The sequence below is a fragment of the Rhopalosiphum padi genome, chromosome 2, assembly GCF_020882245.1.
Source record: "Rhopalosiphum padi isolate XX-2018 chromosome 2, ASM2088224v1, whole genome shotgun sequence".
In the NCBI taxonomy this organism is placed as follows: Eukaryota; Metazoa; Arthropoda; class Insecta; order Hemiptera; family Aphididae; genus Rhopalosiphum; species Rhopalosiphum padi.
In genome coordinates, this window is record NC_083598.1 from 24,743,104 (window position 1) to 24,805,110 (window position 62,007).

The 62,007-nt window shown below is 25.9% G+C and overlaps 3 protein-coding genes across 4 annotated transcripts; 1 reads left to right on the top strand and 2 right to left on the bottom strand.

Moving 5' to 3' along the window:
* Window positions 1–1,771: 1,771 nt before the first annotated feature.
* Window positions 1,772–35,640, bottom strand: LOC132921932 (beta-1,4-N-acetylgalactosaminyltransferase bre-4-like). 2 transcript variants are annotated; one of them, XM_060985184.1, is made up of 7 exons: window positions 35,376–35,640; window positions 20,578–20,826; window positions 19,334–19,412; window positions 13,756–14,001; window positions 13,424–13,607; window positions 7,883–8,101; window positions 1,772–4,914 (listed from the first exon to the last, which is right to left on the bottom strand). In XM_060985184.1, the coding sequence occupies exons 2-7, from the start codon at window positions 20,776–20,778 to the stop codon at window positions 4,779–4,781; spliced, it is 1,065 nt and encodes a 354-aa protein (XP_060841167.1). In that variant the 5' UTR covers window positions 20,779–20,826; window positions 35,376–35,640; the 3' UTR covers window positions 1,772–4,778. The 2 variants fall into 2 exon arrangements, with proteins under 2 accessions (XP_060841167.1, XP_060841168.1); XM_060985185.1 differs by lacking the exons at window positions 20,578–20,826; window positions 35,376–35,640 and adding an exon at window positions 20,210–20,298.
* Window positions 35,641–46,416: 10,776 nt separating this feature from the next.
* On the top strand, window positions 46,417–58,696 carry LOC132923199 (ATP-dependent helicase brm). Its single transcript, XM_060987052.1, has 18 exons — window positions 46,417–46,563; window positions 46,659–46,952; window positions 51,575–51,736; window positions 51,826–53,213; window positions 53,291–53,438; window positions 53,515–53,590; window positions 53,657–53,912; window positions 53,980–54,061; window positions 54,139–54,296; window positions 54,652–54,829; window positions 54,928–55,170; window positions 55,245–55,600; window positions 55,682–56,012; window positions 56,082–56,312; window positions 56,374–56,562; window positions 56,631–57,083; window positions 57,190–57,373; window positions 58,354–58,696. The coding sequence occupies exons 2-18, from the start codon at window positions 46,671–46,673 to the stop codon at window positions 58,512–58,514; spliced, it is 4,878 nt and encodes a 1,625-aa protein (XP_060843035.1). The 5' UTR covers window positions 46,417–46,563; window positions 46,659–46,670; the 3' UTR covers window positions 58,515–58,696.
* Window positions 48,102–50,582, bottom strand: LOC132923201 (uncharacterized). Its single transcript, XM_060987053.1, has 6 exons — window positions 50,401–50,582; window positions 50,203–50,336; window positions 49,877–50,127; window positions 49,052–49,121; window positions 48,484–48,635; window positions 48,102–48,401 (listed from the first exon to the last, which is right to left on the bottom strand). Exons 1-6 carry the CDS (start codon window positions 50,449–50,451, stop codon window positions 48,301–48,303), a joined length of 759 nt encoding a protein of 252 aa, XP_060843036.1. The 5' UTR covers window positions 50,452–50,582; the 3' UTR covers window positions 48,102–48,300.
* Window positions 58,697–62,007: the final 3,311 nt, after the last annotated feature.

Consider the following 62,007-nt stretch of genomic DNA (forward strand, 5'->3'; position numbering starts at 1 on the left):
TGGTATTCAATTGTATTTGAATTTGAAGTTTACTTATTGTTTGATTTAAAATTGTTTCTTAAAATAATTATACAATTATATGATAAATGACCGGTTAATATAATATTTATTATCTGATGGTTATAGATAGTTAAGTGGTTTATTATTACATAATATGTAATATGTACATTGTATTTATTATCTTGAATAGAAAACCATCCTCAAATTTTAAGCTATTCTTACACTCTATTTGTATCATCCATAATTATTTGTTGTTTCTTTGAACATATTATTATCTTGATGAACATATTTTAGAACCTGGTTATAGATTATCCAGTAAAACCAAACCACTAACCATTCATATTTTGAACATTTTATCATTGTTAATCATTGGTAACTATTTGACAATTATAAATTTATGAAAATAAGTTTAATAGTTTTCAACTTCATGGTAACACTTAGGAACATGATAGAATATATACTTGATAAAACAAAATCCTTCAGCCAGTTATAGCAGGACACGTTAAATTATGGATGACACGATAGAGTATAGGGGCGCATGTAAACTCCACCACAAGTACCTTTTTTTAGTGTAAACTCGATGAGGAAAAAACAGGTAAAATAAGTTCTTATAAACTCCACCAGAAAATAAAATCACGTAACAGTATAAAATTAAATATTAATACCTATTATATATTATTAAAAAAAAATCATAATTTTTATACTACCTAATAGTTTTCCACATTAAATAATAGTTAAGTGTGCGTATTATCCCAAAAATATACAAAACTTAAAAAATAAAAATAATAATTGTCTGAACAAATCAATGATACAATTTATAATGTGTATCATGTCAAATATTTATAATAAATAATCGTAATAATCATTAAATATGTAGGTATGTGTTATATTATAATTAAGAAACAGATTTAAATGCTCTAAAAAACAGAAAAATGCCTTTGAAAAATACGATTTAATGTACTCATAACAGACATTTTTTTTTTTTAAATTGTTCTTAACATTATTTTTCACATTGAAAAACTTCTTATTTTTTTTAATTATTCGTTTAATTGCATGTATGTACAATGTACATAAATATCTAAGTGTCATAAATAATTTAATTTCACAAACCGTATAATAGGTGGCGATGGTGTCATATTTATCAGATCAGTAAAAACATAATAGATAATAAAATTAGAAATATGACATGGCAAAATAAATAATATTTAATTTTATTCTTTTAAAATAAATGTTAACTAATTTTTTTTAAATTGTATCAATTCTTATATAAAAATTCACTAAAAATTTCAAAAAATAAAAAATAAAAGTTACATTTTTTAATTCCTTAATGTTTGAAATGAACTTTGTGCTTAAAACGCAATGTTTTCAGAAAAAAATACAATTTTTATTCAAATCCGTTCCCTAGTTATCATATTTTGAACTGTGAACTAAGATGATGTGATAAAATTATAGATATTCAAGTCTAATATAATATATTATGTACATTGTTATAACTATTTATAGTGTTATCTAACACTACCTATCATTTTTTTTTCAATTTGAATTTTTGAGTTTATTTAGTTGTGATATACTGTTATGTTTTACATATCAACTTTAAAAATCGATGTATGTCATCGCAACAGATCTCAAAGTATTTAATGTGAGCAGGCCTTAACACAGTCAGAATTTCCATTTACCTACCCATTCCAGGTAATAAAATAAAAAACTGGCGGAGTTTACAATCGCCCAGAGTATAATGTACCTTTAAGATTGGCCATTACAAACAACATAATTAAAAGGTAATATTATTATGATATGTATTAATACAAGTCATACAATATTTGTGTAACTCAATTATTAGAATTTAAAAATGAAATAATTTATTGAATAGTTTCAAGAATTTTAGCACAGAAGTGATATGACCTAAATAAATTCAAAAGTTACAAAAAAAAGTACATACAATATAACAATAAGGAAAAATAAGTATTAAACTTCGCTTAAAAAAAAAACAAAAAACATGTATAACAAATAATACCCTAGTTCTACTACAGTATCCAAGTAATAACTTAATAAATTTACGAGTGTGACAAGGGTATAGGTATCTAAATTATTTTATGAACATCATTAAAAACGAACTTTCAACAAATATAATTGAAAAAAAAATACACATTGATGTCAGTCTGTACACTCTATGTGGTAAAATATATCTAATACAATAAGTAAAATGTAAAACAATAAATACGTAATAACAAATTTACAGCATAAGACGTCTGTGGACAATTTATTTTTCTTATAAATATGTATTTATATTTTTGTTGATAATTTGAAATGTTACATTGCTGTAATAATTATTTTAAAAATATTTTCAAACGTATTCTCATAAATGTTATGTATTTTTTTTTTTTACTAAATGTATATATAATAATAAGATAATTAAATAACTGTGAACGTATTATTAAAATTACAACATTTAAATTCATAGGTTTATTGGGTTAAAATATTGTGTTGTATACTATTGCATAAATTCCAAAATTAAATTTATCTTTTATACTTTTAATTAATTAGCAACTTCTCCACTTAAATCGTCGATTAAAATATTAATTTTATTTATAATATTTTTTAAGTATCCAATAACAACTAATATTCAGGTTTACATTTTTAACTATGATTAATGAAATAATGAAATTTTTAAGGTTAGGTTAGGTTTTTACAATGTACTGATTCGATGTTTATAAATACAACACGTTTTTACAATTTTTTTAAATATGCTTTTGTACAGTCTTAAAATACGTTTAAAAATATTTTGTTACAATGAAGTTTATTGTAGATAATAAAAAGAGTACTCGTGAGTTTGAATTCGATTTTAAAATACAACTTCTATTGATTATTCTTTGAGTATGTTTTATAAAATTAATGTATTATTGTAGATTTAATTTTATTTTATAGTTGTAGAATTTTAGTAATTTTCACAGGTAAATATACCAATAACTTGTATAGATTTAATAAGATTTGATAGCCTCAAAATATGAGTGTTTTGGACGCAAAATTCGTTGGGTATTACATAATTTTAATATATTATAGGATGACAAAATGTTAATTTTTTAAAAAGTAGTATCCTTTATAATAAAACACATATAAATAAATATATTATATAAACTAATAAAAATATTTTCAAAAAACACATCAATAAAAAAAATAGGTACACGCCTAATTGTAAACGTACCCAATAATAAATTACTATTATACAGATATACGTACATAATATATATTATAATTTTTATATTATCATAGTTATTAATAAGTTACATTTTAAATTGATGAATTTATAAATCTACAAGTCTCGTTTATCTTAAATAACAAATACGGCGGGTCCTTAAATGATAAAATTGCCCGGTTTTTGAATCAATTAAAAGATAGAGAATGTATTTAATGTTTTTAATATATATTTAATAAATATCACAGAGTCATATTGACCCAAAAATAGGCCTACCCTAATACTTATTGCCTATTTATTGATCCCAAAATCATGAAATATGTAAAAAGTATTGTTGTGTATACATGAAAGTAAGATTAGTGAAATAAAAATGAACCTCACCACTATGGTATGTTTTATATACAAGGTGTATAATGTTCAAAAATTCATTAGTTGGTGTATTATTATCTACAATATGAATATGAAATGAGAGAAAATATTTTAGAAAAAAAACAAATATTGCTATAATATCATTAATATCTACCCATATCTCTATAGGTATTAGAAAATGTTTTATACCAGTAAATATAAACCACGAAATAATGTAATATTATATAATATGTAATTTATAATCATATGAAATATTTGATGTTAACGAGTGAAAAAGTGACCGGTATGTTAAAAAACTACGAAATAGATATCATGTTAACAGGTCCTAATTAATCTAATAGGTCATTGTAATCGTTTAAAATGTTATCGGGGTAATCATAATAATATTAAATTTTATAAAATCTGATTAAAGTTTTTGACGAAAGTTGTTATAAACAGACATTAAGTTAGACAATGATGAGATCGTTAAGAAATACTGCGTAAAGGTACGGTTTCCCTGCATCGTCTGGACGTTGATATGTCCGGACCGGTAGTCAACACTAGACGCCGCGTCCAGACACTGCAGAGAAACCGTAATACTGCAAGTATTATATTTTATTCAAACGTCTGTTGGGTTGCGATCGCTGTGTTCTATGCTTGTCTAATGGAACAGTATTATTGTTTTGCGCTAAAACACACATTCGTTGTTTCTATATTATTTTAATGTCGACACCAATTTTCCGAAAATCGAGGGATAGTGATAGGTACTAGTAATAATAATAATAATAAATAATAAAAGGATATCGGATTTTGATTTTTTTCCTCGTGAGTCCGACGATATCTATCCGGCCGTATATAACTCCCCGTTTTATACATATTTAATTCAAGTGCGTATGCAAATAACAATACATGTTTTAGTTTAGCACCAAATCAGGGAACGATAACCCTGATAATTTAATATAATATAATATATATATAAAAAGAAAAAAATGTTTACATAATACATACATAAATATTACGTACTTATGCTTACTTTACATTGTAAATCAATTTTAAAATAAAAATAACAATATGCCACGGGACTCTCTCAGATAGGAAAGGGAGAGAGAGAAATAAAGTGTAGTGAGAGAGAGAGAGAGAGAGAGAGAGAGAGAGAGAGAGAGCGAGAGAGAGACCATAAATGGCTTTTTTAAGCGGCTTGCTGACCAAACGGCCAGTGCCACATCATCATCGTCCATCAACTACGCCTACTAGTCAAGTCGACCAGCAAATATGTGAAAAGCGGCAATTGTTTCAACGCTTTTACCCGGTACTCGAGATTGTTAAGTCCGTCCGTTTTGAATCGTTTCCGGCCGCTGTATAATTTTTCGTACCTGTTTGACAAGTACAAAACATAAACGCACACTGTTATTATTATACTATTATTATTATTACTACTACTACTACTACAATGGTTATTGTTATCGTTATAAAAACTGTAAATAAAACCTTTGCGGGTACATGGTTAATGTACCGTGACTATTATTATCGTCATCCCCGGAGACGCCTATAAATTTTATTAGTACAAACTACGCATAGAGTCATTAACGTGAATCACTAGTCGTTAACTATCTACTCCCGAAGGCTGAAATATTGATAGATTTTGTTGTTTTTAGATATTTTTTCATAATTTTATTATTTTTTATTCCTAAACTTTATTTAATTTAAATTGATGTATTTAATCTTAAACATTTTTAATTAAAACCTTCAAATAAAATATTTATTTTTATTTCAAAGATAAGATACTTTTCTACACATACAAACATTAATGGCTTATATCCCATAAATTGTGACAACTTAGTTGTTAGACTCAATGAATTTGATTTAGCTGGAGGAGTAAATATATTTTTCTATATTTCATTAGTAAATAATTTAAAGTCCTTCTTTTCTTTATTATACAGTATAAGCTTCTAGTATATTATGTTTATAATTGTACAACTATTAAAATAGAGTGATTAGTGATTATTATAATGCCTAGCGAAATGATCATTGAAAATTAAGTTTCCTAGTTTTCTACACGTCTATGATACAGTTGTAAAAATAACACTGTGAGTAAAAAATAACACAATTATAAATTTTGATTTCGTACGTACTATGCAGTTTCCTAAAAACAAAAAAACAAAAAATAATAATAACTAAACAAAAATTATTGTAGCACGATTGCACGAATATTTATTAATTTACTATAGTTGGGAAGGGAGAGTACCCATGTAATGCCCACACATCTTTAAGCCCAGTCGTTTTACAATATTATTATTTAACACTTTACGTCATACGTACGATACACAAACATCGTTATTATCACACCAGCCACCACGTATGTTAATGGTACCCAATGCGCGTGAATCTCGATTGCGGCGAACTAACCGTTTCGTCGAGTGTGTGTAATAACTTTATTATAATAATATAGTGTGTATATATGTATAATATCATATTATGTTACCCACATGTACCTCTCTATACACTCGTGCCAAAACTATACGTCATGAAAGTGTCAAACACAGTTTAATAACCAATAATTATTAATTAATTATAACTTATAAATTACTGTTCCTGTTAGATCACTACAGTAAATGAACATTTTGCTATACACCGGTTCGTTTATACAAAATGTATTATAAATAATTAATATACCTACGTGATTTGTCGCATAACCAACCTCATCTACATAAGGTTGGCTATAACTAATAATCAGTTGCACATGACAGTGATATGTGAGGGTGGTTTGTTAAACGTAGGTATGTACTTACTGAATAAAAATAAAACGTTTTACAAAAAAATAAAATATTTCATTTGCATTTTATAAAATTATTAATGATTTTAATAGTTAAAAATTAGAATATTACATGTTCAATGACCGCGGATGAGTGATGATAACGGAAGCAATGTGTTTTTATTTTTTTCATTTCCGATTAAAAATCCATCCTCCTTTATAATTTATGTTTATTGCATTTGAAGTTTATATAATAATTATATAGTACTAAAAAATGTTAATATATTTTTATTTAAATCGCGGAATTTCATTATTTACACAATTTTTAATTTTTAAACTATTTAGATACTGATGGCTGTTACTGGTGGTTTAAGGTTTAAAATAAATACAAATCTATCTATATTAATATAAATACATAAACATTTTCAGAAAAATCAGCTGTTTGACAATTTACAACAGAATAGAGTTGTTTTTAATATTTTTTTTTTTTTAAGTAGTTTTATCATAGGACACTCTTTAGATGATATAAAATATTTAAGTATTTTATATTGTGATCCTCAAATACACTTGGAAATCTCAAAAATTAGATTTTGAATAGATGTATGCATTCAATGAAGAAATGAGGTTTGAGAATGATTGGTGAATCACTCTATTAAAATTTATAATTAACGAGCTAAACGTTACGTTTTACAATTGTATTACCGTTAGTGGTTATTGGTTAGGTTTAGATACAACACAAATCATATGAAACCACTATAATATTATACAATATATATGTATTAAACATTAAAAAAAAACTTGTAAAATATTAAATCGAAGTCAAATAAATAATAATTTATAAATAATCTGACAATGATAAATTTAAAAAAAAAAATTAATATTCTAACAGTCTGACACAACTAAACAAGACCAACGGTGCATATAATTTTACGACAGTAACTGTCGTTAAAGAATTCTTTCAGAAGTTAAAAATATTTCAAAAAATATTATCAAAAACTTAATTTTATTATTATTTTATTTTCATGTTTTATTAGCTCCTTACGAATTATGAGCTTTACAAATTTAATATCCAGAGAAAGCTTATTTTAACGTTAGAAGTTAGAACTATATTATTATCTTTTATTTATATTATGACTATGTCTTTAATCAGTTCAAGAATACTTGAAAATATTATTGGACAAGGAAAACAAATCATAAATTATAATAATAATACTTAACGTATCATATCAAAATGCAAAGACCTTGGCTAAAAGAACTAAAAATGATACAATATATATCAGCTAAATTATAGATAGAATGAGTTATGTGATGTGGATCTAGACAGCGACCTAGGTTCAAATGGTTCAATATTATAAAAATAAAATTGTACGTTATATTTGACTTTGTATATTATATCATCCTTCCTGGAATGATGTACGTCATCGGTAAAACCCTTATTGCGTACCTGCCATAACCTACATTATACAACGATAAATAGATGAATCCTACAATTTCTATGATACTCGCCTATATGATTAATGATTATAAATTTGTTATATACAATAATAATAATAGTCTGAACATTTGAATAGCCAATTAGACGGTTATACCTTTTTGGGTTGGCCTTTTGTTGGGCATGTGTTAGCATGTGATAACGTGCCACGTCCGGATGGTATCTGGTGATGTTTAGATCATGTGCCTTGACCCGAGACGCCATGTCGTCGTCTTCGCCACCCCATCCCCAGAACATATTACTGAATCCGTTGACCAGCTGGAAATGCTTTCGGCTCATTCCTATCACTCCACCGAATAAATCCACATATGGCAGTCTAAACAAATGTGGTAAAAATAATTAATGTTCTAATTCCATTCGTTTGTAATTTTCATAATAATAACATAATGCTAATATTATTCTTTACGTCATAGAACGTTAATACTATGAAAATTGTCATGTTGCAGGTATTATACAAAGTATACATAAAATGCCATTTTTATATTTAGTATGAAAGTAATAATTTCGATTATTGTCAATACTTTATTTCCTATAATTTCCTTAAAATAATAAAATATTACGTATTCATAAGAATTAATTATATGTTAAATAATATACAATAAATATTAATAATAGTAATAATCATAATACATTTTAGATTTTAATCGGAGCGATGAATGTATTGATTTAACAATGATATATGTTTTTTGTTATGTGTGTGACAGTTATTATTTTTTGAACAATAAAGATCCTTTGATTTTTACTTAAGGGTGGTTTTTGATTGAAAATTGAATTTAGTTAGTACTTCGGATAAAAATGTCTCAGTAGTTTTCTTAATAATTGGAAAAAAAATAAGAAAAATAGAAATATATACGCTAAATAAGTTTTTAACAAAATCTATTTCTTTTTTTGTTATAATTTAAAAATGAATAACCGTAGAAATTTGAAATTTTCACAAAGTATAATTTTCGAAATATTTTGACTATTTTTGGGCTAAGTATACATTTATAGTCTTTTACATTTTTTATAAAATATATCGATGTAAAAATTTTCATTCTGCCAAAAAGCTTGAAAATATAATACAAGATTCTGCTACGTTTTTATATATTAAACTATTCTTTAATACTAAAAATAAGTTACATAATTTATTTATAAGAATTTAAAGTTCAAATTTTGAAAAAGTTGGATATTTAATTAAAAAAAGAAGAATTTTAATAACTTTTGAGTTTAAAAGAATTATTCGTATGGGACTTGAAACGTTTATGCACATATATTATCAGATTTTACGTACATAATGATATTTTCAAAACATTTAAATTAGTTTTATACTATAGCTTATTATTAATACTATGAACCTATTCACAATGTTCTATGGTACGTCAGTATTGACTCAATAGTTAATAACAATAATATATAAAATATAATTATGTTGGTAGGTGAGGAAAGGTATACGTACTATTAAATTGATACAACATTAATAATATAAAAAATACAATATTTTTGTCATGTTTTCGATCTACCTCATTTTTAATACCAAAATAAATTATTACTATTATTAAAAATAATATTGGTGATTGTTCAATATAAAAAACTGAATTTTTAGTTTTTACTGGCTAATGATATTGATTGCTTATAAATAAGTTAAGTAATAAAACTTATATTTTACAATAATTAATTACAAAGTAAGATATTCATAGTTATTAAAATAATGGATTATAATTGTGGAGAATTAATTAATTAAATTGTATCATGTTTTTCTTATGATTGGTTTAACGATCATACAATTTTTTATATTTATTCAAAACTATAAAACACAAATGTAATTAAATGAAATTTTCAACGATATTAGATCGAAAAGTTTTGAATTCGAGTTATGTAAATATAAAGTATATGTTTATTTAAAAATAAATTTATATCTTTTGTTAAAGAAATTAAAAATTAAGAATTAAGCAATCTATGGTTACCATGGAAATAATTAAAATATGCAAAATCCTTTTATTATACCTAATTTGAATATTTGTTTACAGTACGTCAATATTACTTAAAAATATTTTAAAAGTTGTGACATAAAAGTTAATTGGTAGTTTTTATTTTATTTTAGGGCAAATTTGTAATTTAATTAATTTAAACATAATTATTAAATGCATTATTATACAAAAAAAAATAGCGATAAATGATAATTACTAAGTATTTATCTAAATGTCTTATGTCTGTTTAATTCATTTGTATAGTGTACCTGTATAGTGAATGTATAATATAATAATTAATCAAAAATATACGTACTAACTTCTTAGCTTACATAAAAGTGAAATTATATTAACAATTTAAGTAATTTAATGTGGATATTTAAAATATTAAATGTATAGATAAAAGAAAATATTTGAACAAAATAGGTATAAGTAATTATAATTATTATATGTTCTTTATTTATTGTATAAGTAATTATTAGACTATATTATTATAGAATTAATGTATCTTTTTAAAATATTTATATTATGTATTGAGGTATTAATGTATTATTAATTAAAATAATATTCATTTATAACAGTGATTGTTTGAAATTAGTTTAAAATAGGCGAAATGTACAGGCAAAGAAAATGTGTGGACGTGTGATGATCATTATTTGTATATGTATTATATACAAGATAATTAATTTAATGGGTTCTCTGCCTTTTGAGGTACATGTTCTCTTTCATACTGTTTTATGATGTCACGCACAACTCCTCCCCTATCACCATAATAATATTGAATTATGTTTAACTTTTATATATATATTTCTATATTTAAATATTTAATATATACAATATACATTATATATCAAGCCTTTAATGTTGGTGATTGGATTAATAAATAAATGAAAATGAATGAAGTTTTTTAAATATTTAATGCATTTATTTGTTTAGGAAATAATAAATACATAATAATAAATAATGATAAACTTATAATAAAAAACGTAATAATGTTTCGATTAAATATAAAAACTCAAAAATAATGTTTTCATGTTTTTTTTTTTTTTAAATTGTCATACCTCCCTAGGAAAGTGACTGTCTCGGGTTGAGAACTGTTGATTTAACGAAAGATACTCATCATTTCAGCAAACACTTACGTATTTAAAAATATTTCTCTTATATAATTTTAATTTGTTACAAAACGACCACTCCACTCTACTCATCAAAAATTTTAAATATCTACTTATAATTTATAACTCATACACTATTCGTCCGAAATTCAATTTTTACAAATCAATATATTCCAAAAACTATTCTGCCTTGGAATAAAGAATTAAGAATGAAAGTTGTCATTTAAATTGGTAAGAAATTAAATATTATAACGATATAAAACGTTTTTTGAATAAAAAAAGATTAAAACCTCCTTTGAACGTGTCACACATGTCATCAATTAACAAACTTTGTTTGACGAGTAAAATATTTTACTAAAAACTATAAAACTTTTGTTAGTCATAAGTATCGGGAAAAAAAAGAAAACAAGAAATCTAAAACTATATTTAATTCCGTTATGACATTTAGTTAAGATCAATGATACCACTTACTTTTCGAACCTCTGTTTTAACAACAGTTTAATTAAAATAACTGTTAAATATGAATCTATTATTGTACCTATTATAAAATATATTTCTTAAATGTTGACCGTAGTGAAAAATTTATCGATTTTACACTGATACGTTTTATTGTTTCAGTTACCTGACAAAAATAATATTGTATTAATCAAATAGAAATTAATTATAAATAATTCTATAAAAAGTAATGTTCCAATAACAATTGTTATCTAAGTTAAATACAAAACTATTCACATATCTATACTACAGTACTACACCCAATTTACTATAATTTTAGATTAATATTTATTGGTTATTACAGGTATACTGAAATTAATTTAATATTGTAATTTCATTATATTATTAGACTAGTCTAAAGAACTATGACTGTTTAATAATATTTTTACAATAAAATATTTTTAGATTTAACTACAAGCGGATATTCATATTGTATTATATTCAATATTATAAAATAAATATCTACATTTAGATAATCTATTTTTAAGAACACTTATTTATTTAAAAAAATGTCATTTAAACATTATTGAAAATTTACTTTAACTGTTTTATTTTTATTTCAATGTAATATTGTTGTTTTAAAATGTATTATAACAATAAAATAGGTACCTCTAATCTGTGTCGAAATGAGCGAAGCATTATGATTACCCAGCTAACACTCATTATATCTATATATCTTGTTCAGTAGACAAAATATAATCTCATTAATATTAAAAAAATATATTCTTCATATAACCTATTGACTACTTATAATATTATACAGAACACACTGCGTAGAGTAGGGCAATTTATAATTACCTACCTTTAAAATTGGCGTATGAATGAATTACCTACGGGAATATTTCATACTGTAAATGACTGTTAATCGATAACAGCACGTTCTGCGTATAAATATAATAAAGTATGTAATTGGTTCAGTACTAATTTTAAGTTGTTGTAAACAAAGTTTTGCGGTTTTTAAAAAGTTTTTTTTTTTAGTGATTTAATTCGTAAACAATGTACTTTACAATGAACCTATAGTGTTACTTTACCCCACTCATCTAAACTTTTACTACTTATTATAACTAATTAACTATGCTTGTCTAAAATTTGATTTCTATACATCAAAGCACTAATGGCTTGCATTGGAACACGAAATAAAAATATATAATATGTTGTCATTAGAAAATCTAAAAACACATGTCTCGTTATAAAATCAATACGTTCATCGTTCTACTCAGAAATTAAAAAAAAAAGCATTTGAAAAAAGAAAAAAAAACAGTTTTTAAAATAATGCATGTTCTTCAATAAAAGAACCACCAAGCTTATAATATAGATGACTATTAAAGCAGAGTTTTTTCGTGTCCTTTCATGACTCGGGTCTATAATTATTACTCGTTTATTCGTATAAAAAGATTCGAGGTTATTCTAATTAACTATCCAAAGAGGGTAGTAATATATTCTTTTATAAGTAATTTTGAAAACTACGTTTTGGCAATTTATCCCTCGCGTTTTCATATATTTATGCAGAACCTTTTCCTAACGACTATTATTTATTTTAAAAGAACCCTACAATAAACTTTATAAACTCTGTATGATAAATATAATAAATGAAGTTGTGTTTCGATTAGATAATTTATTTAAGACAGGACGGTAACGTAATATGCTGTTAAATATATACATATTTTCATAGTAATTATTTCAATGATAAATATTTATTATTTCCATATTATTTTAGAAAAAATATTGGTTTTTACAATGCCATTTAATGACAAAAAACTTTTTACTGAAATTTCCATTTTTTTTCACGATAATATAAACTTTATTACTCGGTTAGGAGGTAAGATCAATTGGGGATTAGATTAATGTTGTGAAAATAAAAGTTAGATAGGCTTTAGAATAGAAAATCAAAATTACGATTTTTCAAAAAATTATTAAAAATTATTAAAAACTAAAAATCAAATTCTGTTTTAATTACTTGAAAGTGGTGTAAAAATATTATGTTTTTCAAGATAATGAATTTTAATAATATTGATTATGAGTGGTTCATCCAGTGTTTATTATAAAAATAAAACAATTAAATAATCTTATAGTTACTATAGATACCTGTAATTAAATTTGTCAATAGCTACTGACATGTGTCTTGGCTGATCGGGACAACTGTATATGTTTCTGTCATTCTCTGGTATAAGGTCTACGTCATGGAAAAAGAAACAATCAAAATCATGTAACTTTAAAGCTTCGGTAAACCCAACGTTCATTAACATCGCCCGATTAAAGAGTCCATCGTCTATATTATGATGAAACAAAAATTGACAACATTAAATTATATCAACGTGAATTAATAGTAAAATTCAAAATACTTATTTCTAGACTTAGATATTTTTATAATATACATGTTTTTAGTATTTTCATACCTAGTAAAATTAATGACTTACCGAACTGTTCTATGATAAATATAGTGTAATCCAACTGTTGTTTTGTTAAAAATGGATGCATATTTAAAAGGAATGAACAAAGATTGGCTAGTCGGTTTCTATAAGGCACTATAATTGCAATTTTATATCTCGCCTGGCAATCTAAAGGCATTTGGCGTCCGCCTTCTAAAAATCTTAGCCAGGATAACTCCTGCGCCACTTCTTCCAAAGTTTCCTGAGCAGGTACAAGCAAACGCACTGTTCCATCTATAAAAATTAAGATAAAATAATCAATAGTTCGTCACAATTAGGTAATGCTGTAATATAATTAATTTTTATACTATATTGAAATAAAATATTTGCAGTAGATTCAGATGTTATTATAATATTTATGTATATTTACAAAAATTATTCGAATTTAAATTTATTTTTCCAATCACTTACATACTATTGTACTTTATTTTAGTTATACATTTGAATTATATAACCGTATAGTATTGTTTAAATTATATAGATTGCTGTGAGTTTATTTTATATAACATTATTTAATCAAAAGATTTTACAATGAAGATAAGTTATGATGTTATATTGTTATTTTTTCGATTCTAATAAAAGTTTTAAAATATATAAAGCATAATACAACTTAATTACTAAACTATTGTATAAATAATATATATATGTTATAGTTTTTGTGGAGTATTATTTGTTATCAATGGAACTTTGATTGAAACAGCCAACCGATCAGTTGTCAACGAGTTTATACAGAAAAGTTCATTGGTCCTAATTCACTTTACGGTAGTTGATTTACTTTCATTCCACCCTGATTTATATATAAATTCCGATTAGTCAGATATTTTCACATCACTAAACTTAACCAATTTTTTTTGTAATGTAATTTACTTATATTTTTTTATAATCTGTAGATGTATAATGTATATCCTTACATATTGATTATTTTTATATAATTTTAAAGAAAATCAGTAACACGTTTGTACTAAGTGATTTATTTAGTAGTAAACACAAATTATGTCCAACAGTAGTAATATCTTTAAAATATTTTTTTAACTTAAATACATAAAAAAACAATATTTTCAAACAATTGTATATCTATTTTAATATTTTTCAATGTTAAAATTTTACATGTCGTTTTATTTTTGATCTCTAACATACATTTTTTGTTTCGTATTCCGAAGTACAATATTTTTCTATGAAATTTTGTACCTTAAAATCGTATTTTGAACAAGTGAATAAAGCATTTAAAATATTGTTAAAAATAAGTAGTGTACCAATATTTTGATAGGTTCTCTAGTGCGATACTACATTTATTTAAAATTTAAATATTTATAAGATATAAATAATTAGGTAACTAATTATTCAAAATTCGATTTTTATATACTAGTATTTTCAAAAAAAAAAAAAAAAATATTAAAATAATATTATACAGCAGCAGAAATATTATTATCAATCGTCTATATCTTTAGGATGTACAAATTATTAGTAAACAAGTAAAAATTTTAAATTATCATGATAAGTTAAATCTTATTAATATTATTTTGCATTTCAAAAAAATAGTAACAATCCTTATAAATTGCATACGAATAAAACAGTTATAAAATTACGATTAATCACTAAATAAATTTCAAACAACAATTAACACTTTAAACGTTTAAAGTACATTTAATACTATGAGTTCCATTTAATTACTTTCACCGATTATCTCTTACCTTAAAAATACAGTCAATAGGTAATCATTGGTTACTATTACTATGGATTTATTTTACAACTAGAATACATTTAATAGTACAATGTTTTGCTTTTAAATTTGAATAACGAAAGTACAATTTATATTTTACATGATAGACGAATATATTATATGATACACGGTGTATCATTAAATACATACCTAATCAATATTGTGTATATCAACGTTTAGAAAACTCTTACAAAAAAAAGTTTTGTATAGAATCAAACTACTAATTGACTACATAATAATATGCTATACAAATCTCAGTTCAGGTTTTACTCAAAACAGAATACGATTTACCAAACCCCTGAACCACAGATAAATCTTAGCCCCATTTAAAACAAAACAGTTCTGTTTTGAAATATTTTAAAATAACTACTCGATTGTATGTGTAGGTAATGATGGATTTCTTTTCAAATTTAGCATTTAGCTTTAATAGTTTTACCCAATGAATATATATTACTCATTAACATAATACCTAATAATAACTTACCCATTAACATAGGACCGTTTTCTTAAAAATAACTATAACTATTTTTTTTGTATTACTTAAATTTAATAAAAGGTTCTTAAAATATCAATTTAAAATATGTCAATTATAAAACATATAAAAACTTTAAGCTTAAAAGAACTTTCATAATTTTAATAATAATTTCTGCGTATGATTAAAGTTAAACCATTGTATAATTTATCAATAACATAATTATATGTTACATCCTTTTATAATTTGAGTGCTATCAGGGTCCATTTAAAGCTTATGGACTAATGAAAGCTCTATAATGAATCGTATTTTTATAAAGAGAACGTCATACCCACATCGCATACGTTGTCTTCGTCTTATTAATGTATAATAAAGGTATCAAATTTGTGTTCAGAAAAACTAATTCTATGTTGTTAACTGTAATATTGGATTCAATTTGCCTATTATCAAAATTTTAAAGGTAAGAATATTATCTAGGGCAGCGATTCCCAACCTTTTTAGTTGCGTGGACTATGAATTTAAAAAAAAAAATCTTTGAGGCCCTCTAATGACTAATAGTACACCTATATACACGTATATTTATAATATATGTAATATTATTATTAGGTATATAATAAAAATATATAATTATATTATTTTAAATATATAAATACGTTGGTAAGATTAATATTGTATGGTCTACGGCCCAGTCTTACACTGCTCGCGGCCAATGGATTGGGAACCGCTGATCTAGGGCATCACGTAGTCTTTTATTGATATTTTTATTTTAAAATGAGTTATAACCATTTTAAAGTTTTAATATTTTACGCAGCTATAAATCACTTTAAAATGAAAACATCAATACAATTTTACGCGATATCTAAGATAATATTCGTACCTTGAGGTTTGATGATAGGTAAATTGACTTCAATATTAAAGCTAACAACATAAAATGGATTCTGATGAACGCAAATTTGTTATGATGTATGATGTACGTTAATAAAATGGAGACAACTCATGCGGATATGACGTCCCCTTAAACACACATGTTTTTACACTATTTAACTTTGTTTTTGATCTCGGATAATTTTTGTGTGATTACATTATATACTTTTATAAGAATTATTATTTTTCGTTTATTCCAAATTTCGTAATATGAGTATTTTAATTTTGTTCAGCTCGTACGGCAATATTAATATTTAATATACGCTGAACCACATATTACATACTCGTACAACAAACAACTGATAAGATAAGTACACATAATAATATACTTAACATCAGAAAAATTAAATATTATGCAATTTTTGTTTTTTACAAATCATTATGTTTCAGCGTAATTATATATTATATATATTTCTTATAAACTTTTACTCAAGTATAATATTAATATAAATCCCATATAAATAATGAAAATCCATTAAAATATTGTCAGGTATTGTACAAAATAGTACGTATTCATACGTGCACCTTTATTGATTATACTTACTATTCTTTTGTTAAAATTGTCTGATTATAATTTTCCCATAGCAACAACTTTATAATAAGTAATATTAAATAAATTGAATTTAAAACATTCAATGTACGTTATTTTCGTATATGTTATATTTACTTTAACTTATAAATATAAATATTTTTATTGATGAGTAATTAGAACAAATACATTTTTAAAAGTGCAAAAATGAATTAAAAATTAAAAATAATAAATTTCAATATTAAATCATTATAATATAATCTTTTATTTATCATAATTTATATTATAGTCTAAAAAAAAAAAATTATAAAATGGAACTGTATTAAAGATCGTATACTTAATTAAAATATATATATATCATTAAAATATAAATGTATTAATTTCTACGAATTTCAATAAATCTTAAAATATTTTCATAAATTAAATTATCAGTAATAATAATATATCATAGATATTAGTTACTTTAAAAAATTATTTAAAATAATATACATATTTGATAATTTACTATTGAATTACCTATGAATAATTAAATATTTTTAATCAATATGTTCTAATGTTTGAATTAAGTATATACTCAAATGTCATTTAATTAAATTTAAGTAAGAATATAATGAAATTTATTTAAGTTTAAAAAAAAAATAGTTTTATTATGAACTATGGTTTCTAAACCCATAAATAATACTATATGTCACATTTGTTAAATTATAGCTAATGTACTATCTATGTATATTTTGAATAATTTCCTACTGTTAATGTCAAAACAACTGGGACGTGATTAAACGATTGCGTGCCTTTGTACTGTATCACGCGCATACAACAATAAACGTTTAGAATGTATCATTGCTGCAATAAGTCAACCAATGAAACTATTCTCGAAAACTGAGTAACTGTTATTATATAATTATTATTATTATTATTATATTATCTTTTTTGTTGGTTTATAAAGATTTATAAGTACCAAAATCAACTATAAAATTGTTTTGTATTAGCATACATTTATTATAATCAAAAACATTACTTATATTAGGTGAGCTAATAAATGTTGTATTGCTTGGGTAAAAATAGATAAGATAAATAGGCTGGCTGGATGTTGAAAAATATACTCAATACAGAAAACGGATAACATTAAATCTATTCATTCCTTTAATGTTAAGCCCCCAATTTAAAATCACTATTATATCAATGATTAAAAAAAATAATTTTATAAATATTTGTAGTAAAAAATTACTAAGAGTTCATGTTTAGCAAAACATTCTAAATGAAATTTTTGAAATCATTTGAGATAATTAAAAGTTAAAATAATGAATAAATTATGATGAAACGATTCCAATTATCTTTAAAGTATAAATTAAACTTTCAGAATTCAAAGAAATATGGACGATGATTGAATTTTTTAAGTTAATGTAAAAATTAAACTCTCTAAAAAATTAAATGTTAAAATTAATCTGACATTTTAATAAATTTAAAGAAATTTATATATTTTATAAAATACTAAGTAATAACTAACAACATTTTATCGACAATTATAGAAAATTTAAAATGTCTTTAAATAACCCCAAAAAAGTCGAATTCATTTTAAAATTATACTATAAATAAATAATGCTAATATAAAAATTTTCAGAAAATTTAAAATACCTACCTATGGATATTAGTTTTTTTAATAAATTAGAACACAATAAGAAAATCGATTTTGTTGAAAAGTGTTTTTGCATAAAGGTTATTGTTTTTCTTAACTATCAGTAAAAGTACCGTGAATTTTTTTGGTTTTGATCTCTAAAACTACCAAAAAGATTCATTTTCCTCCCAAAAAAAGTATTTAAATTGGAAATCTATGTAAGTTTACTAATCTTTACTAATCTAAAGATGCAGATAAAAAATAAAAAATACACACATTATTGTAAAATCACAATTGAAAACTTACTTAAAGCAAGTGGAGTTTGTGGACACGGCATGAGAAGATTTTTGTCTTTTGTCTCTATAGTTTGAACATCATTATAAAACTGTAACATAATTCAAAAGGAAAAAAGTGAATAATAGGTGTATGATTTGATGGAGTAGCAAACTCAGTCTTTGTATTTGAAATAAATAAATGTGATGTGCAGATAAAATATGTTCTAAACAACGTATTATTTGTAAAAATAAAATATATTTTTATAACAATCTTCGTGGTTTTTTTCATTTCTAGGGTACAATTCCCATTTAATATCAAAAATGTTTAGGTGTGGAATGAAATATTTCTATATATATTTTTTTTTTCCAAAAAGTGCTTACTGAAAATAACTTATAATTAAATTGTCTACTTACTGAACGCCTATACACACAACAGAAAAATAAAAGAGTTTCCTGTTAATACATTGTATATGTTAAAAAGTAATAATATCATTTAAATTAACAAATAAATATATAAAGCATTTAAATTTAAATATTTCTTTTAAAAATATTTATTACTTTATAACTTATACATGTTAATAAGACCTATCACTTAAAAATTTTTTTTATTAAAATAAGAATTTTCAAAGTCTAGTGTAATTCGTTTTACACGATAATAAAAAAAAAACTGTAACTTTTTTTTATACTTTTATGTTAAAAACCCTTTATCATTTTTAAAATAACTTTGTACATAAAAGTGACTTTATAATTTTTCTTTAATAATTTGAGAATGAAAACTTAAGTTTTGTAATTCAATATTTTAAATCTGGATAGTGGATATAAATGTTGAGTATAAATTATATTTTTTAGGAAAGTCGTAAAAATAAAATCAGATAAGATACAGAAAATTAGATTGTCTATTTCTTACCAGATTGAGAATTTTTACATTGAATGTCAATTTGATCATTGAATTTGAAAAACGATTTCAAAACATTATAATACTCGTGTAAACACGATGATGTAATGCAAAGTGAAAAATTTTAATATTTATAGATAGGAACTAGGACGCGTGTAATAAATTTGAATTAGGTAATTAAAAGTTTTTTTATCAAATAAAATACACATTGTAACACAGCCATAGAATAAACAAATCCACGATAAGTATTCACGATAACACGAACACGCAAGGTGTGTTTTTTCATTAATTAAAAAAACATAAGAGTAACTATTATAGTGATGTTTATAATTACAATGTAATGTATCTATATCAATAGTTGAACCTTTTTTTTTACTTACCATAGTTTGAATACCGGAAAGATTGAGGTGAGTTATTGGCACAGGATTGGTCGATGGAAAGTATTCTTGCGTTGTCGTTGCAATCAGATTGTCAAAGCGACGTGTTTCGTTGTAATAGCTGACATATAAAAACTGCACCAGTAAGTAGGCTATACCCAGTCCAAATACAATTTTTCCACGCGAAGGTGGTAATATGGACATTATAGTTCAGTGAACATTAATATTATTTAATTTGGTGGCTTTTTATAGCTGAAAAATAAAAATACATTTGGTGATTATTCCATATTGTAGTACTGCATAATAACATAATAATTCTGTTTTTTATATCGTAAAAATTATTTTTTACAAATTGTATGATAAATAGTTACAGTGTGAATAATTATATTAATGTATTATAATGTACTTGCTAGTATAATATAGTTAAATAAATTATCGATTTATATACACTATCAATTAACGTCAGTTGTTGATAAAAACAATTCCCAATTTTATATTTTACTATTTTTTACATCCAGACTGAAGTTAGTAGTTAAGTTTAATTTTAATTTTTTTCGGAAAACAAATATTAAGATTCATAATTATAAAAAATACATATAGTAGTTAGAAATCGTCATTAAAAATGTTTAATGATTCTTTCATATGGACAAAAATATATTTATTTTATTAGCTTCACTTATAATAATTATAAGTATTATTATTATATAATGATAATTATTAATAAGTATAATTATTATTGTTCAAGCTTGTTACACTGAAAACAGTGATCTACTTATGCGGTGATGGTTCTAGCATTAAGGGCAGGTCCCCATACCAAAATCTCGAATGCCGCTTATTTTAAAAATATAATTTTTATACAAAAATAAGATGTTTTATCATTTGACCATTTGACCTAACCTAACAAAGTTTTTCCACCATGCACTGTGTTAAACAATATTTAAGATCTACTATGAAGAGTTCACGATTAAACAGCCTTACTATACTATTATCAATATTGATACTGAAAACTCAGACAAATTATTAAGAGATCTAACTGCTGCTCTTGAAGTATTTGCAAGCATGAAAAACATGAGAATCCAATTTTAAATAATTTAAAATTTAGCTTTTACTATGTTTTTTAATTAATCTGAATTACTTTTTTGACAGTTAAATTGAAATATACCTATTTAAATAAGTATAATTATTCTTATTTACTTAAAAACTAAGGATAACTCAATTTTTTATATTCAAAATCTTTAGTATCTACCTATTATAATTAATATAAATATTGTAAGCTACATAATATAATGTATCTACTGCTAATATTAAAGGTATTTGTGGAAGCTATAAGCATAAATATTTTATTGAAAAATATTGTGTGAAGGGGGGTGGGATGAAATTAAGAATATTATTCGCAGTTAAAATCTAATTATAAAACTACAACTGTTTCCCATACAAAAATATAGTCCTAGAATCGCATCTGCACCTATGTAGCAAAACATGATATTATGATTTATTGATTGTTATAATTGGTAGTGATTTAATATTAATTTTAATTGCATAAACAAATAAGGCTTGTACAAGATTTAAAAACTATGTGACCCAAAAACTAAACTGCAAAATAAGGTTTAGTTAAATATACTTGTCATAAATTATGATAAAATAGAAGTATGGTCTAGTAGACTTCAAACGGTACGGAAATACATAAAATATTCTGAAATCCAGACGTAACTGTTCATTCTACACATAATGTTAACTAGATTTTGCTATTTAGTATAATTTTTGAACACATAATAAATATAGACCTTTTAAAAATGAATAAAATGTATATATTTTTTTCTATTTATATTTCAACAGTAAAAAATATTATAAAAAATCAACATAATTTTATTTCTCTAAAAATGTTACCTATACATACAATGGAATCAGCATTAATATCAAAAATATTCAAACAAACACTTAATTGTTTGTTTTATTGAATATTTTAAATTAATTAAAGGCTAAATTTATTAACTACACAAATTATATTGAGCATAAAATAATGTTTCAATAAGTTGCAAGCACTCTAATCTCCCTCCCGTTCGAGTCTGTATATAAGTTTATTAATTATATTCTAATAAATTTTGAACAATCATAATAAGTTATATAACATATAAACATTATATAAACAATACCTACATATAATACTGGATGTCAAATGTCAATAATGGAAGTATCATAATTTCTAACGATTATTAATGTTTCTCCATATTTTTTAAAATATCTAAAATTATTATTAACCCCATTGTTAACCTACTCGAAGGTATAGTATAACAAAAGCTTTCGAAGGAGCTTATTGATTCAAGCGTAAGTTATCTATGCATAAATGTATGCATAATAAACAGATAGAATATTAATATTATATAAGGGTATAATATCCCATGTGGCACTTGCACATTATTTAGTATCAGTTTTGATATTATGATAAATTTCCAATTCAATATGAAAACTTTTAGACATTTCTGGTTACTATACTCCGATGATTTATTTGGAGCAATAAAAACTTAATAATTCTAAAGCAATCGTAACTCCAAAGAATCTCGTTAAGAGAAATTGATAAATATTAATTCGATAATAATTTATTTATTTCCGTTTAATTTGTGCTATTATTAAATTAAATGATTAATTACCAAACTCTTAACCTAATTTAAATTCATCATGCATTTTGTATGAAAGCCTTCATCAGTTGTCATATTATACTCCAAAGAAAAAAATGTAAATAGTAAGACAAAAAAATGAGTTTATACATATAAATATAAGGGTTTACAAGTTAAAAAAAAATCTTTTATTTTAAAACCATAATTACATAATAATCGTATATTATATCAAAATATATATCAGTTTAATTGATTAATTAATGCATAATAGGTACCTATTATAATTATAATTCATAAACATTTGATCAATTCACTAGAGTTGCATATTATTCAAAGCGCATATAATATTTTTTTAGACTTTTAAAAATAAGCCAAATATGTATTATTTATCATTTAGAAAGTCTTACTTACTAGCAAGAAACTAAATATTTAACAAAAATCTTTTTAAATAACATTTGTGCTCAATCTTCAATTGATGGTAAGATTAGGTTTATGCAACTTTTAGAAAAATCATTCTAACCAATCACATGCATAATAAACTAAATAGTAAATAAACCAAACGGGTATACATTAATATTGCAATGTAAATTTAATATTCCTTGGTCCACTCAGATTCAAATACATTGATTTTCGCAGAGGTCAGCAAGACTGTAGAAAATAGATAATTCCCCACGCACATTTTATTTTTCTTGCTTATACTTATTTTATTTTACAGTTCGTCTTCATAAATATTGAATTTTTAGATAAGTTCTAGAGAATATTATGACAAAAGTAGGTGGTGACTGAAAAATGCGTACCTATATCAACCTTATCGAACGAAATTAATGTAATTTGATCAGCAACATCGACACGCTTATCCAACCGTGTAAATTGTATATTGTATAATGTAAATACTACCCTAATATTAAACTGTATAAGCACTATTATTGTAGCATTCCAAAACTAAACATTCGTTACTATTGAAGTAGGAACCTAAATAATGAAATCGAGACGAACATACAATTATAATAATAACTTATAATCTACCATTGCGGCTAACTATTAAATAATTTAAGATATATAAATTATGCGATAGTATAGTAACCTTTGATATACATAATATATATATATTTCATCTAAGCATTAATGAAACTTATTATATTATTTTTCGCAAATTATGAATATTATGATCAAAGAACTGGCATAATTTAACGATATACGCACACAATAATAAATACGTTCTAATAACAAGTTTAGTACTATAGAATAATAAATATAATTTATCTTTATTAATTATATTAGATTAAATTACTACGGGATTAAAATGTTCTTATTTAAAATAAATTTCACAAAGTTCATTATAAAATAACATTAATATAAATCGTTAACCTTATTTTATTAGAAAAAAATTCTATTTTTTTTAATTAAAATTGTATGCACGAAATATAAATAGCATTGTACATACAACAAGTTTGATCTCACATATTTAGTCTTATCGATTGAAATTAAAACAAATTATTTCAAGTGTATTCAGATTTATTGATCAGGCAATGACTATAGCCAGTATTGATCTTGGAAAGGAATATATTTTATAAATACTTCGTGCTGGACGTTGAACATCATATAAACCGAAATGCCTTATTATTTCAAAAGGGATATTTTTTTGTACGTCGCTACAATTCGTTATTTTTGGCTTACTTAATATGACAAAGTATGGCACATGTTAAGTATTAATTTATGATATAACTTATTCAAAAAAAAAAAATGTTTTGTATTTATCCTTTACGGGAATAAGTATAAAATATTTACATATTTACTTTGATAATGACATTCGTAAAATATTCAACTTTTAGTCCCCTTTCGATCTACAGTTAACACTCAATATCGTCGTATAATTTAATAATTCAATGAAAGTGTAGAAAGTTTTTACCCTTACTAAAGATGAAATAGAAATAAAATATTAAGAACTGTCACAGTTTATACTATGAAAATATTTTTCTTATTATAAAAAATTGTAACTTAAAAATATATATGAAATAACATTGGGCTAAGGTTGCTTGTCACTTTTCATTACATGAGTAAAACGGTTTTTAAAAGACAGAAATACTTTATAACTGTCATTCCTAGAATCATCTCACAAGTTGAAAGGATAGAAAAAACACAACACATTTTGTTTTATGAAAATTAAAAGTATAATAATGTAATAGGTCTGCCATTAGGAAAAAAGACAAGTCCACAGGATCAATAATTTTAATTTAATGAGTAGAACCAATTGAAGAAATCCATTAACCAAAATACTCTTCCCCTTATCCACTATTATTTTCTCTCCGTGTCTCACCTTGTGTTTTGCTCATTTGTATGTCAGAATTCTCTTGTTCACTTCACCCCGTGTCCTCGCATTACGCTCATCGTTAACGTTACAAATCTACATAACTCTCTCACTTTCTATCTTATGACCATCCCTCTCCATGTCTATAATGTGTCAGCGGACATAACAAACGCTCGAAAAGGACTTTTTGGTCTCGGACATTATTTATCCTTTCCTAGCGGCCAACTGTCAGACTTGACGTCAACGTTGCTCATCAAAAACGTGCACCTTTGGGAATTTATTGTGTGAGATGCATTATACATATGATACTATATTTTGAAATTCTTAAATGCTTATATGTTTTGCGGGTATTATCATTAATAATATATTAGTGCTTGTTGTTTAATTTAAATAAAAGACAAACTTAATTATATCTTTTTGCAATTCATTATGTATTTACTGAAATCCAGTATACAATTGTAGTTATATTTTTAACAATTAATTCTTCAATTTCGTATTGAATTTAATGATTTGAGTAAAAAAAAATAAAAACGATTTTAATGTCAACAAAAATATTATTGATTTTAATGATTTTATTAGTTAAAAATTCAACTAAACAACTGTTAGATACATTCCAAATTTAAATTGAACGGGTATATGCGTTATAAATTATCACCAATCGTATTTGTTTTTATAATTTAGACAAAACTGATGAAAATTAATTCAGCACGAATTAATCGTTGAGATATTACTGATACTATTTCATCACTTATTATTTATATTTTTTAGCTATACATAATACATGCACAATTTCATCAAACGAATTTAAAATGTACATGATGAAAACAAAAGGGTTACACAAGAAGTAATACAACTTATGAAAGCGCTAAGATCTTAAATATAATTTCATTCATATTTAAATTTGTTTGCTGCGAAAATTCTAATTTAAAATACTTCAATAATTTATTTACAAATCAAATAAGACATATTTTAACTCTCTCTTTCGTCGAATTTTAAAGATTAAAATTGAATTAAATTTTTAAATCTATTATATTTAAATACATTTAAAAGGCGATTTTTCAAGTTGGCCCAAATTATTAAGTTCCACTTTTAGTAGTTGCATAATTATGAAATTAAATTTTTTTTTCATTTAAAATAGAAAATTAAATCTGTACAAAATTGTTAAATACAATGTTTTTCTAAATTAGAGATTAGGATGGGAAGTCACCTAGTGGCGGCACCTCTTCAGTAATTACAAATTAAAATTATTTTGTGTTGACAATCACCTTTCAATAAAACAAGTATTGTAACAAATTTTGTTGATAATTTAGTTCAATATTTTTGATATTTGTATACGCCTAGGCCTAGTCAGGCAATAAGCTTAATGATTATTTATTCATTTTATTTGAATTTAGATTCCATATGTTGAAAGTATTCGAGTTTTCAAAAATAATCGAAACTAAAAACTTAAACGTTTAGATGTTTAGATGCTCATAACCATACGTTATTAATCGGGTTAACAAAGTTGATAGAGCTGTTAATTAATCCAGGAAAAACATTCTGAAAAAAAATTATTGATCATGAAATAAAATTTGGAATCGATGACTGGCCCAAAGCATTACATATTATACACATATTAAAACAAAATTAAGATATTGACCTATAGATAGTATTAAATTAGGTACCGAATACAAAATTAGATAACATAACAAATGTAGAATAGTATATGGTTACATATTTATAATAACATTAGTTTTTTGTGTGATATAATAATTATATCAAAGAAAATTACATTAATTAATTAATGATAATTTATTGATATTTATAGTTTATCCAATTTTTATATTTGTAAAAGTATGTAAATCGTATTCAAAATAAAAACGTATGCATAATAATAAATTCAATGATATATTATGATATAAATTAAATAAAAATAATAATAATTAACACTAAATAGCATAGGTTAAACGGGGGTGATAACAGAACAGGTAAAAACAGTAAAAACAAAAAGTATTACATTCAGATTCAAACCAGAATAATGTTAAATTATAATTTAATACTTAGAGCAATACTCTTTGTTCTTACGATATTATATTTTAATGCTTTTACGTCTGATTGAACCTGCTGTATATAATTTTGATTGGTTTATACAATGTAAAAGTGTCAACTCATTTGGTTAGGAATTGCTAACAATAATTTATTTGAAATCGATATCGATGATTACGGTTCGACATAAAATGAGGGAAAAAATTTTGATTAATTAAATAAATGAAAAGACATGTCAAGGGCAGTGATGGTCACTTATTATTTTGCGAGTACATTTTAGCGATTGAAGACGAAATACAAACATAGTAAAAGCCAAATTATTTTAGTTTTTTGACAGTTGTTAAACATTTTGTATTATCAGCGAGTATAATAAATATACATAACACCATAGTCGTTTGTATTGTGTAGGTATTTTACAACTCATTATTACAATGTTCAGTTTCAATTTTAAAATTGCCTTCATTTTTTTTTTCAATCATTGGATTGAATAAACTCACTAAAAAGCTTGATAGCTATATCAAGATTTGACAAAAACTCCATATTCAATCATCGGCTATTCTATAATACACTATAAAAAGTTGTTTAATATTGTAGTAATGTCTTGAGTCTAAAATAGAAACAATTATATTTTTGTTCTATTCTTTTCCACCTGTGACAAAAATATAATGTTGTATAATATATTCTACACCCGTTCACAAAAATATATTAAGCACAGATAGTCTGACCGGTTGATCAGAAACGAAATTGAAACCTCGCCTTCCTTTCTAAATTCTCATCAGGAGAGACCGACACACCCTTCCCGCTGTGTTTCACTAGTCAATTTTAGGGTTAACTTGTGTCTGACTAAATCCAATATTCTTACTGTCTTCTCGTTTTATCCTTCAAACTATTTGAACAACCCACATTTTCCGAACCTGATGATTGTGCGTATTCCTAACGAATACAGACGAATACTTTTCTTTCAGTATTTCAAATAATATATATTATAGGTTCCTGTGAAGTTTCCATTACAGTTTACAATTACAATCCATTACTAATATCCTATCATAAAAATAATTTTCAATTTATATTTTGACACGACATAATGCCGTGTATTGTAAATACCTATTGTTTTGGGATCCCACCAATTATAAAATAATTGATATAATTTTTATATTATATTATAATAGATGAACAAATAGTAATACAATTTATTATTGTATAAATAAAAAGTACAGAGTATAATATTATACAATGATACCGAAAAATAGTGTATGACAAAACGTCAAAAATTACACAAATTAAAAGTAAACTAATACATTTAACATTATTTTTAACTCTGTGCAAAAAATGGTATTGGTTTTATAATTATTTTTACTTTTTATTCATTTTTAAAGTGAAACTATTTATGATAGAAGTGATGCTTTCCAAAAACTACATGTAGGGTATATACTTATCGGTATCGATCCATTGTACTATATTAAATAAAGTTGTTACTTTAAACAGATCATCTTTAAATGTGTCGAATAATTAATTGAAACATAAATTAAAATACCAAATAATATGAGAGACATTTAAGCAAACCCATTTTTAGCCAAATTCCACTTAGAATCTTCTTTTAAATACAATGATTTATCAATAAAGTTGTCAAAATGTCTTGCAGCACATAGTGTTAGTGTTAGAAAATAACTCAACAAGAAAAAATACTATTGAGAAGACTTAATTTATGAAAAGATGAGGTGTAAACAGATAAGATAATATAGAAGCCTTAGGTTCTATTGGAAAGAACGAACATCTGATAAAGATAGGTGTTTGATAAGATGGTCTTAGTGGTCGTATATTCGGAAAAGAAAAAGAATCAATATGGTTTTTTCCATAGTAAGTAAAAAGTATGACGATTTTTCAATACACCTGTTTTTTATAATAAAATATCCTGTCAATTTTTTAATATTTACACTAATAGATTCTTCGCGTGGATTTGATACATTTTTAAATTAATAAATTTCTACGATATTCTAAATACCTAATATTGGCTAACATATTATATTAAGTTTATAATTTGTGTTTTTTTATAAATTTGATAATGTGTTAAGTTTTTAGATTTATAAAGAAATATAGTTTTAAAAAAAAGTGTTTTCATAGTTCGTTTTTATTTTTCATATACATTTTTGTTGTGTTAAAATAAAAGTTTTTACACTTCATAATAACATAATTTCATAATATGTAGTATTCGGTGTCTATAAAAAAAATTTTAATTTATGATTGAAAATCACTAAATATTAAATTTTAGTTCTAAAACAAAACTTCTATTCATAAATTATTTATAATTTCTCGCCAAAATAGCAGAAGTAGAAGTTTAAATAGTAATATGGCATGAAGTTTTAAAGCTTTTATATTACTATCTAAGTCAATAAAAACATTTTAAAATAATCTTTTCGTAAAATATATCTACGTCATTTCACTCAACAGATTTATTCTATATTTCCAATATTTGAGTCCAAATATATAGTATGTGTTCAAAACCCTATTACTTAAAATGTGTTTCCTCACACGTTTATACAAAATTATAAAAGTGAGTCTAAAAACAATATTTTAGGGGTAGTAACTTAATGTAAGATTACAACACTTCTGTTATTAATCATTTATGTAATAAAGTAAATTATCATTGATATAACTAATTTTTTTTTTTGTGGTTTTATTAGTTTTCTTATTGAGGATTACGAACAGTAAATTATTCAAACTTTAGTATGCCTACCCTAACCAAAGTCCGGTTCTATGAACTATAACTATGACTCTTATATTATTTCATATTTGATATATTTATCGTTCAATGATATATATTTTTAATACCTCTGAGGTATTAGTCAGTGTTAATAAATGCTTTAAAATTGTTGTATACTTAATATAGTTAAGTACTTTAAACATTGTGAATTTAAAATGAGTAAATTTTTATAATTTAGTCTCGGTAATAACAATCACTAGACGAAAAATTAAGTACCTAGTCATATCTTAACTTACACTGTTCCCTACCATATTTGTTCTTTCGCTTACTGTTATCTTGATACCTATATTATGGAATATTAAATAAAAAATATGCAATAGCATTAAATTCACAGCCCATGTCATGAGATTAAAAATAAATAAATAAAGTAAGATTAAATTAAATATAATAATAAATATTAAAATAATGTATAGTTTATAAAATATTTTGACTTTTATTGTCAGAAGCGTACTTGTGTTAAATCACGTAAAATATTTTGTAATAATGGATGTCTAAATTGAAATCTTATTAACTTGTCATTACTTAATGACTAAAAATAACTGCTGAATTAGTAATTGTATTTGGAATATAAGAAGATTGAGTTTATATCGTGATATATATACATATATTATTATTATTTTAATAAACTAAGAAACGCTTTTTAAAATAACGTTATAATAGTCAAAGGATTACACAACAAGTTATGTAAAATTTGTTGGTTTGATTACTAACTGTTTAGATTTCTAATAATAAACATCAGTACCAATGTATAGTGTCCTGAGACCTCAAATAGAAGTAGGTAGTAGGCGCCCTAGTAAAACAGTTAACTGAGTACTATCGATCCGAATTTAAAACGTTTTCTGCTATCTATACTTACCCTATTTATATATTTAGTAATATTATATGAATGTCTATCAATCTATTTAAGCTATTTTTTTTTTTTTTTTTACCGAAAATAACTTATGTTTTGTTACGATTTAGACATTGGAAACAAAAATGTATATTTTAAAACTAATTTAATATTACATTATTACAACTAATATTATATATTTAAACATTAAGATAAAAAAAGAAAAAAATTATTTTTACATTCATTGTGATTTAAGAAATATATAATCTATATTAAATTATTATTTAAAATGTTTATTCAATTGAAAAAAAATATGTGCATTGATTTTAAAGTAATTGTATATTTTAATATGTCTTACCAATAAATAATGGAAGTCATCTATTCGTGATTAAATATATAAATACGATTAAATGTCAAATTAAAAGTTATTTAAGTCTTAAAATACAAAAGTAAATTTTTAAAAGTATTCAAGAAAATAATTTCTACTTTAGAAAAACCATAAGGAAATTATTGTGGTATCGTATCATTAGCTGTACTTTAAAGCTTTTATGTTTATCAATGACTTCATTTTTGTAAATCACTCATCATTTTAACACGATTAAAAGTTTTAAATAATTAATAACCGTAACTAAGAAATATCAGTAATTTATAATTGATTTGATGACTCATAACTATGAATTTTATTTTACAAAAAATATCATATTTATAGTATTTCATTGATTAAAATTTAGATAAATTAATACTTAAATGCCAAATCAATAAAAATTTAGAAAAATAGTGATGACATTTAAGCAATAAAAGAAAAAGTAGCAATGTTTTTTTATAAAAATGTATTTATATCTAAAAATTTCACACATTTTAAGTAGTATAATAAATATGTACTACCATTTGACAATATAAAATGTTTTCCAATGAATGTAAAAAAATGAAGTTGGTAAATTTTTCAAAATAATTTATAAATTTTTTTTTAAAACAGCTTATAATGCAAAAGTTAATCAGTATTATCCAAAAAATAAAATAAGGTAGCTTTTTCATTATTATGTAGAAATAAGTTTTGAAAGGTAATATTATATTTATAATTTTATATTTTGAACTATTAAAATATGTTTTATAATTATAATGTAGAATTTGTACAAAATATAAATATAATTTATTTTTATTTCTGGTAAATTGTTAGGTTTTATCGTTTTTTGTTTTTTGTTTTTTTACACGTTATAGTTTGAAAGTCTAATGAAAGACAACTAATATTTAATAATAAGTGAATATTATAATATGCTCTATATTTACTATTCTGATACATCGGTGACCTATACAGGCATTTAATTTTAATGGATTATAATGACTTCAATAAAATATATGCGGTTGTTATCGATAATTTTTGTTTTTTTACTTATAATATGCATGAATTCTTTATTCAACTATATTGGTTAAAGCTATATCAAAAGCCTACCTCATTTAAATATTTTTTAATAATATTGAATTATTCTATTATTTTTCATACATATTTCAAACGTTTAAGTATTTTTTGTTATTGAAAACCAACTAAAAAACCACTCAATATTTAAGATTGGAAAAACATTTTTAACTCCAAAACGTGATGCTAGATATCGACAAAAAAAAATACACAGATCGTTTTTAAAGCCAATACATATTGGCAATACACTATATAATAGCAGTATATTCATCAAGCCTGTCAGAATTTAAACTGGTCATGAATTTATATTTAAGAACAAATACAATTATTGTATAGATCCTATAAACCAGGAAATGATCAGTGCTACAGCAATAATAGGATTAGTATCGACTGTATGTTTCATATTATATTGTAATAAATATGCTCATTTACGCAATATATATACATTAAACAATATGCATTTATAACATACATGTACCTTAATTATTTTCCTGGGCTTACCTGTATATCGAGCATACTGAAATAAATTATTAGATGGTTAAATACTATAAATCGTTGTTTATGGATACGTTCATATTATGATACTAAAATCAGTTTTTAAATTACGTGTATACATTACATTCGTACACATATAATACAATTAGTAGTAGTAAACTTCTAAATATAATATATTATTATACTACGTAAATTAGTTAATTCAGCCAATTAACAAATTTTTTGTGGATACAGATTATCTCAGTTATTATTACTTAATTACGCATTAAAAGGGTCAAATACTTGAATGATTAAAAAAATACCATAATTTTTCACAGAGCTGATATTTGTCATTGTTGGATAAAAAGAATTTACAATTTCTTTTTTTGTGAAACATTATTAAATTTAATAGTTTAAATGTTGATTATATGAGATATATGTTTTTTAAACATACTAAATTTGTCGTACATAATATAACATAGTTTACAAAATAAAAATTGTTATTATTAGATAACAGATATATTATATCTACCAAAAAAAAAAGAAAAAATACATAAAATACAATTAATATTTAAGGTTAAAACATATTAGAGGGCTCATTGTTAATGGAGTGGAACATACGATGCGTAGGATGGTTATTCGAAATTTAAAATAAGCTGTAGTTTATCACAAAATATTACATGGTGTATATAACTGTATAATTTAGAAACATTATATATATGAGTTTATATACAATATACATAGGTACTAGGTAGTTTACCCATTATATCCGGTATTAAAATTTAGAATGTACATGCATTTATATTTTTGTCCCCTTTATAAATTATAAATATTTTTTGTTGAATTCTAAAAAACCATTTAAAAAGTTTTAAATTAAAAACGTTCATTTTTTTTTATTATTAAAACTCTCGTACTGATTTTTAAATGAATAATAATGTACCTACCCATTTGTTAGTTCCTGACCTACAGTTCATGTACTTTCAGGTAGTTTGACAAGATAAGTTTTTTTCATATTGCTAGGATTCTTAAGTACTGCGGTAGACAAGTGAAGTATATATATCACTCGAGTGGCCATTGCGAGGTCATATTTCGATCAATTATTCAGCGCATTTTCTACAGAATTTATCCAGTTTTCTGAAACCAGAATTATACCTAGCTTTTTACAATAATTTAATCGAATCCTATATTGAAACACAACTAATACTAGATTAATATTATTACTATATTTTATATTTTCATTAAATTGTTCATCCGAGTACCATATTAATAAATGTGTACAAAAAAACATAGTAAATATTAAATAATAGTACGTACTTATGAAACCATTTGTCAGAGCGTTTTGAAACCTACCTCAACGAATAAAAGCAGTTAATGATTAATAATCAGACATCTTGTGTACTTATATTTACACATACAATACACGACGTATGCCATTAATATATAATATATATGTAGTAAATTATGTACCTATATTGTCTCGCAACACTGTCGAGATGATTTCTCGCGATGTATGTATTATAATATAATGACTTATACGTTTAGTAGACATATAATTTATATAGCCGGTAAACCTACCGTTTGGTCGAAAACTATCGTATAGATTTGTAAAAATGTATTTTTTTCTCGGGCTCTCATTCCAGGCACGTATTCGTCCGTTTTAACGATTAATTTATTTTGAATCCACGCGGCGGACTCAACATATCAGCCCTCCGCGGCTGCCCGCCCACACATTATCCATCGTCGGCACGCGCAAAGATGAGAAAATCAATTTTCCACTCTGCCGACACACTATGTGACGATATTATAATATACTCGTACCGTAACGTCATTCCATTTTATTTGGTACATCGCAGAACATCACATCGTGGTGTGGTGCATTTACCAGATAGCATTAATACGAACGCCGCCACCGCTGACAAGTCTGCAGCTCTAGCGGCGCGGCGTCGTCACTCCTACGTCTTATCATCGGCGTCCAGCATGAACGCAATATTCTTATACACGCGCGTGTCTCGCCGTCGCCCACGTGCGAAATCAATTTCCCCCCGAAAATGCACAGTGCGTAACATCGTATATTGTATAATAATATATTTTATCATTACATTACACGCCTATGCGTCCACCGCCGAACACGCTTGCGTAGCGTTTATAAACCGTTTCACGTATTGTATAAAACTACGTGATAATATGTATCTTTGAAACGTTTTTGGAGTATATTTGATAATCTGATTTTTAAGTTTTAAACGCGAAAAACTATATTAATATTATATTACAATAATATCATATAATAGGTGCGGTGAATTTTAAAGGACCAATACACACAGTCAAATGCGAAAATCGCGGTACTGTCGTACGATATGTGCTTTCGATGGTCTTACCTGCGAATTATCACGATTGCGACAACTGCAATACAGCAGTATTGTCTCCGGTGACGACGGGGGAGGTGAAAACAAATAATGCGATGATTATTATGACGCCAACGCCGCCACCACCGCCGGAGTCGTCGCCGTCTTCGGAGCCGTAGTCGTGACTTCGTAAGTCGTCGGAGTCGTAATCGTAACTTCGTAAGTCGTCGGAGTCGAGGGAAGTACACGCGCGCCGGCCGAACGCGAGCTAAGGCCTCGCACTGAAACGGCACAGCGCTGCGGCGGCATGGAACGTAAAAAAAACACACACAGCAATCCCAAAGGGTAATAAGCGTCGGCGCGGTCGTATCTTTCTCCCTCTCGCTCACTCACGCTCTATCTTTCTCTCTCACTCCCGCTCGCTCTCCTCCCATCGAGCGCCGTCATCGGCGGCGGCGCTAATGTTTAGGGTACCCGGCTATATACGCGGCACCTATATATAATATAACAACGACTACGACGACGACGACGACGACACACGGACCGTAAAAGCTCGTTCGCCGGAGCTGCTGCACCACATTATTACTGCCGTTTTGTGTCAGTGTAATGCCGTATTCGGGGGTTGTGTTCCAAAGCTTTGAAAACGCTCTTTTTTTTTCCGTAGAGTATTCATTTCTGTATTATCTTGAAGACTTTTTTTAAATATTTGTTCCTATGAGAAAAAAAATAAATGCATTTTATCAAATGCTGAGTTAAAAATCACAACAGAGTAAACAGACATGGTGTGCTATTATTATTTGTTGTTGTCGTTGTGTACATTGGTATATTATACGGATATTTGTTTTTACAATATGAAATGTATTGATTTTTAGACTTAAATCAGTTATATGTAATACTAATAAAAGAATAGTAAAGTAATAACTTTGTTATACATTAACAGTAAGGTATTGTAAAAATACAATCAAGTATAGGAACGTATAATCCTTTATTATCTTAACATCTAATACAGTAAATTGGAAAATAAAGTTTTAGTTCCATCATCTCCAATCATAAATATTATACTACATTTGATAACTTTAAATTAACTAAAAATAAAACTAATACAATTTATGGTACTTACTTAAATAAAAGTTTACAATTCAACATTTTAAATACCTGTAAACGTTTATTTAAACTTTAGCTATGGAATTAATTTAAAAATATGAAAAAACTTTAAGATAAATCTATCATAATATTATATGATGAATAATTATTTTTATATATTTCAGTTCACATCTGAAAATTTGTATTATATAACTACATAATATAATAAATACTATTTAATACACTGGATAATTATTTTAACAGTGCTAACAGTGGACACTAACTATATTTTCATAATCAATTAACTATTTGTAAATATTTTTATTGAAAAATTTGTTATTTATAAACTTTAAATGTGTTACCTACACAGATCACGCTCTATTTCAATATTTTTATATTGATATAAACATGATGATATATAACATATATTTATGTTTATTCATCTATACATATAAATTCTTGATTATTAAATCAAGACCGTAATTTTAAATGTCATAATCTTGTGAAAAATAATTTTCTAAAACTACTGATGCACGAAATGTATTGATAATAATGAACTATAAATTAAATATTAATAAACATTTAAAAATTGGAAGAACCTGTGACTTACCTATAATTTCACGATGAACTGTCTAAAACTCTTAAATTATTTATAGACGATTTGTACCTATACGGTCTATCACAACAACAATGATGATAAAATAGCCTCTGCAGCTGAAGACAGCTTTCCATCGCATCGCCTTATCATGCCCGCTCAGGATAAACGATTTAACAAATAATAGAAAGCCACCTCACGAGGGCCACCGGAATACTAATTTTTTAATATTGTATTCATTTTGTAACATATAGCACTCACCAGCTATTGATAACTGTAGATATACGAACTTAATCGACCACTAGATTATTTATTATGCGTATACATGTATTTATATAAATGTATTATATTATTAATGTTCACGTGGATACCACCTAGAGCTATAGTGAGGGATGTGATGATGGTCTTTTTTATATAGGACGTATACAAAGTGATTTACTTACCTAGTTTATTCACCTCTATATTTTCTTCAATAATTCTGATTTTTTGAATTACTTGTACAAGAATGTACTTACAAATCACATTTTAAAATACCAACTTAATCGATTTTTTTTTAAGGAAACTCCTGCGTTATTACAAACTTAATTTTCTTCACACAAGTACTATCCTTTACGATAAATAAATTGTTAAGATAACTTTTTTTTAATATCTTAGTATTGATGATATAATCAACATCTGAACAAATAGTTTACGAATTATTAAACTACTAAGAATTTCTATGAATATTCAATGATATAGGAAATAGTTTAGGTATTATAGGGGTTATAACTATGATGGTATTATTGTATTTAATATTAATATATTAACCATTATCGTTTTATAATAAATAATAAAATTTCCAGAATATATCGAGTACTAGTTTCTAGAATTTAGACGTCTAGACTAAACATTACGTTTAATATTTGATATTACAAGTAAACCAATATTAAAGATTATTATATCTTATGCATAAATTATAATAACTCAAAAACTATTTATTCAAATTTTAATTTATATACATGAACATTTTAAAAAATCCTGCTCAATAATTTACATTAAAAAAGGGCAAATTTAATTTGGAAAAAAAATGATATTATCCTTAGATTAGATAGTTTAACAAATAAAAGAAGATATCTAAAAATGTAGGTTTGAAACTGTTAAGAATCTATTAAAAATTCCAAAAATCAAAATTTGAATAAGCGTGTTATTAAAGTACGTATGAAAGAAAGATGAGTATGCTTTATGAAACACTTCAGTCAAATTTATGGAGGACTATATAATACAAAATAGAGATCAAAGGCCTCCAAAGTTATTTATTTATTATTAATAAACAAGTATTATGCTTAATATGATCAATAGTACAATTTAACATAGTTTACAATATATCAATTTACTGAAAAATTAAAAGTGTTATGTAATTTTTTGTAATTATTTAAATCTAAATAAAAAAAAAATATTTAACTTTAATTTAAAATAATGATAATATTTATATAAATATTTGAGCTTTAATTTTTTTTTTTATGTTAAATTTAATTTAATTTTCATCAAAAATATAATATGTATTTTTATGACTTACGTATTATTGTATTAACATAATATGTATATAATATTTAAGCAAATAAATGAGTACGCAGTTAATAATAACACTCTTGTTTAGACAATTTTTATTTTTATCATAAAACTCCATACAATGTTTCTTATTTACATATTTTAATTTCTAAACGTAAGAAAAAACATTGATATTTTTTAAAAAGATTATAATTTATAGGTATAATAATGTTGGTTGGCAAAGTCCTACCTCCATTTTCGCGTTGTGCTGACTGGTAACAGAATTCCAGTTCCAGCTAATGGGAGAGACACAGAAGGCGAACATATATATATATATATATATATAAATATAACCAACACCAGTGAGTCAACAACAGCTACCAAAGAAGGCCAACATCACAATCCAACTACCGACACCAACGGGCCTCATCGATGACTTATTATGACATATCCAGCGTCAGAGTATTCCTTATCCGAAACTGTCCCCCAATGACCTGCTAACCTCGGGGCATTAATAGAACACACATAACACGGCTAGTCACCGTCCGGATGATCGCAATGGTAGGCAAGGAAGTTTGAAGACAAGCCGCTCCGAAGCGTCAACAACCGAGTGGTCTACGAATCGACGATAGACAACGGAGGACAGAGACGGAAGGAAAACTATCCCAATGAACACCGTCGAAGCACTCAAAGTGACGAAGCAATAACAGATTTTTGAACTACAAATACACCGATGCGCTGGATAGACCAGATCAAAACCATCACTGGCTACCACCTGGAGGACGCCATTAGGCTGGTAGAAAATTGCAAACGCTGGAAAGAGATAGTTGCCAGTATTAATTAAAGGGTCACCTAAATTCCGTTTTTGAAATATGAACTTAAGAAGAAGCTACACATGTATTCTATTTTCAATAAAACATATCAATTTAGATGTGCGCTCTTAAGAGACATAAACTTAATTGTAAAAAATTAATAACAACATGTAATAATTGTATTTAATAAACGATGGCAGCGTCACGGAAGTAATGCAAAAACAGTTCCCGCGGCGACATCGGTTAAACAGAAAAAAAAGGTATAATAATGTTGGCAGGCGTTGAAAAAAAAAATTTCATTAAAAAGCCACTAGTATACAACTATGAAAACTCAACAGTTACAAAATAAAAAATAAAATATTATCAACCGCTCTTTTACCTTAATTCTGCTCAATATCTTTTTTATTCATAGGATAATACATTATTATTATACCTTCATTCGATTTTTGAATTGTATCGATTTTTTTTTAACCAATACCAAAATTAATAAAAATAATAATCTCTGTATCAACTTGTTCTTTTTGAAACACGGTCAGTATATGAAATTAAGATCTGAATGATACTTTCAATAACAAAGTGGAAGTGATTGTGCTACCTTTGCCAATCTATACCCATCATATAATATACTTATGCATATATAGCTATAATTATATATATTATAATCATAACACCATAGCTATCTATGACATAATAACAATATTTTCAAATATAGAAAATAAATTTGGATATATTTTGTGTAAAGTGGTTTTTCTGTAATCGGGTCTTCATAAAATTATTTTCTGGGAAAATTGTTATTCAGGAATACGAATTTGATAAAATACACTATAAACAGTTCTCATGATTCTTGCAACGTTATAATTTCTTTAATAATTGTATGCCGATTAAAACAAAATACCTATCAATCATCATTCATCGACAAATCTAGAGTAATTCTATTTAAAGATAATAAGAATAAGAATATTATAGACGTCACAGTATAAATATTATCAAAACATTCAAAACGGATGATAAATAATTAAATGTATTTAAATAGTTTATAAGATATAAAAAAAAAACTCATCGATATTTATTTTTTTAAATTAAGTACGAAATATTTAATTTTTAATTTCCTTTCAAATAAATGACTATATAATTTTATGATAACGTTTGTTTTTAATTATATGCAATATTCATAATAATAATAATGTATTTGAATTAAGGCGAATGATTCTTCTTTTTTAATTTAAAAGAAAGTCTAAACTAATCAATTCTTATTTTTAATTATATATTTTCATTTAAAATTATTAACGTATTAAATTGGTTGTACAATAAAAATAAAAATTGTTATAATTTGGGTTTATTTTACCTTTCTTGTCATTTTTTCTCGATAAATACCATTATCTATTTGAATCGGAACTTATTAAAAATATGGAATTTAAAAATTTACTGGAATCATTTTTCTATGCTCAGGAATCTTAATTGGAACCAGTACCAATATTTTTTTAATAAAAAACTCTTTGATTTTTTTTCAGTTCCAATCGTATTAAACTATTTTATTTATTTAGGTAATAATAATAATTGGATTCCGATTCTGTAATTTATCAATATTTACTTTAAGAGAACAATTGTTTTAAATTGTCAAGCTTTTAGAAAAAAATAAAGTTGCCTCTCAAATATTAAGAATATATGTTTTGTATATTATATATTTATATAACATCTTACCTAATTAATTCTATAATATAATAATGAATAAAAATTTTATTTTAAATAATATCATTTTAAAAAGTAGTACATTTATATTGCACTTATTTAGTTTTACATCATCATAGCTTATATAAGCAAAAATTATTCATACATTTGGTAACTATTTAAAATTATTTACTTTTATGTAGTACTTTTTTTGTAGTTTAGATCTTTGTTATTTTGTATAATTCAGAATTCTTTGTACAAAGTTTACGTATATATTTAATATTTATATTCTATATGTATGTTTTTTCCATCTTTATGACATTATGACTTTATGTTAGTATAGCTAATAGCTATGTATGTTTGCAATGTTTAAAATTCCATTAGTTACGAACTTAGACCACTGTCCAACATGATTACCCACGAGAATTCATTACACATACTAACAGAAAACGGGAAACTCCCATTACAAGACCTTAGTGATAGTGATACCCAGCCTAAATACTGAATTTCTGTCAAATTATATTAAAAAATATTATTTTATTTGACATAATGCATGATAAACAACCATTTAACCATTATGATAACACTTTTTATAATATTATACAAACGTATATGTAAAATTAAAATTTAGGTTGATGCTAAAAACTAAATAAATTAGGTAGGTATTTTTTAAAATTAATAGGTAAACATAGCGTATATATCAAATTTAATTATGATAAATCAATTACTATGCCATACGCTGTACATAGGATTAATCATAAATTATCGAGATTCTTCACAATATTTTTGTTGTATATTGTTTACAATTTTCATAAATTTTGTGTTTATAAAATATAAAGTGTTAAACTCTTTTAATATTTTTTCTTAATTCTTATTATAAATAATTACAATGTAATATTTTTATTTGTGAAGGCAATATTAATTTATTAATCCATAGGTACATATTAAAATATTTTAAACACAATCCTGTGAGGATTTACTCATTGCGATATCCCCTTGAAATAATGAATATATCATAATTATGTTATTTTTAAAAGACATAGAAGAACAAAGACTACAAGTATTTTATATTTTAATTTAATGTTTTGGCAAAAAATTTTAAAAATATAAAAGATGTTTAATTTTGATGTTTCAACATTTTATTTTCATTAATCTCATGATTTTTAATATTTTTTTTTAGTTTTGAGAATATTTTTGTATAATTATATGGGCACGAGCCCGCAAGCCAGGTATTTGATAACACTGTCGCAACGCTGTCACTTAAATGGTATTGAATAACTCAAAATTTCTTTCAAAACTAGAAAAAATAATAAAAATCATGAGATCAATGAAAATAAAATGTTGAAATATCAAAATTTTCAGAAAAATAAGCTACAAAATAGCTATTTTTTATTTTTTAAAAACTTTTTTACCAAAACATTAAATTAAAATAAGAAATACTTGTAGTCCTTATCTCTGTGAGTCTTTAAAAAACCAAACAAAATTATGATATCTCCATTGTTTCAAGAGATTTTGTAATGAGTAAATCCTCTCACGGGACACTGCATATAATTATGAAAATATATCATTGATTAAGTAGCTTATTAGTTGTATGTGGGACAGGGGACTTAATAAATAGATATTTAAATATACCTACCAATATTTTGATGTAATGAAAAAAATATATTTCATTTTCTTCGTAATTATCCTAATAGTTAACGTATTTTTTAAATTATTTTGTATTTCATTTATTTTTAGACGCACAGTACACTTGTACACTGCAATAATTATATCAATAATAGAATAATAAATTATTTCAAACATTTAACTTGAATCTATTCTAAATTCTTATATTTTGGGATAAAGCTTGCGAGCTCATCCTGCACAGTTATTTGAATTTATATCAGGTTTTCAACAGAAGCTAAAATAGTGCTTTTGCAGTTATTCTCAATTTACATAATTTATCCTAAAGTAAAAATAAAATTGAATATTTTTATATTAGAAGACCTTTATATGCCCCCCATTCCAATAAATAATAATACACATTACATATACTTTGGGAACTATCGACTTAACTATTTGAAAAGACAGAATTTAGTTGAGTAGTAGATTATTTGAGTATATATACTACTACTACACACTAATAAATACTACTTTAACTATTTAGTTATATAAAAACCATTTAAATGGAAAATCTATTCTTTTTTTTTATTGTCCTTCGCTAAGATATTCCACTGATAATGTTATTTTACAAGTGTGTTATATGTAGTTGAAGCCATAGACAAGAATACCAATATCCCATAAGTACAATTTGGGAGTACATTTTGTGTGTCTTTAGCTCGTTCAGCACTTTCGTAATCCATGTCGTTTATGGGTAATAATAGATTTTATTTTATATTAATAAATTATTATACAAAGTGTATAAAATTATTATTATTTATTCTTATATAATTAGTGAATTGAGAATAATTTATAATTTCAAAAACATTAATATAATATGTTTAAAAAAAATGCAATCATTGAATATGTGTAGGTACTTATTTGATAAAAACGCCGTCCTATACTTCTACTGCTGTTGCTAATAACAATATATATAAACAGTGCTTGAATTGTGGGTGAACGTGGGGGGACGGAGTCTGCCTTCTTTTTAATTTTTTTTTTAAGCATGCCCCTTCTATTTATTTGAAACGGAACGCTGGAAACCCAACATTTGCTGTAATGAATTCGTAAATCATCAGTTTTTTCTGATGCAAAATACATCTATAACCTAAACCTATAGTCAAAATATTTGTATATTTATATCGACTATGAAAAAAAAATTGATTAATTAACACAATCAACTGTTAGCCTGTGGCTACCACACTTAGACCTTTTTTCTATGCGACCGCTGCGATCCTAGATATTGTGAACGTGACTATTTTTCACTTTTATTATAATAATATATAAAAGAAGAAAATGTCAAATCTACGTGTGTTTTTTTAACAAATTTTACACTAATTCACTTTTAACAGCGATTGGACACAGTTGAGTTAATCGCTCATTATTTATAGGAAATATAAAATAATATATTCATTACTAGGTGCTTATAAAATATAATAAACTTAACTAAATGAACGTGGATATATGTATTACTAAAAAAGATCTTGTATAAATGTATAATAGACAATTATTATACGTTACAGTTTTACAAACACTACCAAAAAAAAAAAAAATTAACGTTTTCGTAATGTGTACAATGATTCGAACAGATTTGTATGTCATTCAACGACGTCACAGCCACCGAATAATCGGATCAGAATCAAATCGCACGTGTTGTCAGATCATTACAGCGGCACACGAGACGGGCAGCTCAAACGAGAGCGATACACCCGTAACGCGGAACTCTGACGAGTCACTGGAACTATGCCATATGCTCGCTAGATCCGACGTACGCGCGACTTGTCATTTCTGTGGAACGTAACCCGCCGTAGCTCTGCGCATATGTCGACAATGACGACAACGCACAGGGAAACGGGGTTTTACGAATATACGTTCTGTTTGGGAAACATACTTGAACACTTACGAATAACGTATTCCTACGAATGACTGCTTATCGCATAACACGGAAACCGAAAAAATAAAATATTTATTAACGCAAATATTTAATACAGATGTGACGATCAGAGTTCGCGCAAACGCAACAAACCAACCACTGACGCACTGCCCGAACGATGTCAGACTTATATTATAGGCCACGGAACAAAGCCAAGGTCGAATATTTTGTTTGTGTATACCAGAGCTTGAGCTAAGGAAATGTTAGAACTGCGAATAGGTATAAGTATAGATATGAATAAAATAACTATTTAATAACACGAGTACAAGCAATGTAATGTGCAGGCAACATAATATGTTAAAGATCAAAAAATATAGATACCAGATGCCTTCCCTAATCGCGCAAGTCTGCCCGGGGTGGGTCTTGCTACGACGGAGGACAGGCAGTGAATGTCAGTGCTGGTCGTTTGGCCAGGCCTTTTATACCCGTTCCATTAGCGATAACACAGGACCGGTATCGTGTTCTGTGACAGATAACAAAAAACCGTAGAAACCCCAATAGTGCAATCGCCGATAAACGCATAATTTAAATAAAAGTTATTATAAGAATTTAAATAATTGTAATAAAAATAAAAATATTAATATTAATAATAATAATAAGATTAGGAATAAGAATAATAAAAATGATAATAATAAAAAGGAAAAGAAGAATCTAGAACCTTATCCGTGCATCCCCCCACACCAAACGGAAAAATCCCCCCTCACGGACAAAAAATTAAAAGTTAAAATATTATACAATTATTTATTATGTACAAACTTTTCACGGGATTTTAAGACTTTTCCATAGTTTTTTCCAACCCGTTCTTTTCGTAATCGCGTAGTTTGCGTCTTTTGAAAGTCGTGCGTAGGTATATATACGATTTTTTCACCGTTTACGTTCGTAGCGGTTGCGATCGCGGTAACGAGGACGACCGCTGACGACAGCCCGCCTGACGTTTTTTTTTCGTTCTTTTTATTTTCGCACATAGGATCGACGTACTTGATATTTATTCTATTGTTATTGCTTAAATGTACACGTATATAATATACGATTGATTCGAAGCCCATTTGTCGATGTACAATACTGGTTTTTTTTTTTTTATTCGATAAATTGCATTTTTTCGTATTTATATTATTTTGGTTGTTCTCGGTAGCTAAACTTTTACGTCATACTTATATCTTCAACCACGGGTTGTGCTGTATACCATAAAAGCGTTTCTGGACGACGTTTGTGTCGCACAATACTGTATTCATGTACATGGGTGTATTGGTGTGTATTATATGTAATAATACATGATAAGTTTTTTGTAGGTGTATTGATGAGTTATTAATAACATGTTATATATCTTTATAAATCGTAATTTAAATTATAATGTCATTGGATGATGTGTAATAAATAAATAAGTCTTTCTTTATTTTGAAATATTTTTATATAATAAATTTAATGATTTTTGGGGATTATGAGTGGCTGAAGGTGATGTGGAGGGCTTTGCTACGCACAGTAATGTGATATTTCATTTTGTGTGGAACGCTCGTTCATCCAACATCCACTGAGTCCCCCTTCTGGTTTTTTTCCAAATCAAGTACTGTATATTAATATTTAATAGAACAATTAGTATTTTTAATTTGTTTACCGAATGGTGTAGCGCCTAACTAAATTTTAGATAGGCAGTTTTATAGACACGTAGAGGTTTTCCGTTGCGCCTTGAAAAGAGATTAAGCTTAAAATATAATCTTTAATTGTAAACCAGTGTTGCCGATGTGCCGACGACAAAAGTAGTTTAATGTAACTGAACACGGAAACACTGAACTTGTGTTTTGTTTATCGTGTCACTGGGTTCGTTTGCGGTATAGTCTGTATACATTATACACTTACAGTGCTTTTCACGATTGACTTTTTTTTTTTTATCTTCAAACAAGTTTTGTTTTCTATTGATTTTGTTAGGTTTCGACGGAGATTTCAATTTGCGTTCTTTAGAGGCTTTGGGTAAAAACAACTGTCAATTATATTATATTATTCTTTTAAGCGAAATAATTTGTTGCGTCCTCTGATTAGGTAGTTAAATTTTTCGACATTTTCAGGTGCTTTCGGAAATGGCCAGCCCCTCGCCAAATTCAATGGGACCTCCGGGGCCCAATCATCAACCGCCGCCTCCGACACAACCTCAACAACACCAACAACAACAGCAGCAACAACAACAACAACAACAACAGCAGCAACAGCAACAACAACAGCCGCCACAAGTACAACAGCAACAGCCACCCACCACTCCTCAGCCATTGCCTCCTCAAAATTATTCCCCAGGCCAGCCGGGTGCTCCAGCATCGCCCAACATGCAGCAGGGCACACAAACATTTCCACCTCCAGGCATTCAAGTATATCACAATTTCAATTACTTAGTACATGATCGTATTATTATAAAATAAGTAGTTCTATGTTTCCATTAAAACCAATTACTTAGGGATATTTAAGAAACATTTCAAAGGCATTTAATTGATTGGTTTTTTTGTCTAAGCTTATTGAACACAAATATAGTAGGTTAGTATTTAAGTAGAAATCAAGTTTAGCAGCCTAGTATAAGTCTTAACAATACTGTAGGTATTAAATAATATGAAATTTGTTGTACTTAATTAATTCAACATAAATCCTAATTAATTCAGTTTATGTATTATATTTAAGTAAAAAAAATATATATATTGTCCTATTTAACTCCATAATAGCACACATATCAAAGTTAATAAATAAATAAAAATTAATACTAAGTACAGTTTACATATCTGACCAAATAGGTGGTCATATTAAAAAAAAAAAAAAAATATATATGAATTTACATTGATAACAAAATATTCTGTTGAAATATCCTCTCAAGCAACAGTGTAGTCTGTTGAGAATCAAGTGAACTTTTAAAAAATTGTTATTAGTGTTCTTATGTTATGATTGGTAGGTTGTTATATTATATTGGACTAATCATTATGTATAATTATCCAATCCTTCAAATCAAGTAAATGCTCATATGTTAAACTTATGAAATATTTACTTGTACAGTGAGATATTTTTTGATATTATAGTGCTGTGCAATGCTTTGACTAGAAAATTAAAACAAAACTAAAATACACTTCCTATAACATGTACTGCATTTACTTAAATTAAAATGTGAAAATACGTAAATATACTAAAATATTTAAAAATATGCAGTATAAATTTTTGTATTAATGTTTGTAATGTCATAAAACAAGAAGTTCATATTTTTATTTGAATATTCTACTGCTGTAATTAAAGAATAAACAAAAACAACAAATCCTAAACCCTACTTATAATAATACTTACCATTAACTGTTAAGTATTGCATCTTAAATGTTAGGAGTTAACCAAAAGTGATAATCAGGTATACCTAAAGCTACAAAAATCTTTGAAAATTCGGATAGCTGATAGTCATAATGACGGTTCTATCCACATTATTATAGATATATTAGCTATAACTAAATTTGTTGTTGTCATTGAAAATTGGCAGTAAATTTACAGTGTTTCTTACAAATATTGTTTATTATTATTTTAACATATATTGACAATGACTTAAAATTTATCATGATTTGAAATAGAATTAAAATTTTGTATTTTAGTTCTTACTCATTATTCAAAGTTATGTAGATTACATTTAAGATGAAATGGTTTAAATGTTACATCTTAAATAATAATATTTTGTATTTTCTTTTACTTCAATACTTAATTGAAAATATTGTTTTTTAATTTCAAAAAATTGTTGGCTAGTTTTCTTGTACAAGCAGCAAGTATATCAGCATCCATTATGTTCTTGTATTCACCTCCTAAAAATATTGTTCTAAGTGTAGGTAATCATATTATGTACTAAATATAAACTTTGTATTGTATTTTTACTAGAATTTTTACCTGTTGAATCAAGTACACAGCCTCTAGCTTCTTGGATAATCAAAATTCCTGCTGCTACATCCCAACACTTTAATTTTTTATAATAACATATATCTACTGCCCCCATTGCCAAATAGCATAAAGCTATTGCTGCTGATCCTAAACTTCTTAATCTATTAAGTATAATAATATGTTTAATTTTTATACATTTTTAATTGCAACATTTTAATATAATTTGAATGAAATTGAATTCATCTTAATTGTTAAAATATTAGTAAAACAAGTCGATATAAGTTACAGATAATTAACATTAATTATTTTAAATAGACTAAACTTCTTTAGTTAAAACAATTTAAATGAATAATTGTAAATTATTTTACTGAAATCTGTATACTCCGGCCTACGAGAAAACAGTAAAATAAATATAGATTAATGGTAGCAGCCAATGTTGACTTATGCCAACATTAAGAGTATACCAAATTGTTGTAAGGTTTGTGAGTTTGGATGCATTTTTATCCCCACCCAATTATGTTCCTCATAGGCCAAAATATAACAAAAAAAAAACTTGTAAATTTAAATTCATATTTACCCTCGGAATTTCCTTATATCAATTTTGGTCGTGGAATAAAAGTCATGTCCAAGCATAGCATTATTAAGATCTGAAAATAAAATAATCTATACTAGATTCTGAACAAAACAACTTCAGCATAATAATGCCAATTTTTTAAAATCTAAAATTCTGTTATTTTTGGGAAAAATTAAAATATATATATTTTATTGGATGAATGATTATAAAATTGCTCAGTCATTTTTATGTATATATGATTAAAATAACAACATTTTTAAACTCATATTTTTTAAAAGCGCATACGGTTACAAATTAATATTAAGCGTTTATATTTAGTTTCATTAGCTTGAATATTAGAATTGACCTATTACATTAAAAGTTAATAAGTAGTAACATTATCTGGTTCTCAGAGTTTTTTTATTTTATGCTATTAATCAAATTATATGTAAATCACATATTACATTTAAAAAATTTCAATAATTCATCTTTAATTATAATATAAAAATAAAAAATACAGATAAACTTATAATCTTTAAATTGATAGATCGATTCATTTGTATTAAAACTCACAAAATAAAATGGAAACTATTGACTGTACATTATCACTTGTAAAACAGAGATAACAATTAACAAATGTGGGTATTGCATACATCTAATAAATATTTTATCATTTGAATTGCATATTATTATGCAATTTCAATATTTCAAGTGGAAAAAAAAATGTTTTAAGAAATATTTGTATCTATTGCTCCACTTTTTATACTCGCAGTTATATTTACTAATTATTAAATATTTATAGTTAAAAATTTAAATTAAGCAAAATATTGTCTACTTTGTTTTAGTTACCTTCAGTACTTGATACTTGTATTTTTTCATTATTCAAATATGCCCCTTTCCCTTTTTGAGCAGTAAATAATTGATTTATTATTGGATTATAAACTATTCCTATTATTATTTCATTTTCTACCACCAATGCCAATGAAATACAACAAAATGGAAATCCTTGTATAAAATTAGTTGTTCCATCAATTGGGTCAAGTATCCATGTAGGTTCCTCTGTTAAAATATGATTTGCAGCACTTTCTTCTGCAATAAATCTGTATACAATTGTTTATGTTTTTTTTATAAGTATTGATAATAATTAATGTTTTTTATGTTCAAATTTCCAATACTTATGATTTGGGTATAATTGAAATATGTTGTTAATTATTGTTTTTTCAATAAGTTTGTCGTATTGTGTTACAAAGTCCTTATCATTTTTTTTAGTTGATATTTCTTTTGGACTTTTAAAACCTTTTAACAACAGCTAAAAAATATGCTTAATGTTATAATAAACTTTCACATTATAAAAAAATCTAAAATAAACTTACTTCACCAGCCTCCAAAACAATTTTAAGTGCATCACTATAATACTGATCCATTTCAACCAGTTTTAAATTTTTAAGTGTATTATAAATATATATATTCTATATAAATTATATATTACAAAAAAATTTTGATTTGAAATTTAAAAAAAATTAATATTTTAACTTTCACAAAGTAATAGGTATACAATATATTTTAATAATTTCTTATCTTAAAAATAATTCAACACATAATTATTATAAACCTTGTGTAGTGTGACCAAAATTACAAATTAAAAAATATTAATACAATTATGAGATAGTAGGGCTGTACTACATAAACAGTTATTTGATTATTTTTATATTTGATCATAATTAGATCATAGCAAGCTCATAATCATTAATTTAAATTCTATTCATTAAAAATAGTTTATTTAATGATTTTTATTCTCTAGATACATTATATTTATTGCATTATATACTATAATATTATAATATAACATTTTATTTAAAATGAAGTAACTCATATATGTTTAAAATAAAAAAAAATGTTAAGTTTAGTTATCCCATTAATGAATCTATGAATATATTTATGTAATACATTTTATTTTAAATTTTTGGTGGGTAAATTGTGTTGGTAACACAAAACATATCATTATCATATTATTATTTATTTATTTGATAGATAGGTAATCTCAAAAATTAGTGAGGATTTTACATTAACACCAAAAAAATTGTATTTTTTTAGAGAAGCTAGTTTATTAAACTTAAATAGTAAATGTGTTATTCTTCTTTTTCAAACAATATATCTTAAAACATTTTACTGTAGCATATAAGTATATTACAATTTAATTTTATAAATCTAATGAAACATACAACAAAGTATTACTTAGTAAATTATTGATTAAATATATTAAGTTGTTTACAGTGTGTTACACAACTGTGTAGTTTTATAAATAATTTTTTTTATAGTTTTTAATAAAATTTATAGCTAAATAGGTAGTGTAATTTTAAATTTCTATTAAAACAAGGTTTTATCTTTTAATATACAATTTACATACTGAGATTGAATCTCAGTAATTTCCGTAGTAGGATGAATTTGTATGAGTTTTTATCATTATTTATAAACTGTGTGTTTTTAGATTTAGTCAATCAAATATATTTAGCAAATCTGTAATAAATATTTTTTGATATTTTATAGCCCACTGGACCACCTCAAGAAAATTTAAATGCATTGCAAAGAGCAATAGATTCAATGGAAGAAAAAGGATTGCAAGAAGACCCCAGATACTCTCAATTATTGGCACTACGAGCAAGACAAGGTAATATGGATCCAAATCAAAGACCTCCTTCTTCAATGCAAGTAAGTTAATCAATATTAATTTTTATTTTTAATTACTCTCCATTTGTAAATGTTTATTAATAATTCAATAACAATATAATTTACTTTAGGGAAATTATCCTCCTCAACATCCAGATAAACCACCTTCACCTCAACAAAATTCCCCAAATCCTAATGGACCAAATGGACCAGTAGCCCAAAACAATTTAACTCCCGCCCAAATGCAACAGCTTAGAGTTCAGATAATGGCATATAGACTATTGGCTCGACAACAACCTTTAACCCAACAATTAGCTATGGCTGTTCAAGGAAAAACTTCACCTCAAGGATATCCACCGGTGCCTTCAGCACACCATCGACAACTAGAACCTGGAGAAATTGTAGAAAGTAGTATGCCAATGCCTTCAGGAGGTCCTATGAGATTACCAATGCCAATGCAAAATGCTCCAAGACAACCTAATCCTCCCGGTCCTATTCCACAATCTCCTGTTCGAATGCCTCAGCCTGGTTCTACCCCGCAAACTCAAATTCAACCTCCAAATGCCCAACACCCTCAAGGTCCACCACCGAACCAACCTCCACCTGTATCAATAAATGGACCTCAACCACCTCCTAATATGGCCCCAGGAATACCTCAAGCTTCACAGCAAATAAATGCCCCTCAACCTGTTGGTCAACCACCTATAGGAGGAGTCCCACCGCCTATGATGGGTGGTCCACAACAAATGGCTGGTATACCACCACATATACCCAACATGCCTACAACAAATGGACCATCACCACAACAATCATTACCCCAACAACAACAGCAGCAGCAGCAACCACAACCACAACCTCAACAGCAGCAACAACAACAACAACAACAACAACAGCAGCAGCCCCCTCAACAACAGCAACAAACACAGGGTCCTCCTCCTCCAGTTAAACAAAATAGAACCACATCATGCCCTAAACCTGTTGGTTTGGATCCTTTAATAATATTACAAGAACGTGAAAACCGTTTGGCTGCACGTATTGCTCATCGTGTTCAACAATTAAGTAATCTACCAACAACGATGAGTGATGATTTACGAATCAAAGTAGAAATTGAACTTAGAGCTTTAAGAGTATTAAATTTCCAAAGACAACTAAGAGCTGAAGTAGTTGCTTGTACTCGCCGGGATACTACTTTAGAAACTGCTGTTAATGTAAAAGCATATAAACGAACAAAAAGACAAGGTCTACGAGAAGCTAGAGCTACTGAAAAATTAGAAAAACAACAAAAATTGGAAGCTGAAAGGAAGAAACGCCAAAAACATCAAGAATATCTTAGCACTATATTGCAACACTGCAAAGATCTAAAAGAATACCATAGAAATAATATTGCGAAAATTGGACGTCTCAATAAAGCTGTTCTTAATTATCATGCCAATGCTGAACGTGAACAAAAGAAAGAACAAGAAAGAATTGAGAAAGAGCGTATGAGAAGATTGATGGCTGAAGATGAAGAAGGCTATAGGTATAACTTATTTTATTTTTGGTTCATGCTTGTAGATTCATAGTTTTAAAAAAAAAAACGTTAAATTTTTTTTATAGAAAATTGATTGATCAAAAGAAAGATAAACGTTTAGCTTTCTTACTCTCACAAACTGACGAGTATATTGGAAATCTAACAGAGATGGTCAAAGAACATAAATTAGAACAGAAACGAAAGCAACAAGAAGAACAAAAAAAGAAAAAGAAGGTAAGTTTATATTTAATACCAAATAAATTATAAATAATCATATTAACTAATTACTTATTTCACTATCAATTAATAGAGTGATGGGCCCGAAGATCATGATGAAAGTTCTCAGCAATCAGACATGCATGTTTCAGTATATGAACCTTCAACAGGTTAAAACTTAAATAAATATATTTGTATTTTACATTTTCTAAATTTTACTTTAATTTTTATCACAGGAAGAATGTTTAAAGGAGAAGAAGCTCCACTTGCGTCACAATTGAACAGTTGGTTAGACGCTCATCCTGGGTGGGAGGTAATGGAGGAGTCTGATGACGAAGATGATGATGAACAAGAAGATGATGAATCAAGCAATCAAAAAATCAAAAAGAATAGTTTTGAAAAAGAAATTGCTGAAGATAAAGAACCAATTAAAAAAACCAAAATGGAAGATGATGAATATAAAAATGCCTCAGAAGAACATACTTATTATAGGTTAGAAATATATGAAAGCAAAATTAATGAATAAACTAATTACAATGTTTTTATTTTATTTTTTCAGTATTGCCCATACTATTCATGAAAGTGTTACGGAACAAGCTTCCATTTTAGTTAATGGCAATCTGAAAGAATATCAAATAAAGGTAATACCATTAGTTATTAATTATTAATTTGAAAAAAAAAAAACGGTATTTAACTTTGACTTTGTTTTATTATGTAGGGTCTTGAATGGTTAGTTTCATTATTTAACAATAATTTAAATGGAATACTTGCTGATGAGATGGGTTTAGGAAAAACCATTCAAACAATAGGTCTTATTACTCACCTTATGGAAAAAAAGAAAGTAAATGGACCTTTTTTGATCATTGTGCCGTTATCGTAAGTATTAACAACTGGTATAAATTAAGTTAAGTTATATTTTTTTAATTTTCATTCTAATTATTCCATTATAGTTTATAAAATATGTTATTGTTTTCAATATTTAATACATTGAGTAAGTACTCACCAAGTGCCCCAAATATTTTAATTCAAAAGGTTAAATTAAAATATGTCATTGATACTAAATGTGTATAATGTTCCTTAGTAGAACCCATTATAAATATGAAAATAATATCCGGATCTAACTGAAATATTTATTTTCTTGGTGTTTCAACCTTTGGATATTATTTTATCAAATATCAATTTACTCTTAATACTTCAACAATTAAGATAATATACATTTTTTTTATTTTAGTACAATGTCAAATTGGGTATTGGAATTTGAAAAATGGTCTCCATCAGTCTTTGTTGTAGCTTATAAAGGCTCTCCAATTATGCGACGAAATTTACAGACACAAATGCGATCTAATAAATTTAATGTCTTACTAACTACATATGAATATGTTATAAAAGATAAATCAGTTCTTGCTAAAGTAAGTAGTATTTATTTTGATTATTTCATAATGATTTTTTTCATATTTTAAATAGTGAATAATGTATATTATTAATTATTATATCAATATATTTCTAGCTTCATTGGAAGTACATGATTATAGATGAAGGTCATCGTATGAAAAATCATCACTGTAAATTGACACAAGTCTTAAACACTCATTATAATGCTCCACACCGATTATTATTAACTGGTACACCTTTACAAAATAAACTCCCTGAACTTTGGGCTCTTCTCAATTTTTTGTTGCCATCAATATTTAAATCATGTTCAACATTTGAACAATGGTTTAATGCACCATTTGCTACTACTGGAGAAAAGGTAGTTATTATAAATTAAATATTAATTTATGTATGAAATTTGTTATTATTAATTTCGATTTTGTATATTTATAGGTTGAATTAAATGAAGAAGAAACTATTTTGATTATTCGCCGTCTTCATAAAGTATTACGTCCGTTTTTGTTAAGGCGTCTGAAAAAAGAAGTTGAGTCTCAATTACCTGATAAAGTAGAATACATTGTCAAATGTGATATGTCTGGTTTGCAACGAGTATTGTACAAACATATGCAGAGTAAAGGTGTATTACTTACTGATGGTGCCGAAAAGGGCAAACAAGGTAAAGGTGGTGCTAAAGCTCTCATGAATACTATTGTACAATTGCGTAAACTGTGCAATCATCCATTTATGTTCCAAAGTATTGAAGAAAAATATTGTGAACATATTGGAACTGCTGGAAATGTTGTTCAAGGGTAATTTTAATAATGAATCATACTATTTATATTAAACATTAGCTAATTATTATCTTACACATTTTTTTTTATTTACTGTAGGCCAGATTTATACAGAGTGTCAGGAAAATTTGAGTTACTGGATCGAATTTTACCCAAACTGAAAGCTACCAATCATAGAGTATTACTGTTTTGTCAAATGACTCAACTTATGACCATTATGGAAGATTATTTAGGGTGGCGGGGTTTTGCATACTTACGTTTAGATGGTACTACTAAAGCTGAAGATAGAGGAGATCTTTTAAAGAAGTTCAATAGTGCAGGCAGTGAATATTTCCTATTTTTATTAAGTACAAGAGCTGGTGGTCTTGGATTAAATTTACAAGCGGCTGATACTGTTATTATATTTGATTCTGATTGGAACCCACATCAAGTAATAATTATTTAATAAATCACTTGTAACTTAGTCTTGTAACTCTTAGTTTATATTTCCTATCCATAGGATTTGCAAGCCCAAGATCGTGCTCATCGTATTGGTCAACAAAATGAAGTACGGGTTCTTCGTTTAATGACTGTAAATTCAGTTGAAGAGCGTATATTAGCTGCCGCCAGATACAAATTAAATATGGATGAAAAAGTTATCCAGGCTGGTATGTTTGATCAAAAATCAACTGGATCAGAGCGTCAACAATTTTTACAATCTATTCTACATCAAGATGATGGAGATGATGAAGTAATTTTTTTATAACTTAAATGTGCCCAAATGAAATATAATAACATTTGTATATTTTTAGGAAGAAAATGAGGTACCTGATGATGAAGTTGTTAACCAGATGATAGCTCGATCGGTAGAAGAATTTGAATCATTCCAAAAAATGGATCTTGAACGTAGAAGAGAAGAAGCCAAATTTGGTCCAAATAGAAAATCAAGATTAATTGAGATATCAGAACTACCAGAATGGCTTGTTAAAGATGAAGACGAGGTACAATTTTTTCATTTATTTTATTATTAATGTTGCTCTTAAAATCACTCTAAAAAATAATTTTCAAGGTGGAGAGATGGACATATGAAGAAGATTCTGAAGAGATTATGGGACGTGGCTCTCGTGCTCGTAAAGAAGTAGATTACACTGATAGTTTGACTGAAAAAGAATGGTTGAAGGCAATTGATGAAAATGTTGATGATTTTGAAGATGATGAAGAAGAAGAAATAAAATCAAACCGTAAAGGAAACCGTGGTAAAAAAAGAGGGAAAAGAAATGCAGATGATGATGATGATCCACCAATTAGACGGCGAAAAACAATTGGACCTGAAGAAATAAAACTACGAAAAAAAATGAAAACTATTATGAATATTGTAGTAAAATATACAGATGCTGATTCCAGAATATTGAGTGAGCCATTTATGAAATTACCATCTAGACACAAATTACCTGATTACTATGAAGTAATAAAGAAACCCATGGATATTAAAAAAATTGTGGCAAAAATTGATGATGGAAAGGTAATGTACCTATATTAAGATAAACATTTGAAGAATGTATTGTAGTTAAGAGTGTAATAATTATAAACTACCTATATTTATTTTTGTTTTATTTATTAAATTTTAGTATGCAGATTTAAATGAACTAGAAGCTGACTTTGTACAGTTATGTAAGAATGCACAGATATATAATGAAGAAGCTTCACTTATACATGAAGATTCAATAGTTTTACAATCAGTTTTCACAAATTCTCGTCAACGATTAGAATCAACTGATATTCCAGAATCCGGACCAGAAGAAGGAACAAAAAGTAATACTGCAAATCTTAATAGTACAATTGAGCAATATTAGTATTTCATATTATATAATTGTTTGTTATCAAGGGTATGTCATATCTACTTATGTAAACAAAACAATACATGTGACAGATTCTTATTAAAGTTTATTTATAGTAAATACTATAAAAAATTTACTTAATATAAAGTTTGTAAAGGGTAATATAAAATTTGATCTAGTAAAAAGTTTTATTTATTTATTTTAATAAAAATCTGGTTTATATTTTCCTCTAAAAATTAAATAATATATAAATTTGCTTTAATATTTATTATAAATAAATTGTAGTCATAATTATTAACCCTAGATTACATGCATTAAAAATATTCACAAGATTCTATGCACGTGGTTGTTTTGACCGTGTATTGAAATATTTCAATTAAAACTCAATAAATTGAAATAATCATTATTTAATTACTCTCTAATAAATACAAATTGTCAAATGATTTTATTGATACTTAATTTAAACAGATTAAACTTTCATATAAATGTTATTACATATAAGATTATATCACAGTATTCCACGCACAGTCTTTAGATCCTTTTTTAATAGATGATGAACTTTGAACCCTTCTATAGTACAGGCATCAAATTGTATACAATTGTGAGTTTTATCTAATTTTAATTTATCACCTAATTAGAAGGTGGTACCTAGGTTAGGTTAGATTAATATTTGGTATTTTTGAAGCAATGAACAAAATTCTAAAAGCCCAGTCTTTTTGAACGTGAAGCGTGTACTCTAAGGCTAATTGGGTATTTAGATTTGCTTTGTTCTGTTATACATGTGTTAAACATAGACTTGTAGCGTCCTCTTAATTATTATAATTTATGAGCTTAATGGAATTATTTTATATTTTTAATTTTAGATAATTTTTTATAAAAAAAACTAGTTAATAATAATTTTCTATGTAGATATTAAAATAATTTGCTAGTAAGCATTTGTCCTTAATGTTTTAGGTGAAGACGAGGTTTCAGATGCTGATACCACTTCTTCCTCAATGAAATTAAAACTAAAAATGAAACCTCGTGGTAAAGGTTCTGAAGTTAGAACATCTAACCGACGAAAAAAGAAGAAGCATGTGAGTGACGATGAAGATGATGAAGATTCTAATTTATAAACATCTAATTTAGATTTAGTGTGTGAACCTTTAAATATTAGTTTCTAAATTTAAGAAATGTTTTGTGACATTATTTTAGGGATATATTTATTTTTATTTTTTTTTCTAAAATCTTTCAAACTAGATTTAGCTTTTTAAAAATGAGATATTGGTTTATAACTGAATATACATATATTATATTATATTAGTGGATTTATTTGGGTCACAAAGAAATTATTTGTAAATAATCAATCCCTTGTTTTTATATATATTTATATTTAAGTAACTTCAATTTTGCATAATATATTATATTCCATTTTTTAGTAGCCTAAAACTGGTTTCTATCCAAGAACAATGAGAATTAATTGAAAATTAAATTATAACTCGCTTCAGTAGACTTAAAATATTTAAATTAAAAATTTAATTTTCATATGATTTCTTTTAGTTCAATTACAAATGATTTTAAAAACAAGTCTATTCTTTGTAGTTGGTCTGAATAACACTATTCTAAGTTCTAACTTGTTATTAATTTTTAACATTTATGTATAACAACAAAAATATATTACTTATTATATACCATTCACTTAAAGTATATGCTCGTAAATATTTATTATTATTTTTATTGCAATAATGTAGTGAAATAAATTTTTATAGTAACATTTATGTTTTAGTTGTGAAAAAATAATTTTCATTTTCTAAAATCTCATTTATTGATGTTCATTGTCAGTTGCTTTATTTTTTATATTTTTGGTATTTTTATTGGTTTTAAATAATATCTACTTAAATTCTATGGTATTTTTCATAAATAATTGAAATAATAATTGAATTACTTAATCTAGTAAACACACTTTAAAATTTTCATGAAACATAAAAAAAATTCTTGGAAAAATATTATGTAGACAAACCTATTTTAACCAGTGGTGTATATAGAAATTAATTTCAGGGCGGGTTAAAAAAAAATTTCCATTCTTAAATTCCAATTAATTATATAATCAAAATCAATGCCCGTACCAACCATACATTTCAAGAGGGGTTGAACCCCTAAAGCCCCTCCCCACTATATACGCAACTGATTATAACACCATACCCGCAATTACATTTATCACTATCAACTCGGTTCCCTTACAATGGAAGATTTTTTATTTTGGTTTGATTAATTTTCAATTCATAAAGAACGTTATCGACCACTCCGTTATACATAAACTCAAGATAAGCTTCTCACATGGATTATTGTATGACTTGGAACAAGTAAGTTACGATATAATTTGTAGCAGGGACTGGAACCGTACCGAAAAGAACCAGAACTTCACCGAAACCCTAATTTAAATTAATTTAAAAACCGGAACCGTTACTTTTTTGTAAAGGTTTTTTATGATTAATTTCGGTTTTTAATAGAGTAAATAGTATATTATATAGTATGTGGTGATAATAAATAAAAAATTGGTGATATTTAAAATTTGAAATACCGAATATTGATACAATAAGTGGTAGTTAGTAAATAATACATAACAATTAAATTATAAACTAGGTGTAAAAATTAAAAAAAAAAGTGGGTATCGCTCTGCTGTATAGTAGAGATGGAGAGTAGGTCACTGGTCACTATAATGGATGTGTTAAATTTAAATGCAATGACTAGTATCATTGTATACGAAAAACGATTCTGAACGGAGATGACCTAAACAATTAGTAGGTATTAACCTTAACAATTAACAGGTATTGACCTGTCATAATTGATATTTAATGCCAATTAGCACTATTAATATTTTGTAATATTTTTTAAAAAATCGACACAACCAAATTTTTTTTACAGAAGTATAAAACCAAAATAGGAAACGTATTTTTCATTTTTTTGGAACCGAAAAGAAACCGGAACCGAAACACTAGTTTTTTTAAAAACCGAAAAGACACCGGAACCGTAAAAATCCTTAAGGTTCCAGTCCCTCATTTATAGCCATAAACCTATCACCTTATATGCATCGGCATCAATTTTCTATTTAACTTAAATTGCCATTCTTAAAAGCCAAGGATTAAGTTTACAAAATAGTTTATTAGACGCTGGTACTTGAGTTTTCTCGTGTTACCAAGCGTCCGTAGCTCTGTCTAGGATGACTATATTGTATCCAGGGATCTATTCTGCTTAACTTAGATCCCTAATCCTTATAATGTGAAAGTTAAAGAAAGATAGCGCCATAATTGTGGACAACCGCCTACAATCTTTGTACGAGATAGAATTAACGTTCATTATGGTTTTAAAAATTCTACAGCAAAATCGTACTTAGTTAAAGTACCCAATGATGTCTAAACTATTGTGGCCATACCTGTCTTGTACTTCGTTAAAAAAATGTTGCCACCGAAAATTGAAACGCTATATCTACTTGGGAATCGGTGCCAGATGTTGACAATGCACTGCTGACTACTGTACAAGCCACAAAAGGTCAACTCAGAAACTGGCCAAGTGTTAAACAATAAAAAAAAAAAACATTGTTGCTCACGAAAGTAGAAATGAAGTAATTAAAATTATTGACTAAAGAAAGAGTAGACTTGGCCACAGTGTAGATAATATCACTACATCTATAGTATGATTTTTTCGATACCTACCCATGCGTGTTATATAGGTATTAGGTATAAATATACTTAGACAAAACACCCATTACCTGTGTATCTTCATTTTTACTTAATTTCATTAGGTATGCATAGAAAATAATAATATACATTATACATAAACATAAGTATTATGACAAAAAATCTCAAGTTCCTACGATCAATACCTACCTTTAATCATCCAATTCCATTGTAGTTTAAATATGAAATAAGGGATATTAAAGGCATTTGTGTTTAAATTTGAATTTTTTATGTTTAAAATTTTCATAGAAACATCATATATTATGAAAGGAACCTTGTATTAAATAACAAATTGAAAATTTAATTAATTTTTAACTACAAAATAATTTTCTAATTCTTATGATTTTGATTGAATTCTATCAATATTTAAACTTTAAAATCATTAACGTTAATTTCTATTTTGGTCATGATACAATATTACCTAAAACCTAATAGTAAGTAGGTACCTTATTAAACTTACTTATTAGTAATTAGTGTTATTACCTACATAAAATAATTCTGTGAATTATTATTATTATACACCGCACTATTGAAGTACCTATACCTAGTGCTGTATACCTATAATTAGGGTTTTAAAATTTCATGAAATTTATTTTCTTGAAATATTTCATTGCAATGAAAAATAAAATATAAGTTATTATATCTTAAAATTTATAATCACGTCAACTTGCAAGTGACAATTTTCAAAAGTTGATTTATTGTGTGAAACAAAGAAAATATGATAATAAATAATAATAATAATAACCAATAAGGATCCAATTAATAATACAAGTGATAAATATCAAAAATGTATAGTGCATATTTTTGCATATTTACTATCAATATTTTCTGTATATAAATATAATCAATGTATTATTTCTAATCAACTATAACCGAACCATAGACATATAAT

Coding starts and splice junctions, on each gene's coding strand:
- LOC132921932 (XM_060985184.1), bottom strand. CDS start 20,778: ATGTCCATATTACCACCTTCGCGTGGAAAAATTGTATTTGGACTGGGT. Junction 13,608..13,755: donor ATTTATCATAGAACAGTTCG/GTAAGTCATTAA, acceptor ATCATAATATAG/ACGATGGACTCTTTAATCGG. Junction 8,102..13,423: donor ATTGACAAATTTAATTACAG/GTATCTATAGTA, acceptor ACATTTGTTTAG/ACTGCCATATGTGGATTTAT.
- LOC132923199 (XM_060987052.1), top strand. CDS start 46,671: ATGGCCAGCCCCTCGCCAAATTCAATGGGACCTCCGGGGCCCAATCAT. Junction 54,297..54,651: donor TTGATCATTGTGCCGTTATC/GTAAGTATTAAC, acceptor TTTTTATTTTAG/TACAATGTCAAATTGGGTAT. Junction 54,830..54,927: donor ATAAATCAGTTCTTGCTAAA/GTAAGTAGTATT, acceptor ATATATTTCTAG/CTTCATTGGAAGTACATGAT.
- LOC132923201 (XM_060987053.1), bottom strand. CDS start 50,451: ATGGATCAGTATTATAGTGATGCACTTAAAATTGTTTTGGAGGCTGGT. Junction 50,337..50,400: donor TTGTTTTGGAGGCTGGTGAA/GTAAGTTTATTT, acceptor CATATTTTTTAG/CTGTTGTTAAAAGGTTTTAA. Junction 48,402..48,483: donor CTGTGTACTTGATTCAACAG/GTAAAAATTCTA, acceptor CAATATTTTTAG/GAGGTGAATACAAGAACATA.